Source organism: Podarcis melisellensis (assembly GCF_964234715.1).
Source record: "Podarcis melisellensis genome assembly, chromosome: 1".
NCBI classification, from domain to species: Eukaryota; Metazoa; Chordata; class Lepidosauria; order Squamata; family Lacertidae; genus Podarcis; species Podarcis melisellensis.
The window spans coordinates 41053728-41112505 of NC_138528.1; the positions used below are offsets into that span (position 1 = coordinate 41053728).

Consider the following 58778-nt stretch of genomic DNA (forward strand, 5'->3'; position numbering starts at 1 on the left):
AGGTCTAGTAGCAAATAGGCAGCCAGTGCAGATTTTGAAGAACCAATGCTATGTGGTTTTCTCACAGTTTCTGTGTGCTGGGTGTTAATATATTATTTAATCCTCTTTCAACATATTCCTCAACTTTTCCATGAAGCCTTTGGCTACATCTCATCCTCAGTTGAAACGATATCTAAATATGTTTGCACCTGCTCATCTTAATCCCCTGTTACCCTCGCATTTCTTTTTCTTCCCTTCTGTTCTCTGTCATCTAAATCACTGAGCCTCTTGGGCTTGCCAATCAGAAGTTAAGTGGTTCAAATCTGCACGACGGGGTGAGCTGCCGTTACTCTGTCCCTGCTCCTACCAACCTAGCAGTTCAAAAGCACACCAAGAAGGTAAACAGCATTTCCATGCGCTCTGGCTTCCGTTATGGTGTTCCGTACGCCAGAAGCGGTTTAATCATGCTGGCCACATAACCCAGAAAGCTGTCTGTGGGGAAACGCCAGCTTCCTTGGCCTGAAAGCGAGATGAGCACCACAATCCCATAGTCGCCTTTGACTGGACTTAACCGTCCAGGGTTCCTTTACCTTTTACCTTACATTTATATTGCAAGCTCCTTGGAACAGGGTCTTTTCTCATTTTTGTTGTGGTTCACACTAAAGCACAATATCCAGCAACTGTACTATGTAAAATCACCACTGTTGTCTAGTCTGGCTTTTGATAGCCTATGTAGAAAACAGATGTATATATATATTAGTTACCAAATGGCCTTTGGAACTGGGAGGACTTTAGAAGGAAGAGGACTTTAGAAGCTCAGGCTTACATGGGCCATCTGTTCTGAATTCAGCTGGTTATCAGAGGCAGAGGGAAATGCCATTGTCTCCAGTCAGGAGGATAAAGGAGGCACTGGGGTAGCAGAGTTGAAGGAAGTGGCAATTCACCAAGTCCCTTATTCTAGAATGGATTTCTAAACTTATTCAGAGCCATACCTGTGGAACAAGCTCGTGCTTGTATTCTCAGAAGCATTTAACGTATTGTGAATAGTATCGACATATGGTACAATAATCCTGCTTTTTAGGCACTGGGCATTTTTAACAGTCCTTAGGACATAACTTTATCTCTCCATGCCTGGCTTAGCTGTATCTCTGAATAAGATGGTGAAAACATCATTTATTCCCCCCCCCCCCCCGAAATCTGGTATCATGCTGCATCCCACTGCCAGCTTAACCCATGATAAAAAACAATGGCAGCCAGAAGTGCTCGCTCCAAGACAACACGATCACGCTGCGTCTGGTATAGTGTGGAAAGATAATAGGGGCAGTCAGGCCCGTCAGAGTCTTCTCCATCTGTTACTATTTAAGCTCAAGGTCCCAGCTTCATTCGAGGTTGATTAGCCAAATATCTCCCCCATTATGTTGCCTAGAGCAAAGCCTGCACAAAAATCTGATAACCTAATGATATATGCCTGGGTTAATTTATTTATCATTTCCATTATGCACATATGCACTGTCTGATATGTTTCCTATAAGGGGCTAACTACACTTTACATGAAAACTCGTGTAACAGAACTCGGATGCCATTTGAAAAAGGGGAAAAAACAGTCACTTCAGGAAAAGGAGATGTGGAGCACAGAAAAGGCGTGGGGGTATGTTTAAGCCTTTTCCTGCCTGGTCCTTCTGTATTCCAAATGGCCTCCCCAGCTGAATTTCTCCCTTGGGACCAGTGTTGTTGCAATGGGGAGGCGGGGGGGGGTGCGCCCTTGATTCCACATCTGAGAGGGTGACAAGGTGGCACCCCGCGGGGTGCTTGCCCTGCTGCCCCAGCCCAGGTACGGTGGCACGAGCAACCATCACGCCGCTGCAGCTGCACGTGGAGGATCCTCCGTTTGCGGCTACAGAAGAAGAAGAGTTTGGATGTGATATCCCGCTTTATCACTACCCTAAGGAGTCTCAAAGCAGCTAACATTCTCCTTTCCCTTCTCCCTCACAATCAACACTCTGTGAGGTGAGTGGGGCCGAGAGACTTCAGAGAAGTGTGACTGGCCCAAGGTCACCCAGCAGCTGCATGTGGAGGAGTGGGGAAGCGAACCCGGTTCACCAGATTACAAGTCCACTGCTCTTAACCACTGCACCACACTGGCTCCGAACAGAGGATCCTGGCGCCGGCGGCAAACCGCTATGTACTGTGCATGTACAGTGTCGCATGCATGTGCTGTACATAGCGGTTTGCCGCCAGAGCCGCTCGAGCGCTGTATAGACAGGGGTGGGATCCCTCCGTCGCCACTACAGGTGCAGCCCCGAGCAGAGGATCCTGGCATAGTCTGTACGGCGCTGGAGCGGCGCCGGTGGCAAACCACTATGTACAGCGCATGTGCTGCATCGCTACATACAGCACATGTGTCATACGTAGCAATGCAGCACATGAACCCTACGTGGCAACGCCCCACCCCAGGTGTCACAACGCCTTCGTTTGCCCCTGCTTGGGACTCAGTATGTAGGGAGGTGATTTAAAACAGAGAAGTGGCAGACAGGGAAAGGATTTAGAACACATACCCCAACCCTTCTCTGTTTCTAACACACACATACACACACACACACACACACACCACAGCTGTTTTTCTTTTTCTTTTAATTGTGCCAATGCTCAGTTTAACACTCATTTATGTAGAATGTATGCTGAAGACACTTGGAATGGTTTGTACAAGGCAATGATTTTTGTGTATGATGGGAGCAATTTGGAATTCAAGAAGCCAAGCGGCAATGTGGTGCTTTCGCCCACTGTGGCTCCTAATACAGTTGGGATGTGTGACACTTGATCACATCATATCATTCACCCAGCGGGCAGGCTGCTTTTCAAAATGATAATCAGATATACTTACAAAGAAGCTGTTGGAGAAGTTTTCCTGTGGTAAACACAGCAAATGTGGAACTGCTAGAAGAAGATCCCATTGCTGTGCGGTCTGCATCCTACCATGTACTGTGTGTTAGCTTCTTGTTCAGTAGTCACAGAAGACGTTGGCAGCAGCAGTACATTTCAAAACTCCTCTGAAACTTCAGGTACTTCACACGTTGGGAGATTCGTAGCAGAAATCAGTTCCAGCCAAACCAGGTTTGGGTCTGTAGCTTGATTAGCCAGGTAAGAACCAATAATGGGACATTTAGTTGCTTCCAGCAAAGGATTCCCAAGCGGCATAGGGATGAGAAACTTTAAACACTGGAGGCATGTTAATTTCAATCCTTTCCCAATGACTTGTTTCTTTAAGAATATATGCTTTCCCAAGGTGTCTCAGGATCAATAAAGATAAAGATGAAAGGTTATGTCATTGCTCCTTTGGTTAAGCAATGCCTGGATCCTTTTGCGTGATATATTGCAATCCAGGGAGAAGCTTCAAGTTCAGCCATAACTTTATCACTGCCAGTTTCAAAAACAAAACATTATCTATGGAAATTTGCCATGGAAACTCAGTGGCCCCAATCCAGAGAGAGTTAGTCATTCTTAGATGCCATTGAAATAATTGCAAACATTGGGACAAGCTTATCGCAGTTAGCTGAGTGATTTCAAAAAATATACATGCAAATAATGGGATGCGTGGGTAGGTGAGTGAGAGAGAGAGACTGTACAATATTCTGAATTACAGCCTTTGAATGCAAAGCAATGGTGTGTGCAGGAGGACACTGTTTGTATATTTGCATAGAACTTACTTTGCTGTTCCTTTACCAGTATCTTATTCCACTGAGGATGTAGGGCACTTTTTAATCTGAATAGAAATTTGCTCCTTTGGCAGCAGGAATAGCAAATTAAATTCTAGCTGCATCCACCCTATAAATTTAATGCACATTCAAAGCACATTCTTTCCCTCAAAAAATTCTGAGAGCCGTAGTTTACCTTCCATAGAGTTAAAATTCCCATCAGCCGTTAACCAACTACAGTGCCTAGAATTCTTTCAGGTAAAGAATGTGTTGTAAATGTGCTTTAAAGGTAAAGTGTACACATGTGTCTTCTTCACATACATATCACTTCGAATCTCAGCCAATGAATTGAACATAGGACATCATTACAGGTAATACAATACACCAAGTGTTGAACTTACTGCTTAAAGACTTGATTTCAAATCTACCTCTGCCATTGTCTCACTGAGTGGCCTTTGAAAAGTACGCAGGATGGTATGCAGGCTGAGACCCTGCCAGCAGACTGTCTCACCAAAGTGGTGCATGTTCTTGGACTACTGCAATGAACTCTACATGGGACTACCTTTGAAGGTGACCCAACTAATCTACAACTAAACTACAACTAATCCAGAATGTGGCAGCTAGAATAGTGACTAGGAGCAGCTGCCAGGACCATATAACACTGGTTCTAAAGGATCTTCATTGGCTCCCAGTACGTTTCCGAGCACAATTCAAAGTGTTCCTGCTGACCTTTAAAGCCCCAAATAGCCTCGGCCCAGTATACCTGAAGGAGCGTCTCCACCTCCATCGTTCAGCCCAGACACTGAGGTCCAGCTCCGAGGGCCTTTGGTGGTTCCCTCGCTGCGAGAATTGAGGTTACAGGGAACCAAGCAGAGGGCCTTCTCAGTAGTGGCGCCTGCCCTGTGGAACATCCTCCCATCAGATGTCAAGGAAATAAACAACTATCTGCCTTTTAGAAGACATCTGAAGGCAGCCCTGTTTAGGGAAGTTTTAAATGTTTGGGGTTTTTTGTGTTTTTAATATTATGTTGGGAGCTGCCCAGAGTAGCTGGGGAAACCCAGCCAGATGGGCGGGGTATATATAATAAAAAGATGGGTGGGGTATAAATAATAAAATTATTATTATTATTATTGAAAAATAATTACTTCACAGCATCAGTTTTCCTTCTGTAAAATAGGGTAGGGGGCTGAATAGCGAGCTGTCATTTAGAGCTGTTGCAAATACGACCAAAATAAAAAATTGCTGTTACCAGCTGGACAGTTTGAGGGACAAGATTAAGATTCTAAAGTGAAATGTATATGTAATTAGCTTAATCCATAAGATAAAAGGTTGAGGATGGCTAGTTAAACCTAACCCACTTATACAAAATAAACAATGTTCCAGAGAATGTATTCTACTATCCCTGGCATTTTAGCCATTTCTCTGGTATGCCATATATAACTCAATAAAGGTCCGTATTCCGAACCCTTCTCAATTGTAAATGAGGTTTTATGTATGTTTGTGTTGCCATGGGATCAGAATCTCAATATTTGGAGGTGATGTTTACCATGGAATTACGGCTCCGTTTACAAACGTGATGTTGCATGTAATAAAAGAGGCAGTCATGAGCCTCTGCTAAGGGAATTGAACTGACGCATTCAACTGATGCAGGTGTCTGATGGGGGAGAAACTAAAGGAGTGAAAACGAAAGTAGCTTCTGGGAGGGGGAGCCCCATAATCAAAGGGCTAATGATATGGGAAACTCTGTGAAGGAAAAGTCACCCAACAGAAACATCTCCTGCTGTAGTAACTTTGCCCTACACGTATCACTGAGGATCAGGAAATAAGAGTTATTCGAGTTTGACCTCATCTGTTTTTAACAAACAAACCCTAAAAGCCAGTGGTTGTGTAACATCAGAAGATTGGTAGAGTTTTATTATGTTCTTTCTGGCCTGCGTTGTTGCAACAGCGTGCTTCCACCTGTTTTACAGTCAGAAGGTGCCAGTTTCAACCCCTTGAATTTGAGGAAGAAGGAACTTAGGTAGATCATTAATTGGCATTAATTGGTTAGAGTAGATTTCAGGCTAGATGGGTCAAAGATCTGATTCAGCATAAGGCAATTCAGTGTGTGTCTCCCGGAAATCATCTGGGTTAATAGATCAACTGTAGATATGTAGGTCGATCTGATTCTATTCCTTATTGTGCTTTGCGTGTTTCTGGGCATGCTTGGTGGATCACAAGTTGTACATGGTTCTCTTAGAATTGCCTTAGGTTGAAGACCAAGCACCATGCTTCTGTATATGAAATAACACAGCGAAACATAGGATGCTGGAAGACGGGAGTCAAATCATTGGTCCATCTAGTTCAGTATTGTCTATACTGGCTGATGACAACTCTCCAGGGTGTCAGACAGGAAACAGTCCTAGCCCTACCTGAAAATGCCAGGGATTTCATTTGGGACCTTCTTTGCCACTGAACTTTGGCCCCCTCCCCAAAGAGAAAAGTCTTGTACTATATTTGTCACTGAGGGATGCAAACTGAAACTCGTGGGTGAAAACTAGGAAGAAAGTGCATTTCTGATGCAGCCTGAGAGTGGGGTGTCTAGAATGCCATCTTCTCTCATCAGAAAAAATGTGTGCTTCTCACATTCTGGTGTTCCATCAGTTGGCTTTATTATAGTGGTACATAACTACAGAACTGTCTCTCTCAGAGGTACCAGGTTGCCCCCAAGATTGGGGGGCGGGTGTTGTCGCACGTCACACATCTGTGATGTCTCACACACTATGCACAACATCACACGTGTCTCCTGACACCAGGCTGGGGCGGTCTCAACATTGGAGGGGCTGGGCTCCCTTCAAACAAATATTGAGGGGGCTGAAGACACATACACCCCCTACAGTTGGCACGCCTGGTCTCTCTAAACATTCCCCTGGTGCCTTCTTACGTTTTAGACACCAGGAAAACTGCAAGTTTCCTCACCATGTTTTTAGCTGCTGCAGCCCCCCTGCCCCAACAATTTATTTTCTGCTATTTTTTATGTTCTACCCATATGTGCATTTCTTGAAAGTTAAAGGAAGGCTAATGTGGTATTCCACTGCAGTCTGCTGTAAGAAATCATTTCCTTTTGGAGAGCTTTAGAATTTAGGACTCGGTCCAGACAGGCTTGTAGCACTACAAAGCAATACTTTATTCTGGTGCATGGATATATAGAATATACCACTAACTAGGGTCAAAAGTGTTCCATATTCAGCATTATTCTTCCAAATTTAAATGCTTCCTGTATTTATTTGTTTTTCAGGTCCGTTAATGATTCAAAACACATTTTCTCCCGAGGTGATGATTTAAAAGTACAGAAATTGCAGCAAGCCTAAATGATTGCATAAGGGCTGCCTTCATTTATACCTGATCTGTGCAAAACCAAACCAACAAATAGGAAATAAAGTGATGCAGCTTTTATTAGTCCCAGCTCCATTATCAGCTCTGCATTGTTTCTAAGCCTAGCAACTCAAAACACTTGTCATTTGTAAAACAGCTGTTAGAACAGCATGGCAGTTCAAGTTGGAGATGCACAAAACCATTCACTATTCTTGCTGGAGATGCTGGTGATTGAGTCTGAGACATTCTGCATGCAAACTGAGGTACAGCCCTCCCCCAAATTAATATAATTAAAACACACTATTGCTAAATTTTATCAAGCTGTGTTGTATGAAGAAGAAGAAGAAATACTCAAACTGCATGTGGAAAGAGATGAAGATATTAATGAAAGTAACATACAGAAATGAATTATATTAAAAGGGATTGCTTTCAAAAATGTGTACCTTAGTCTAAACTGCATATAACAATGTGTTTATTTGCACAAATATGCTGATCAATTTTCATGAGGATTTTTCTCTAATTGCTGCAAATTGTACAGAACTAAATTTAAAATTGCAAACATGAAAAACCTGAGGGGACCGAAACTGACAGACCCTATTTTTTTCTTAGGTCTGTTAACCTCTGGTCCAATTGCATTTACTTCTGGTCAAGTCACACAGAAAAGAAAGACACAGCAGAGCCTTAATTTTAAAGCACAGTCAACAGACTGAAATATTGATAACATTTTTGTATGACTAGATGTTATGCATATTCCAAAGGGAAATGCTAGGCCAGGAGGAGATTCCCAGTTGTCCCAAAGGGTGAGGGGTGGAATGGGACACATTGTGTTCATTACACCCAATCTTATGGAAGAGACCTAGAGTTCACTTGACAAAACTGAAAACACAGGCCAGACAACCATGAGCCAGTTCAGTGGTTAAAACTCGAGACTATTTTTGGATAGAAGAAGAAGGTCTCTGATAAGCAAAGGAAAGTGGGAAAATGGAAAGACAAAGCTGAGGGCAAGCATCTGACACTAGTCGCATGCTTTTCAGTCAAGGTTTTTCTCTCTCACACAACGGCAAGGTGGTGCTGAACTGCCAGTCACAGACTTTTGTGGGAGGGGGGAGCGGTTCTCAGGGCCTTGAGGGATAAAGGAATGCATACCTGCTTCCTAGTGGTCAGTCTCCCTTGACAACCAGCTCCCCCCCCCCCAGGAGCTAGGATGCCTTAGGATGCCTTTTGGCAGCTGTGCTTTGCTTAGTCGCTACTTTGCAGCTAAATTGTTGGCCAGTACACAAGGTGACACCTAATTGTCACAGGTTTATTTCTTGTTTTACACCATGAAAAGCACAGAAAACCCATGACCATACTCTCTCTTTCATGTGATTGAAAAACAATACACCACTGCTTAAGAAGCCACCTTCTGTGCACCTTAAATACAGAACAGATGCTTGATTTTGTTCTATTTGCAGTGAATCCTGTGTACTGCTGGCATTCTGTGGAGGATTTGTGAGTTTGGGTGATTTTATTATTTGAATTTTGAATTTTAAAAATGTTTCATTTTATCATAATCCTTGCACACTGCCCTAAGCTTTGGTTAAAGGGTGGTCTAAAAATATTTTTGTCTTCCTTTCTACCTCCATTCACTGGTTGCTTTGAGCCCACTAAGACTATTCTTTTTTGAACTACCTCCCTCCTATTCTCCAGTTATGCCTCTAGATCTCATGAGTTCCAGGCTCTCCTAGTGGCTTCATATAGATGTTAAAAAGCAGAGGAAAGGTAAGATGGAAACTTGTAGGATCCCACAACACAAATGCCAATGGGCTGAACTGAATTCCTCCAATGTTGTTTTCTGGTAGCAATCCAGCAGGTATGACTAGAAACACTGTATTCACTGTGCTTCCTACTGCTGTCCCACAGACCCCTCCAAACATATTATTCACATCATCAGGCCGCAAAAAACTGAAACCCATCTTACATAATTTGACCAGATGATGTTCCGGACATTCTTTTGACCTGTATCAACTGTCCATTGAGTTCAGAATGAATGTGATTGACTTTACTCTCAAATGTTGCACATTCAGACTAAGAATGGATGTATTGGTCAATCTTAAATTTCAGTTTCTCATTTTCCCTACCATAAGTTCAGTTTGCCCCATTTCTGCATCAATTGGTGATTTTCCTCACATTAACAAAGTCTTCATATACATTTTCATGTACATCTCCTAATATATGCATTTTTGTACACTATTTCCCTAATATATTATTTCTGTCAGCACTTCCCTGTAATACTATAAATGTAGTTTTGTACATCATTTTCACTAATATATGCATTTTGAGCACACTGATTGGCTGGAGAACAGCATCAAAAAATCAGGAAAAGTACATTTTTTAATCACTTATGAGTTCAGAAAGTGTGAATTAGCTAGTTAAGGAGCTACTCCACATCAATACTTCAGAAAGCCCAATATGTTTGAATCTCTTTCTGTGCAAGGATGGAAGACTCTATTTTTCAGCGCACTCTGTGATAATCTTTTTTTCTATTTGTTTTTTTTTTTCAAATAATTTTTATTCAATTTTCCATCCATAACACAAAAAATAAAACAATAAAGAACATACAACACGTATAATTTCAGACTCTTAATTTCATATTCCTTACTCTCCCGACTTCCTCATACCTCCCCTTTCTGCATTCTCGTGTCGAATTAATTGATTAACAAATCCCTCCCTTATTTTCAAGTTAATTATAAAAACATTCAATTTCTTTCACTTAACCATTATCGCTATTAACCCCTATTTTTTCTCATTCAACATCAATCTAACATTCACTAATTTTTGAATATTTCTTTAAATAGTCTTTGAATTTTTTCCAATCTTCTTCCGCCGTTGCTCTTCCCTGGTCTCGGATTCTGCTCATCATTTCTGCCAGGCCCATGTAGTCCATCACTTTCATCTGCCACTCTTCCACGGTGGGTAAATCTTGTGTCTTCCAGTACTTTGCTATAAGAATTCTTGCTGCTGTTGTAGCATACATAAAAAAGGTTTTATCCTTCTTTACAACCGATTGGCCGACTATGCCCAGGAGAAAGGCCTCTGGTTTCTTAGGGAAGGTGTACCTAAGTACCTTTTTCAGTTCATTATAGATCAGTTCCCAGAAAGCCTTAATCCTTGGGCACGTCCACCAAAGGTGAAAGAATGTTCCTTCCCTTTCTTTACACTTCCAACATTTATTCTTGGGCGAATGATAGATTTTCGCAAGCTTGACTGGGGTCATGTACCACCTATAAATCATTTTCATAATATTTTCTCTCAAGGCACTACATGCCGTAAATTTAATCCCGATGGTCCATAACTTTTCCCAGTCAGCAAACATTATGTCATGACCAATGTCCTGCGCCCATTTAATCATTGCAGATTTAACCATTTCATCTTGTGAATTCCATTTCAACAGCAAGTTATACATTTTTGATAAGTTCTTAGTACTAGATTCTAACAATTCAGTTTCTAGTTTTGATTTTTCCACCTGGAAGCCAACTTTCCTGTCAAGTTTAAAAACTTCCATTATCTGATAGTAATGCAGCCAGTCTCTCACTTTCCCTTTTAACTTCTCAAAACTTTGCAATTTCAGTCTGTCTCCTTCTTGCTCCAGGATTTCCCAATATCTCGGCCAATCGGCCTCCATATTTATCTTTTTAACAGCTTTTGCCTCCATTGGCGACAACCACCTTGGAGTCTTATTTTCCAACAAATCTTTATATCTAATCCAGACATTATATAATGCTTTCCTGACAATATGATTTTTAAAACCCTTATGAACTTTTACCTTGTCGTACCACAAATATGCATGCCATCCAAAAAAATTATCATAACCTTCTAAGTCCAAAATATCAGTATTCTCTAGAAGTAGCCATTCTTTCAACCAGCAAAGAGCTGCTGATTCATAATATCTTTTTTTCAATTTGTTGTTGTTGTTTAGTTGTTTAGTCGTTTAGTCGTGACCGACTCTTCGTGACAACATGGACCAGAGCACGCCAGGCACTTCTGTCTTCCACTTTCTCCCGCAGTTTGGTCAAACTCATGCTGGTAGCTTCGAGAACACTGTCCAACCATCTCGTCCTCTGTCGTCACCTTCTCCTTGTGCCCTCCATCTTTCCCAAAATCAGGGTCTTTTCCAGGGAGTCTTCTCTTCTCATGAGGTGGCCAAAGTATTGGAGCCTCAGCTTCAGGATCTGTCCTTCCAGTGAGCACTCAGGGCTGATTTCCTTCAGAATGGATAGGTTTGATCTTCTTGCAGTCCATGGGACTCTCAAGAGTCTCCTCCACCACCATAATTCAAAAGCATCAATTCTTCAGCGATTAGCCTTCTTTATGGTCCAGCTCTCACTTTCATACATCACTACTGGGAAAACCATAGCTTTAAACATACGGACCTTTGTTGGCCTCTATTTACATTGCACCTAATAGCAAAATCTTATGCCAATCAGCTCAGCAAGTGTTTCCATTTATATCTGCATATTCCCCTGACCTTGATTCATTACATAGGCATTTACCAACGTGCTTGATGACTGAAAGCCAGCCTTCAAAGCACTTTCTGAAAACAATGAAGATGTAATCAATACATACATACACACACACACACACACACACACTTCTCACCTGCTGCCTCCCCTTCCCCACTAGGCACTTTTCACCAGCTGGAATTTCCCTGACACCTAAAAATCAAACAAATCATACACACACAGGCAAGGCACTAAGGAACATACACATAGAAATTATCAGAATACCCCAGTGTTCCTTTTGCAGATGTATCCTATTGGCTTTTGATAGATTCCTAGCATCAGAGGATTCCTAACCTATGTTTTTAAAAAGCCAAGGAGAGGAGCAAAGGGAAGGGCCCTTCATCAAGAACAGTGAGAGCCTGTAGAAATGTCACAAGTCAGAGGTTATTTATAACAACTTTTTTTAAAGATAAAGGATAGAAGTGAGCCACAGTGACACAGCAGGATGGAATTTAGCCCAGCTGTTTGTCCAACGTTACTACCCCAGATAAGCAACAATGGAGAAATAAATTAGAAAATCCAGATGGCAACAAATACCTCTATATCTTCTACAAAAGCCAGATCCTGACAGGTTTTTGTGTACTGCCTTCCTTCCCTAATTGACATAATAAAGAATATTTCACTGTGTCTTTTCATGTGACTAATTTTATACTTTGAATAGAAAAACTGGAGCAGGCATGTCTTTCTTGATTGTCCAGGAAGGATTGTTAAGTATAATTGTCTAATTGGCACTAGAATGGAAAATGCCTAAATCATAGCTGTCAGCTTTTCCCTTTTCTTGCGAGGAATCCTATTCGGAATAAGGGAATTTCCCTTTAAAAAAGGGAAACATTGACAGCTTTGGCCTAAATGTGTATTGGTAACTCTGGGGAAATTGCACTGCAGTATTCTAAGGGACTCAGAGCTTCAACTAAGTCGATAATTAACTATTGTGGTTTTCTTCTAGCTAACACGTGAGTGTTTAACTTTAAATCATATGAAAGGTATTGAATTGGAAATTCCCCATTTTGGAAGGGTGGTGGCTGGAGGTTCTTTGTTCTCAGACTTTGTAAGAGTGAGGATGTAAATGAAGCTCTCCAGGTAAACAACCTTAGGCTGGAACGCAGACTGTGTGGACAGATGGACCTCTGCTTCTAGGTCTGTTTGAATTATTTCATATTTTGTTAGATGCTGAGCCTGTGCCTTGGACTGGCATGTGCCTGATGGAACTGTTTGGATGTATCATTTGATTTTTTTTTGTTGTTCTGAAGAAAGTTCTGCAAGTAAAGTTTTCATTAAACTTGGGGGCCTTGACAATGTTTTATTTCCAAAAGGGGTCCATTTCCATGCATCCAGTCTCTTCAAAGTTTGCAATATTAATATCTGTAATAAGGATGAGGTTTGATTGTGTTTTGCTCTTTCCTAGCTCCTGAATACAATTTAGCTGAAGTGTAACCGTGAAGGTGGAGTGACTTCTGCTAGTGCAATAGCACTTCCCCTCCCTTTCCTCCATCTATGCATCTCCCACAGCCTCCTCAAATCTGTTCCAAAGGGTTGTGGGAACACCTAGAACAGATTTAGGGGGCGCAAGGGGAGGAGAAGTGAAGTGAAGAGTGTGCCATTGTTCAAGGAGAAATGCTTGAGCTGATGGCATCTTTGCGTTAATGGGCATTGCCATTCAAATAGTGTGTATGCACCACATCATCTGCTTGATTTTGCATGGTGGAGCTTACCTGGGCCCCTCAATATTTTAGTCAAGTTTGCACCCCTGATGTGAGAAACCTTCATAGGCATTCAAATGGTGTGTGTCTATCTCATGAAATGGGTAAAAGAGGAATAATAAAGTAATCTGAAGTTTTCTGAAATATAAGGTTGTGAATATGCAACATTTGACAGTTTCTGGCTGCTTATACAACTCAATAACTACGAAAATAAAAAGCATCTGTGTGCAGCTGGATTCTGAGTGTGGTAGAGTCGATCCAGCTGTAGAATGTGTCATATGTGATCCACTTAGGGCAGAATTTGAAAGAAAGCCTCTTTCCCCAATAAGTAATAAAAAGAAAAAGAGATTAACCAAAGCATTCAAAAAGTTGTTTTCTTTCCTTGTTTTGGAACACAGGAAATTCTTATACCAAGTCAGACTACAATGATCGACAGAGACTCTCCAAGGCTACAGACAAGGGACATTCCCATCTCAATCTGGGACTTGCTGCATCCAAACATATTGACTACTGCTGATCTACATTTGCCCATTTGTTTGCTTGCTGGCTGGCTGGCTGGCTTAGAATATTTCTGTTCTGTTTCTCCAGTACTTGAGGTGGCTAACCATGTTAAAACCAATCAAACAATCAGTTTTGGGAAGAAGAAGAAACATACATTGGGGAAAATCCAGAATTATTCCATTTTTTAAAAAGGCATATTCTAGAGATTAGTAGGGTTTATGCTCTGGGGCACTTCCTACGGGAGGTTGTTCTACAACCCTAGGCAGCCTTAAAGAAAGTCCTGTTTGTTGCTGAGGTGTCTGAATTCACAGTCAACTGTTTGCTGAAAATGTGTTGAATAGCAGAGCTGGGGTATATGTCAAAAGTCCAATGGTTTGGCTGAAATGGAGTGGGCAGCAAATTAAGAGGGTGTGAAAATACCTCTGCTACTATTTTTTGAAGCTGTAGGTTGATTCCCCTTTTTTACCAGAGTTCTTCAACACTCCTTAGAGTTGGTAGCTGCCATTTTAGGTTTCTTGGAATTCCACATTCCAAGAGGCACCTGTGTGTGTGGCTGCTACACAAAAATGGAGCAGAAAAATTGGGGGAAGGGCCTTTGAGCCAGCCATAATAACTAATACCTGTGTGTGTAAAAAAAAAACCTCCCTTTTTTGGCTCATGGTCTTACTTCACACAAACACCATGCTGTGGAGAACACTCAGCAGAGACTAAAGAAGTCCAAGGATGGATGTACTTTATTTGAGAAATTATTGTAAACAACAAAATTCATTAGCAGGATTAACTTAAAACTCATAGCTGAAATTTTGCATTAAGAAAAACTGAGGGAGTAAATAATAATTGGAATTAAAAAGGAGACGGAGTATGAAAATCCTAATATATGGAACCACAAAAGGAGGGGAAGGGAAGTCAAATGGGATATTTGTATTGGATGTTTCTATGATGTAAACAGAAAAAAACAGGAAAAATTTTTTAAAGGAATGTATGTGTGAAGCATGAGCCGATTCACCTTCCTGCAAGAAGAAGATAACCTTTCATTGTGTGAGAGGGGCAGGCAACTTTATGGAGTTCTGACCAGATTTCTCTAGCAATAATTTTAAAGGAATAAGTATAGACAGACTGGATCAGAGGTTTGCACTGTACAGTTATTGTGGTCACATAACTATCTGGCCCATCTGTCAACAGAGTAATGATGCGCTTTATCTCTGTGTTCATATTTCTTAAGTATGTGTATGCAATTACGTTATGCCTAGAGATTGATTCTAATGTCCTTATTCTCTTTTAATCCTGGGGTGATGTGGAAAGTCACCAGGATTACTGTTGAGAGAATAGGGCAGGTGGCTCCAGAAAACATCCTTGTATGTTATGAGATATACTATGCTGCTCAATAATATTTTCAGAGGCAGCAGAAAGCAAAGTTGGGGTGTGTGTGATTTGGACATGCTTTCCTTTAAAGATTATAAACGTACTTTAGAAGTCTGAAGAAACATTGGGCCCATATTATTATTACCTAGTGCGAATCACTATTCCTGTGCAGATAGGAGATTTGTTTCAATATTTCATGCAGAGGATATTTTGAAACCAGGCAAACAAAAGGTTTGAATACAAGGAGTGCAGAGGATAGAACAGCTGACAGTCTCCCAGGCCACTGACAAAAGGAAAACCTTTCAACATTCCTTCCCCTCATAGCTCTAGAACTTTGATGGATTATCCTTTGCTTGTGTTGCTAAGTGACAAATGGTATTCATTCTTCTCAGATTGTGGTGTCACAGGGGGGGTTATGATGTCACACCGTCTTTCTCTATGCATTGCTCCAGTATTCTGACAAGGGCACATGCAAGCTCTCCTCTTGAGAATTCAGAGCGGATTCAGTAATTGGCCTCTCAAACTGGTTTGAAAAAATGATATAAAAATAGTTTATAAAACAAAAACTATCATTGAATATCTTTTGTTTCTGAAGTCAGAAACATTGAGGCTGTAATCCTATACCCTCTTAGCTTGGAGTAAGTAAGCCTCACTGAATTCAGTTGGACTTGCTTCTGAGTAAGATTGTACTATTGTACTAATGCAGTTCTTAAATAAGATTACCTTATAATATAGGCTGGGGACAATGTTGTTTCTGACAAGCAGAAATCTTGGGGTATGGGAGTGCCAGTAAGGAAAGGAAAGATGATAAGAACAGGCCATTTTAGTCTACACTGTTTCCCCAAATAGGGTATTGTTACAGTTTCGTAAATGAGTGTGGTATTCTTTGCTATAGTATCTGCACGCATGAAGAAGCCAAATAGTTGCTCTCACAGTAAAATGCACATTTCAATTAGTTCTACACACTGAAGACCACTGTGGTGCAGTAGATAGCAAGTTAGCCAAGGAGATGCAGGTTCTAATCCTCACAGAGCCATGAAGATTACTGAGTGGCTTGTTGGGCCAGTCATTATATTTCACCCTCATCTACCTCATTGTTGTGACAATAAAAGGGAGGGAAAATAACTGTGAGTGCCTCGGATAGAGTGAAAAACCAGTGGACAACAAGAGGGTTTAAAGACTCTCTCAAGGCAAATCTTTAAAAATGTAGTATAAACACAGACAACTGGGAAACACTGGCCTGAAAGTGCTCCAATTGGAGATCAGCCTTTTACCAAAGGTGTCATGGACTTTGAAGAGGCACAAACTCGGGGCAAAAAGGAGAAACGAGCTAAGAGGAAGGCACGTTTGGCAAACCCTCACTGTGATCAACTCCTGTCCAGAAACCTATGTCCCCACTGTGGAAGGATGTGTGGATCCAGAATTGGCCTCCACAGTCACTTAGGGACTCACTGTTAAGACTGTGTTCATGGAAGACAATCTTACTCGGCTACAAGTCATTGCCAAAGAAGAAGAAGACCAAAATGTAATAAATAAACATTGCATTGCATTGCATTTTCTTGACATACTGAGGTTTTAAAATAAAGAAATGAAAGGCGGGGGGGGGGGGGAATGCCATGTATCTATAAAGAAGAAGAAGAGGAAGAAGAAGATGAAGAGGAGGAGGAGGATCCCAGCAAAGAGATGGAATAAATAAATTGTTGATTGAGTTACTTCCAGACATGGTGCTCCCTAAGAAGCTTGTGAAATTGACCCATTTTTCTGGACGTTGTTCAGCTCTGATACATATAAAAGTTGCTGCCACTAAAATAGCTGGATGTGTTCCAAAACACATGGGGGGAGTCTATTTGTTATATATGGAACACTTGCTAGCAACAATAAAATCCATAAAAAGATAACACAATAAGGAATAATACAATGGTAGAGTTGGAAGGGACTATAAGGGTCACCTAGTCCAACCCCCTGCAATGCTAGAATCTTGTGCTCAGTGTGGGGCTTGAGAGTCTCATGCTCTGCCAATTGAGCTACCCCATATCAGAATCAAATAAAGACCTATTGAAATATGATGAATGAGTAGTACAGGCAGGTTTGGTCTGTAGCCCTAATGTAAAAATTGGCAAACCAGGTTAAAGAGAGAGAAAATAGAAATGGTTGAGACATAGGCTTTGAATGCTGGTTTAGCTTTATTTCATATTTACCTCAGAGAAAACATGACTGGAGTTCACCCTCACCCTCAACACATGGAACTTTATGGACGGATCTCCTAGGGTAAATTTATATCATTTTTGTTATCTTATGAGCCTATGCCCAGCTTATTTATCTTGCAATTGGCACTTTATTTTTATTCTTCTGCATTATTGAATTAACAAAATAAGTAGTTGGTATTAATACAAATTGTACAGCTGCTATGTACCTTACTGTTGATTTTTGTGCCATTATTTAATGCTATTATAAAAACTGAAAAATATTATTATTATTATTTAAACTCAACTATATTAAAAATACAAATTAAAACAGAGTAGCTGAGTGTATGCATGAGGAAGGGACCATAGCTCGTCTCTGCAGTTCTTCTTCCATATTCAGTTTTTCTTCTATTTCAATAGCATCTCCCCACCCCCTCCTTTCCCCCCACATAATCTTTGTATTTCTGACCTTCAGTGTGTCTTTCCTGACAGTAAAAATTGAGCAAACAACATGGTGAGTCACCATGGTCATTGACCTTCTCTTGCCATCATCTCTTCACTGTTGGATGATGTTGATTTGTTGTTTTGCTTTTTAGGATGTCTGCAAACCTGGAAGAGAAAAGGACTGTGTCCTGGCCAACAGAATCAGCTACACAGTGGCCCTTGTAGATTATATAAATATATTTTCAGTAAACCAAAGCAACTAAAAATTACCTCACCTCCCAGTGGGCTGTGGTAAATAGAGCATGCAGAACAATTCTTAGAATAGTAAGAAATTACTACTGTCCCGCTTTTTGTGATATTAGATCTACTTTTCAAATGAAAAATGTTATTGTGAATGTGCAAGGCCGGAACTACCAAGTATATTTCAGCACTACGTGTGCTTATTGAGAAGTTTCGCAGGTGGAACCTCTGAAGAACTTGCTGCAAAAGTTACCACAACAATATTCTACAGGTTTTTTTAATTAAAGAAAATGTGTGGGGGTCTAGTGAGACATGGGAAAGCAGAATACTGGGCAGTTGCATCCGTGTTAAAAGCATGAATGCAGCACAGAAATCCATTGACACCAGCAGCAAGTTGTCAGTTGAGGCAGCTGAGACAGAGGAGTTGGAAGAGGCACATAGACTGACATTGGCCATGTTGAGGACAAGGTCACCTGCCTCTGTAGTGAACTTGATGTCTCAACTGATGCTGCTCCAAGTGAGGCTTTGCACAAAGTGTTTGTGCTTTTGCAGCCTAATGATATGAACAAGCTGCTTACAGGTATGCACCCAACCACATGCCCTCTTGGCCCTTGCCCATCATGGCTGATTAAAGCTAGATTCAGGGCCAGGGGCCAGGACCTGGTAAATGTGCCTTTGTGTGAGACAGTGGAGCCTGTCCTCCACTTTGAGGGAGGCAGTAGTGCATTCACTCCACCTCCCACCCCTGTACCAGATGGTGTTTAATAACTACCATCCAGGCACAAAACCACACTTTTTGGCAAGGTACTCAAGAGGGTCATGGCAGTGCAGTTAGAAGGCTTTCCTGGATGAAACCAATGATCAACTTCCAATACAGTCTGTATTCAGACCTGGATTCAGAACTGGGTTGCCCTTGGTTGCCCTAAAAGCTGGCAACTGGGTTGAGTGAGACTGTTCTAGGTTAAGTGACCACCATTTTGTTTTCACAAAAGGAAGTCCTTTGTTAGAAGTCCCAGTTCCCCACTTGATAACACAGTAAGCGTGGATAATTAAAAGGAGGATTTATTACAAAGACAAACAGATAACTCTGGATGACTCTAACAAAGTCTCTGGCATCATTACTCAAGATGACCCTTCTGAAGACTCCTTCCGGTGTCTACAGGATATATTGAACATACAAACCTTACGCCTCTTGTTTTGCTTCCTGTCTAACAGCCCTCCCATTCACCAACTCCATGGACTTATTGGCTCATCCCCAGCCCCTTCTTTTTCCAAGAGACTCTCTGTGTGTCCTTTCGCTTCTGCTTGTGCTCCCTGAGAGCTTTGGCTGTGTTCTGGCCTACTTATCAGCAGGCCCGTGAAGGTCAGGAAGAGTCGAAGTCTGCAGCTGCCAGCTCTCCCCTTCCTGACTCACATCTAAGCCTCTTTGTTCCTGGCTGCTTTCTGCCATTGTCTGCAACCCTTTGCTTGGAGCTGGCTCATTCCTGACACCCTTCTTCACTGTAGAATTCACTCCTACAAGATGTAGTGGTGGCCACCAAATTGGATGGCTTTGCAAGAGAATTAGTCATATCCTCCAGGAATTTGGCTACCCACGACAACAAGCCCTGATTTTAACCCCACTGACAATGGCAGTTTACATTTGAATACTAGCTTCTGGGAATCACAGGTGCTCTTGTGCTCGTTTCGTGCTTGCAGACTTCTCATAGACACCTGGCTGGCAAGGTGCTGGACTTAGATAGGCCTTTGACACTCATGGTTTTAATCCAACATTAACTCCATGAGGTGAAAAGATAAGACCAGACAGGAAAGTGATAGACTTTCCTTGTAAATAAATGGTCTTTGACTTTTTAATTGCCTTGAAATAATAGAATTACAGTGGTACCTCAGGTTAAGTACTTAATTTGTTCTGGAGGTCCGTACTTAACCTGAAACTATTCTTAACCTGAAGCACCACTTTAGCTAATGGTGCCTGCCGCTGCTACCACACCGCCGGAGCACAATTTCTGTTTTCATCCTGAAGCAAAGTTCTTAACCTGAAGCACTATTTCTGGGTTAGCGGAGTCTGTAACCTGAAGCGTATGTAACCTGAAGCGTATGTAACCCGAGGTACCACTGTACTTTAATTATATAAATAATTATATACTTATACATTGTATATAATTATATAGTTTCCATTTAAAGACTTTTCCAGTTCCAGGGTAATGTGCAGTGTCCTGTACAGGCATTAAAAAAAACTCCTGTGAGCTTGGCTGTTAAGTTTATATCAGAGGGACAGGAGTCTGAGTTTACAGCCAACCCAGGAATAACAGCTGAAAAGCCAGCTTTGAATTCCAAGGCCACCAACCCCTTTACAGTAAGTAGCAAAGAGTTAGGTCACAGCTGCCAACAATTCCATATGGTGGTAACTCTTCACAGATGAAAGAATGTGAAAAAAGATAAGCCATATTCCTTTTCTTGGATTTCATTCTGTGCACAAGAGAAACAAAAACAAAATTGCCTTATTTAGTTCAAAACAAAGAACTCCTCCAAAAGTACACATCTTGCCAGTTGCAGTAACTCTGCACTAAGTTCAAAACAATTTGATCATAGCTTTTGGAAACCGTTTCTAAAAGAGGACATGTGGGAGGAGTCTTCAGGAACATCTGCTGTTAGTCTTTTTCCAGAAACTAACCTTGACATCATTATATTTACCAATGCATTTGAGGCCCATTTGAATAAAATAAAAGAAGGATATATATTGGGGCATCTAGTTTCTTTTGAATTTCAAGGTCCTTCATCCCTGAAATCACTTGAATTAAAATCTGTGCAGCTTTAAGAGAATTCCACATGCTGAGATTGCATTTCCATTCATTTTATTTCTGCTCAAGGCCATGAGAAATGTCAGATAAGTTCATATAAGTGCATAAGGGTTGCCATATTTTGAAGAGCAAAAAAGAGGACACATTTGCCAACTTCTGCTTTTAACCATTCCCCCCTCCACCTCTTTCCTCCGTTCTTCCTAATGTAACACTAATGTCTCACAACAAATGATACTGATCTGTAGAAAACGCAACTTGAAAAAAGAGACATTGTGCATCCTTTTGTAAAGCAATAAATAAATTTTTGTAAAGCAATAAATATATATATAAACTATGGATCTCTATGACGACTCTACCAATGAAAAAGAGGACATGTCCTGGAAAAAGAGGACATATGGCAAGGAATACTTCTTCTCCAAATAGCTAAATAAGAATGAAGAGATATGCTCAGTCTGGCATCAATGGTAAAGCTTCCCCAGCTTTCAATTGTATTGAATTGCACCTGACCTTTGTGTATGGAAAAGCACATGCAATAAGATTTAGGTTAGTTCCAAAGTGGTGAAAGTTTCTATGGTAGACTGAAGGAAATTAGGAGGAGATTATCTTCCCTCCATTGACCCTCAAAGTCCAGCTGAGTGATAAAAATTTAGCTACATATCTACAGCTCATAGATATATGTGGAAAGCAGGTGTGTGGGATATTGATACCCTTCTTGGGTGCTCAAGTCAATAGCTGAAGCCCCACTTTAGAATACCCTGGACACCATTTTGGAGCCTATCTTTCCTACAGTTGTCCCTGTTGTCTATAAACCAATTACAGTATTTTTCACTCTATAAGACACATCAGACAATAAGACGCACCTAGTTTTTGGAGGAGGAAAACAAGAAGGAAAAAAATTCTGAATCCCAGAAGCCAGAACAGCAAGAGGGATCGCTGCGCAGTGAAAGCAGCAATCCCTCTTGCTGTTCTGGCTCTGGGATAGCTACACAGCCTGCATTCGCTCCATAAGATGCACACACATTTCCCCTTACTTTTTAGGAGGGAAAAGGTGAGTCTTATAGAGCAAAAAATAAGGTAGGTAATTTATCACTCAGATTGCAATATCCCGTGCCAGTGGCCACACAGGCAGGGAAATGACAATGTGAAGTAATAAGTAAGACAAGACACCTGCTTGGAACTGAAATGGCCACATCCTTGCAGATTTTGGCATAGGCATTGGGTTTGTGTCCTGAGTCAGCTAACCCACTTGCTGGCTGATACCTCCATCAGGGTTGATCCTGGCAAAGGAATAACCCCCATTGATGCAGCTCTAATGATGGAATCCCACCAGGATACCATTCAGGGATGCTTTATGGTCCATTGGCCTCCATTTTGGATAGAATCTGACCTTTGGACTCTTTTAATGGGATACCCTGAAATTTGTCCCAGATGTTGGGATTGGGGTTGGTGCACCTACCTACCTACCCACCCACCCTTGATGTTAGATTGCAGATCCAACCCAACACCTTTTTCTGCCACACAAGTTAGCCCCTCCCTGCCAACTTGCCGCCAAACCACTCATACCTGCAACCAGTCCCTCAAATTCCAGTAGAGTTGTCATTTCAATTCCAAGCTGGTGTCCTGTCTTACTGATTACTTCAAACTGTCATTTCCCAGCCTCTGTGGCCTCCAGCCTGCTGCTCTGGGGCCTGAAAAAAGTGTCTGTGGTATTGTGGTGGTGTGGCTATTGGTATTTTCATCTGGGGTGGTGTGACTGGGGTGCTTTCAGCTCTGCGCAGTTGCCTGGTGTCATTTTTGGCCTTGGCCAATCACAGGCTGGCGGGATAGCCCACCAGAGTTTGAATTTAAGTGGGTGAATGGAAGACACAGTTCCTCATGAGATTCTTCTCTGTTTCCCTGGGTTGCACCAGTCCACAATGTTCTCCACCACTGCAATACGGTAGTGAATCTTTAGCAACCTTCCTTCTGTTAGCTTCCCAGCAACATGACCTTCTGCACAGAAGTCTTTTAATCTCCAACTCTAGCAAAACTACCCGTGTTTTTACACCTATCCTCCCCTCCACCAATACTTGCCAGGAACAAATTTTTTTAGTAGATTTATTGAAATAAGATATAATAGATTAGCTGCCAAGGATAAAAAAAATAATACTAATCCCATGCCAGAGATGGGCATTTTTAGCACCAAATAGCCAAGACATGAATCAGGCTAGTTACATATGAGGTCACAAAAGGGCAGGAAAATACAGGATTTTTTTTATTCTCTTCAGTAAAGCTGCCCCCTCCCCTAAGGGATTAATGTTAAAACCCACGGCTTTAAAATTCCATATTCTGTAACAGTTGCTCAGAAAAGAACTGAAAACTCAACAGTGTAACCCTATAGTCTTTGTAACTTTTCTTGCCTTGGTCTTTTATAAACACTTTGGCTGTGTTCCATTATTTAGCAGCTTGCCAGACATACAAATCTCCCAGCATGAATTCTCTCACTCTAGGCTTTAAACTTGCTCTCCAATAAATAGAAGGCAGGGGTAAGGAAAAGCATAAAAAACAAGTCAAGCACCAGTAAACAAGCACCCTGCTAAGGCTGTATAAAATCATTGCAAAACAGTAAGACACTGGTATAAATACAGTTTTTAAAAAGGACTGAATGTGAAGTGGTATGAGCACATTTTTTATTTTATTTCAGCACAATGTACTCCTTTCCAATGAACTCTACATATTGCCTATTTTAACATTCCTAGGCTTTGATCCTCTAGCTCGTTCCTTTCATAGTAGCCTACAGTGGATCTGTTCCAGAATAAGCAGTTAGCAGTCTTGAATCCATTAGCAAATAAACAGCAGTGATGGTGGTCAACTGAATCTTTTATCCATCTACCCTAGCGGAGTGCATGGCAGCTAAATGTAGCTTCAAAACTCAGACCTTGAAAATCCACCACCCATTTGCATTGCAATTTGGATTTCAGTGACCACCTAACAGTCATTGAAATTTGTTTAGATGGAAGAGCTAATATAGTATAACACATTTCTGGCTAAAATATCACAAAGGATCTGAGAATCATTGGATAGACCCAGATAAACATTAGGTTAATGACTATGAGCGCCTTAAAAGATCCAGCAGCAATGACAATTCATTCTATCATAAAACATTATGTATCTCAAGAATAAAGACCACTTCATTCATTTGTTTTACCATTTCCTATCACAATGATCATAACAAATCTTTCAAGTTGCTGGTATGCAATTGTTACATTGGCTTACAGACTGAGGTTGAATCCTGACAAGACAGAAATACTGTTTTGGGGGGACATGGGGCGAGCAGGTGTGGGGGACTCCCTGGTCCTGAATGGGGTAACTCTGCCCCTGAAGGACCAGGTGTGCAGCCTGGGAGTCATTTTGGACTCACAGCTGCCCATGGAGGCACAGGTCAAATCTGTGTCCAGAGCAGCTGTCTACCAGCTCCATCTGGTATGCAGGCTGAGATCCTACCTGCCCACAGACTGTCTCACCAGAGTGGTGCATGCTCTAGTTATCTTCTGCTTGAACTACTGCAATGCACTCTACGTGGGACTACTTTTGAAGGTGACCCAGAAACTACAACTAATCCAGAATGCAGCAGCCAGACTGGTGACTGGGAGTGGCCACCAAGACCATATTACATCGGTCCTGAAAGACAAACATTGGCTCCCAGTATGTTTCCGAGCACAATTCAAAGTGTTGGTGCTGACCTTTAAAGCCCTAACAGCCTCAGCCCGGTTTACCTAAAGGAGCATCTCCACCCACGTCACTCAGCCCAGACACTGAGGTCCAACTCCAAGGCCCTTCTGGTGGTTCCCTCACTGTGAGAAGTGAGGTTACAGGGAACCAGGCAGAGGGCCTTCTTGGTAGTGGTGCCCACCTTGTGGAACATCCTTCCATCTGATATCAAGGAAATAAACAACTACAGTGGTACCTCTAGTTACGGACTCAATCCGTTCCAGGGCACCATTCGCACCCCAAAAAGTCCACAACTAGAGCGCACTTCTGTACATGTGCGCAGCATAATAGAGTGCTTCTGCGCATGTGCGCACTGTGAAACCCGGAAGTATGCATTCATATCCTGAAAAAAGGCAACCGGAGACTGATGTAACAAGAGGTACGACTGTATCTGACTTTTAGAAGACATCTGAAGGCAGCCCTGTTTGGGGAAGTTTTTAATGTTTGAGGTTTTATTCTGTTTTTAGTGTTCTGATGGGAGCTACCCAGAGAGGCTGGGGAAACCCAGCCAGATGGGTGGGGTATAAATAATAATATTATTATTATTATTATTATTATTATTATTATTATTATTATTATTTACAACATGCTTCTCAGAATCGGGTTATGACAGTGGATTCAGATAATATGACTTAAATACCAGCATAACAAATATGTATATCATATGTATATGAAATTGGGAGGCAGAAGAAACAATGAAAGGTACCAGACATTTGTTCAGTTATTACATTGAAGAAGATATATGGTCACCACATTTTGTTTAGCCATTTTATCAGTGAATGTGATAGCATATCTGTTCCCCATTACCCATAGTGATGCTCACATGCTCATTTGAACCAGCCATTAGATGTGCAAGTAGATGTACAATCGTGATGTTGAGGAAGCAGACAGCTATTCTCTCCTGTATATATTTTTTTAAATGAATATCTCAGAGAGTGTATAGAAACAATTTATCCTGAAAGCCCTTGTTGTAAGGATGAAATTAATGGAGAGGCCTTTGAAGAACCATATTTTAAACGGTGGAGCCTTGGATGCCCCTGGCACAAAATCTTGGGGGTGGGGCACAAACCAGGCCCCCCCTAGCCCCTGCAGAGATTCCCCACACCCTGCCTGGCTCTGGCAGCAGCGTTTTGGTGAGAGAGGAGGGTGAAGAGCACCCTGTGCACCCTGCCCCCACCTGGCACATGAGCGCCCACCCAGTGGCGGTGGCAAGGGCTGAGCAAGCATGCTCTGTTCTCACCTGACAGGAGCACTCTGCCTATGCCTGACACACATGCGCACATGCACATCCATCCCAGGCACCAATGGACAGTGCAACGCCCCTGCTGATGGGTTTCAAACCCTTGATGAGTTAGGGACTTCCTCTTCAGGCAAAGACAGGCTCCAGAGGATTGAGCGGATGAGACCAATAGAAGGTCTAAAGGTCAAGAAGGCAGTTTCTGAACATGCTATAGAGCAGGGGTGGCCAACTCCCAAGAGACTCACAGAGTTAAAAACTGGCAGTGATCTACCCCCTTGAGAGCCAGTGTGGTGTAGTGGTTAAGAGCGATAGACTTGTAATCTGGGGAACCGGGTTCGTGTCCCCGCTCCTCCACATGCAGCTGCTGGGTGACTTTGGGCTAGTCACACTTCTTTGAAGTCTCTCAGCCCCACTCACCTCACAGAGTGTTTGTTGTGGGGGAGGAAGGGAAAGGAGATTGTTAGCCGCTTTGAGACTCCTTCGGGTTGTGATAAAGCGGGATATCAAATCCAAACTCCTCCTCTTCTTCTTCTTCTTCGGGGTTCAGGTCAAAGTTGTTGAGCTGTTTTTTTAGGGGGGGATGTGCCTGCTATAGAGGGAAGTGAGAAATAGCTCATCTAGGAGAAGGAAAACTCTGATCCTATACCTTCCATGCTTTGTGAGATATATTCATTAGAAGAAAAGGATGTATTAATCTTCTTGTATCTTATAGTGTGGTGGTTTGTTTGATTTTTCTGTTATTTGTTTGTTTGATTGATTGTATGTTTGTTTACTTGTATGTATGTCTGTTTTCTCATAAATGTATTTCTTTTAAATTAATAATAAGAAGAAAAGGTTAAGGAGTGAACCCCACACAAATCCAGAGTGAAGTCCCTAAGATGGTTGCATAGTACCTTGTGCACCTCCTTCTGGCAACTCCTACAGCCAAGTTGGTACCAAATGTATTGCTCTGCTTTCCTTTGGACCACATCAGCGAGGTGGGGGGGGGAGGTCTTCCATAAACACCCCAGGTTTGCACCCTGCGGAGGTCACTTTGGTGCTGCTAACACAGCAGTTTGACTTCGCCCCCAGAGACGTACTGTATTGTCTCTTAAGACAGATGGATGCCAACAACAAGTCCCTTAACACAATTATTACACAACACAACTAGCCCATATCATAGTATAGTATACTGCTGCCTCTGTCACATGCCATGGTTTCACCATGATTCCTTTGAGAGGTCACAAGTCTCTACTACAACAGCTAATAAGGCAGAAATTTTGAAAATTTTGGTAACACTGGTATGTGTTTTCCAATTCTTTGTATGTCCTTTTTACACAATAGTTCTATTTGTTTCATTCCACACACCCCTTGACTTTGTTCCCCTGTTATTTTGTTCATTGTTCACATAGTTTGGGTTTCAATTGCTTCACAGCTTTTCCTTGGAATGGTAAATTGGATTATAAGGCTATTAAAAACGAACCATATTAGTCTTAATAAATTTCATGCTTGAGTGGCTTATTTTAGGGGAAAGAGCAACAGCTTAGGCATCTCAACAAACAGATAATTGTCAGGAAAGTCTAATAGCACTTACAGACTGTGTTTAATGTTATCTCTCAAATGCTGAGGGTCTTTAGAAATGAGCTGGTTTGCTGAAGCAAGAGCTAAATGAATATTCTTTTCAGGTGTATGAAGAGCATTGAAATGGTTGTGGGTAAATGGACTTGGTTACACTCAATGTGCACCTATCGCATTTTCAGTCTGTGCCACACTTTAGCCACACTTTGTGGTTTTAGACAGTCAACATGCAGAGCAATGACACTCGACCAGGTCTGTGCAGATCAGGTTCTTGCTAATAAACTCCAACTTGAACAGTGTGATTTACTACTGATTTGCTCCTGACACCGTCTGTCTTGACTGTCTTTTTAAAAGTTTTGCTCCTATTTGCTTTGTGCTGCAATATGACCCACAGGACTGAACAGTTTGTTCCAACCAAATGTTTGTCTAGAATGTCCCTTCAGAAAAATCCAGAATGTGTTTTCATAGGTGAAGACGTTCTTGCAAAGTCTCCAACATTACCATAATGGGTCAACTGCCAAATACTAAATATCAAAGTATGAACTGAATAAAACATCCAGACAGATCTATAGAAGACATTGGCAGATGCCTACATGAATGCGCTTTTAATTTCTCTCAAAAAGGCTCACCACAAGATTGTTGGCACTGAAATCCAAATAAACCAACCCTCTATTGGGCTGTGACATTTTCTGTGAACAATTAATTAAACGGAATTTGAGTTCATGAAAGGCATTGCATTGCTGTCCCATTTCGGCTTACATGGCAACATCAGAAGAGAAGCACAATTGCCCTTCTGTCTACTTACCTTTAACAGAAACAGGCTGTGGTCTTCGACCTACCATAAAAAATACATTAATTGCAATGAGATTTAATTCCCTGTAGTTTTTGGAGAATCGGCTCATCAGGAAAGAAGGAGAATGTTGATGTCTTATAGGAAACAACCAATGGATAGAGTATCTGTATGTCGGTTCCAGTCATATAAACGTCTGCCTTTGCATTTTAAGAATCAGGTGGGAGTACATAGACACCTTCTCTAAAACCCGGCATGATGAAGAAATTAAAGTATGCTTCTGTTTGACACTCAGGAACTGGACAAAGAGATCTCTGTATGCATGAATAGATTTTTTTGGTCCAGCCTTCCATTTCCATTGGTACTTAACTATGATTCAATCAAAGGAAGAAATGGTTCATTGTGCCCAACGTCTTCCATGTTATGTATTTTAATTAGGTGATATAAAGTAAAGGGATGGTGCTGCTGAAAATAGCCATTCATATCACTAGCAGAATGTAAACAAACCGAATCAATGATTCAAAATGTGTGTGTTGGGAAAACTTCTATTAGCTCTCTGGTTTTGGCTGACAGTTGGAGAGCCTGAAATCTTATGGTTCTTTTGCAGCAGTTTAACCAAGGCCATGAGCATTCATCAGTGCTGCCCTTCTCACTATGGGTTCTCTTCAGAAGGAAAAGCACTGCTCATAATAAATGCAAGGAAGTACTGTAATAGTATCTTCCAGGAGGCCTTTAAGAGCCATTTGGAGGCCAGCTAACCAAAGCTCAGGGAAGAGGTTGTCCCTGCAGGAGGTCTCCCCTGTGTTTGTTCTATTAATAATCAAGCAGGAGTAATATAAAGCAAAGAACTTCATTTAAACAAGCTTGCATTTGTGGGATAACCAGCTTCATATAAACGGCATTAATTAATTAATTAATTAATTAATTAATGCATGAAGGGGTTAATACCACAGAGTAAGATGTCCTGCCAGGTTTAGCTATGTCACTTCCCTTAGCTTGGATGGGTATAGGTAATCAAGCCTATTGCCCCCTTCCCCATCTACCTGAGAAGCTCAGTATGTGAAGAGTTTTGTGCTGGTTGCTCCAGCTCAACTGCATGGCTCTCACAAGTCACTCTTGAGTTCCTATACCAATAATACAGGAACTTTCAACACTTTGTAACTAAACCAATGGATGTGCCTCGGTTTGGAATCTCTGCAAGGTAATAATAATAATGATGATGATGATGATAAACACTGTTTAGAATATGATTTAGAAGAACACTAGTTTGTGAAAAAACAGAGTTGATAAAGATTCTGCTTTACGTACAAAAAGCAGCCACTTGTTTACATTAACAAATGCATGGGTTAGAACTACCTGCCTGAGGTGGGAAGGTATGACGTTCATTGCAGCATTCTTTCCATTATCCATCTTTAGATACTGTCACTACAAGTTTCAACAGCTAAGGGAAATTTTAAGGGCAGGCTCATAATGGCTCAGATTCCAGGTGATTGAAGAGCAGGTGGCTTTTTAATATTTGATTTGTGATGTGCATTAGGCTAAAATGTTATGGTGGCCTAGAAAACAGAATGTATGCTAGCATTATCCCTATTTTTGATGCAAATCCTACCCTGCCTGAAATGCTTACATGATTCTTAGATTATACAAAACTGCCAACAATACCTATTTGACCAGTTGCGTTCTGTTCTATAGCTATCCACCCACCCATTTACTCTGAAAAGGAATCCCTCAGCTTTGTCCTTGCCCTGGCCTGTTTTATTAAGCAATGCTTTTAACAAAGTAAATTGCCCAAGATAGCTGAGCTAAGTTAAAACAAGAAAATAAAAGGTGCATGAGAGGATGCCATGATTAACCTTTTCCAATGCCAGTCTGAGGCTTTAAAACCCTTGTTTAGTAACACACACACACACATTGTTGTTGGTTGATTTTGTGTGTGTGTGTGTGTGTGAACACATTTCATTAGTCACCCTTCACACTAAGGTTTCAGGGTGGGTTACAATATTAAAACACAATGTTACAACAACACAACATTAAAAACTATTTGAAACAACTTACATTGAATTTATGAATATATTTCAAATGCAACTAAATGCATTTATTTTTATTCAAAATACTGAATAGTCCAAACAATGCCTATCCAAGTTGACTTACAGCAATAAAAATTACAAAATATCAGCACATCAAACTTTGTATTGAAGCAGGTCTGACTGTTTGATTAAATATCACTACAGTTCACAACATAGTGTCCTTTCCAGAGCCACTGTTGGGCGGAGGGAGAAATTGAAACCACTGTATTCCTTGCTCCCCCTGCGGAAAAAAAAATTAATTGGAAATAACTATATGTAGTGATGTCCCTGTCACAGGGCGCATTGTTGGGGGAAATTGTTGTGCCAGCCCAGTTTAGGTCCTGTTGTCACCTGAGATGGCAGGGAAATTTCTTCTCTGTGATGCAAATTCTCCTTCATGGACATTTGTCTCTAGCCACTTTAGCAGTTCTAATGCTGTTATATGCTACAAAAAATGATATTGTACCTATACTGCCAAAATAATTATCTACATAATATGCTGCAAGGAAATATTATAGGAGGAGGGGAAAGCTTGGAGCGGATTCTAAAAGATTATATAGGGGAAAGCAGGAAACTGAAAATTTCAGGTTTGAAATATAATCTTTGGTGAAAGATTACAATTTTAAGGCATAAATGTGAGGTTGGAAGTTCCATTCTTTAATCATATAAAGATGACAATATAAATAACGTATTATTGCAATGTTTGTGAACTGGGTCCTTCCAAAATTTGTTCAGCTGAGTATTTCATTTTCAAAAGCAACACTTTTTTTTTTGCTTGATGGTGTGACTTCAGCAGCCAACCATCACAGCAATAAAATAATAAAATAAAATAAAGTAACCCCAAGCCTCTATGGTTCTGTTTCCTCCCTCAAAGTGAAATAAACATTTGCCTTCTCTGTAAACCTGTCCACATCTGCAGCAGTTATTTAGACAGTGTCTTGCTACTGTGTTGAATTGCTCTTGACATAAATTAAGTGAAAATTGCCTGTAGCCAATGATGTTTTCATCTTGATCTGGTGCTCTGCTTGTCAGGCTTTACGTAAAAGATTTCCTTCCTATATTATAAGACCCATAGTTCTAAAACCCCAGCTCTAAAATTATGAGATTCTGTGCAACTGAGGCACTAAACCAGAGTAAGATATTATCAGAACTAATCCTGTATATTTTCCTGGGTTAAACTCAGTGGCGTAGCGTGGGTTGTCAGCACCCGGGGCAAGGCAAGTAATTTGCGCCCCCTAACCCGTGAATTTGCGCCCCCTAACCCTAACCCCCAGATGTTGCGTCTGGTGCGGCCGCCCCCCCTGCACCCCCCACGCTACGCCACTGGTTAAAATTGACCTCCTCCCCCCTAAAAAAGTTATTTGTTATAAAACTTCAAAGAGATTGACATTGACTTTGTCAATGGAATGTAGCCTTTTCTTCTTTGAAGACCAGGCTCTCAAGGGATATCACAAATTATCCTTGAAACTTCCCCCCATTTCAGAAAGGAGGTTCCACCACACAGAGGAAGCATCTTGTGACAAAGAAGAAAGGGAAATTAATCACCTGTATGTACAACCAAGTTCTCCTGCAGCTCTGCTTACTCTTTGAACTAAATATACTTAGAAGAGCTTGAAATAATGGCAAACTGTATACAGAAGGAATCTGCATTCTGTTTTGAAAGGGAATCAACTCTGTGAAAACTTTCCACCCCCACCCCCCCAAATGCACAACAACATGAGACTGAAACCAATTATAACAAAGCTTTTAAAATCTCAACAACTAATCTCAAAATCAAGTTGGATAAATTATGGCAATTGAAGAGAAGATGGTTACAAGCTGCATTGCATTTTTGTTTCAAAGGACTGTCTTACTTTGTTGTTGCTGTTTTAAGATTGATGTCGCAGCTTACAATTCACTCCAAGAAGTAGGCTGTCCTATTATCTTTCATAGGAACACAATGGAGTCAAATAGTTTGTGGTTTGCAAGAATAGCCTTGCTTATGCGTGCTGTAGCATTGGGCACACGGGGGAAAAATCTTTTCCGTAAATATTTAGGATGAGATCCAACCTAGCACAAGTGAGTGTCTGTGCAATCTTCCCTTTCCTCTCCTTCCCATCCTGATGTGCAAGTGAATTTTTGTTGCACAAGTGGGTAGACATCATTGGATGCCATACATCATATTTTAAATTGTTGTGCTGCTTCAGTTAGTCCTATGAAAAACAGGGGAGTGGGTGGTGCTGTGGTCTAAACCACTGAGCCTCTTGGGCTTGCTGATCAGAAGGTTGGCGGTTCGAATCCCCGCGATGGGGTGAGCTCCTGTTGTTCTGTCCTAGCTCCTGCCAACCTACAAGTTTGAAAGCATACCAGTGCAATAAATAGGTACAGCTGCAGCAGGAAGGTAAATTGCATTTCCATGCACTCTGGTTTCCTTCACGGTTTCTGTTGTGCCAGAAGCGGTTTAGTTGTGCTGGCCACATGACCTGTGAACAAACTCCTTCAACCTAAGGTGAGACGAGCGCCGCAACCCCATAGTCGCCTTTGAATGCACTTAACTGTTCAGGGGTCCTTTACCTTTACCTTTTATGAAAAACAAAAGTTTAGCATCAAGAAGAAGAAAAAGCAATTTCCCCAAGGGCAGTAGGAGATATAACTACTGAAATACCAGATATACAGTGGTGCTTGTGTGGTACTATTTTCTTGCTTTAAATTACTTGTTATGGGGTACTCTCTTCTTTAAACACGAGTAATGTGAGTGAGGGGTCCCTTTACATTTAATGTGAGTGCTTTATATATTACATTCACTTATTAGATATACTAATTCACTAGCAACTTTAAGTGTTTTACTCCTATTTTAAAGTTCTCTTGCAGGACTATGCAACTTTCTCTGCACTTACGGTAGTAGTCTTGCTTCTTTCCTTATGTGAGGGCCTGTTCTCTCCCCTCCCCTACCTGCATGTAGGCACCCCTAAATCATCATCATGCTCCCACCCCTTGTCCCATCTCCTTGCAGTGCAGGGGCAGGGAAATGCTGGATGCACTAGGAGAAACCAGGGAAGATACATGGGTGACATTATTACTGATTGATGGACGGACGGATGGATGGATGGATTGCTTGCCCTTCATAAGGTCCCAGAGCAGGTTGCAGCATTAAAACATAATATGAAAAATGCAACATACATCTTCACTTAATATCTAAATAGGCCCTGGGGAAGTTTGTAAAACACTGCTTTCCTTCTTTTGAATGATCCTTGAATTCTTTGAGGGATGAATATAAACCGAAAATCTTGCATATCTAAATTCAGTTCCAAATACAAACTTGGTTGAAAATCTCTTTTTCAAAAGAACAATCCCCTATTTTCGAAAAATTCAGTCTTTTCCCTGATTTGTCTTCACTTGCCCTGAAAGCCCTACTGTAATGTGACCTTTGTTTACATTCCAGTTAGGGTAATTGACTATTGCATATTTGTTTTGTCGCAATCACTCCATTAACTAATTAAAGCTAACAAGGAAAGCGACACAGAGGAGACCTGTTCGCAAAGCTAGCCGGCCTCTTGCTTCTTCTGACTTCCACATAGACAGAATCGTTTACCTCATGGGGAAAGCTTTCGAATGTCCTTCAGAATGCAATAGACATTCCTAAATTATTTACACAAAAGTAACTGGCCATTGGCTCCAGAACTTTTTCACAGCACAGAGAGAGAGAGAGAGAGAGAGAGAGAGAGAGAGAGAGAGAGAGAGAGAGAGAGAGAGAGAGAGAGAGAGAGAGAGCTGATTAAAACTCCGCATGTGGGCAGTTTGATTGGTCGCCAGCCATCGATCGATTAATCATTCCGATTAATCAATTGCGCTTTCAGACTGGATCTCCCAGAGGGTCTGGGAAGGAAGGAAGTCGCAGGCTGGGCTAGATGGCTGGGTGCGGGTTTGAGCCCGCCCGAGGCGGCGGGGTCGAGAGGGTGGGCGGAAGGCATTCTCCCTTGCGCCCTTGTATGGAGGAGGGTTGCTTGTTTGCTTAGCAGCGGCAGCAACAACAAGGCGGCGGAGCGCAGACGTCGTCAGCCGCCCACCCGGGGCTGCCTCTAGCTCCACGTCAGAGGCGGAGGGCATGAATGGGATTCCAGGCAGCCCGAGTCACGCTGGCAATCCGGCACAGGTTGGCGCTGCCAATGCGCGCGGCGCAGATATGCTATGCCAGATCGGGGGGGGGGGGGAGGATCCGAGCAACGCCCCGCAGCGCTGAGATCTCACCGACGACGGCCGGGAGTGCCCGGAGAGGGGGGGGAGGCCGGGAGAGGGGAGAGCAGTCATTCCGCGTGAGCTGCTGGAAAGGCGCGGAGCTTTGGGTAGCATTGTTGTCTGAGCTGATGTCCAAACAGGAGCGAGCGCGCCGCGGAAAAGCACGGGAGGAAAGACGTGCTGGTGTTTGGGAAGGGGGGGGTGGATCATCGCCGCTCGGCTTTTCCTGATCTTCTATAAAAGGGAAAAAGGCAGCCTCCCTCCCGTCCGAGGTGAGGAATGCCCGGCTCGAAAAGTTGGCTTCCTAGGTCTGACCCGCCTGATAAAGAATACGCATAGCGCCCCCAAGCGGGCGTAGAGGGCGCCATCAGGCGCAAGCCAACAAACGCGCAGTGATGTGTGTGAACTTGAAGGCAAACATTTCACTTCGTGTCTCCCTGCTGCCGCCTTCTCCGGATTGCCTGAGCTGCCCCTCTGGCCATCGTAGGCCCACTGGGGAGCAGACACAGCAACCGCCCCCCCTCCCCACCCTAAGATTGTATGTAGCTCAGTGGTAGAGCATGAGCTTCGCCTTTGCCTGCAAAAGGTAGTCCTGGATCAACCCCTGTGTTGTCTCCTGGGGATGTTCCCTGCCTGAACTACCGGAGAGCTGCTGCCAGCCCGTGTAGACAATACTGAGCTAGATGGGCCGATGGCCTGGCTCGATAGAAGGCTACTTCCTTTGTTCCTATCTATGTTCAAAGGGAGAGTGGGGTGAGCAGCCTCTGCCTCCTCTTGCTCCTTTACCTTCTGGGGTGTGATAGCATTTGAGGAGCCGGCGCTGCTTGCCTGTTCTCTCCCTCGGGGGGGGGGGCCATCAACTGCTCACTTGGCCCCTCTCTTGGGCAAAGCTGGCACCAGGGAGAGGAGGGGGTACAGTGGGGCCACGGCTGTTCACTACAGGAACCATCTCTGCTGGTTTGCCTTCCCTCGCTAGTGCCCCACCGAGAGGGAACTGTGCAGGTGAACGAGGATGAGGCCGCAGCTAACTTGTCTGAGCAACTGCCTCTGCTAACTGGCATGCATGAAGTCTCCCACTGGGCACCAGCGGGGGTGGGGAGATTGGACCAAGCGGGTGCCAAATTCTCCCTGTTCTGCCGTTCAGAGAGAAGGGAGGGAATGAGCAGATGTGGCCTCTGGTGCTTCCTTGGATACTACCCCTGGGCCCAATCCCCACCCCAAAAGAAGGACCCGATCTGCCCTTCTTGCTCACCCCGCCTTTCGTTGCCCACAAGAAAGAGATGCCCAACAGCCCGCAGCGAGGATTAGCAGGTCTCTAACTGTGCCTGCGCTCCGTATCTTGCATAAATGTGGGAATCCCCGCTCTAAGGCAATCAGCATCCCATTGATGGCAGGGACAAAACGCCCCATTGATCCGGGCAAGATCTTTCCCACCCACCCACCTTCCTCGCGCGTATCTCCCCCACTTCCTTTTGCATTTTTGCGAGGGGGCAGAGTGAGTGTGTGTGTGACTTGTTGTGAGGTAACTGGATAAACACCAGCCCGCTTCCTGCCCGGCGGCTGCTGATTGGCTCTTGGGATTCTCAGGAATGCGAGCGACCCCTTAAAGGCGAGCGAAGCTCCTGCAGCAGCTCCAGTGCAAGCTGCCAGGAGTGAGAGCCAAGGGGAACCTGCGAGGGCTGCAGGCAACTGATCACCCGTTACAATCCAAGGATCCCTCGTTCTCTCTCGGACTGCTCCAGGGCCGGGGAGAGAGAGACCTGGGCTGAGGGGCATTGCTCGCTTGGGCTCCACACAGCCAGAGGCGCTAACGAAACCCAACTAAGGGCCATATCGGAAAGTCCGAGAGCTTCGCAAGGATATTTATCTCTCTCGGCTGGGTTACTACAAGAGATATTTACTCTTAGGGCTGGTTACTTCTTCGGATTCCTTACTTCTAAAAAGGTACGTGCTGAAGAACCAGCTTTCCTCTTGCAAGTTTGCAGTAATATTTCGAATGCGCAAAGGCGAATATTATACTACGGATGATCTTGTTTTGAAGCATGCATCTTTCCCGCTCTCTTTTCCTTCACTTTTCATCCTCCCTTCGTCTCCCCCCCCCCCTGTATTTTTGGTTTCTCTCCCGTCTATCCTCTCCATCCCCCTCCCATCTTTTGCACACCTTTCCTCCCAGCCCGATTCCTTTCTGTCTGCCGCTAAGCTAACGCGGGTGTTTGGCCCGAGACCTTTGGAGTGACCAGGCTGCGGTTTCCCTTTCTTGTTTCAAGGTCGCTCCTTTGGGTCCAGATCCGTACCATGGAGTTACCGGGCGGCCTCTTTCTCCTCCTGATGCTGGGGGTCTGCGCAACGAACCGAATCCCAGGTAATCCGAATTCCGGGGGCGCGGAGAGGGAGGGCGGGGGAATGGCAGCCACTTCAGCCTAGATTTGGCGGGGAGAGGTCACTCGTGCCTTGTTAATAATGATATTTAAAGGTCAGGCTGGGGCCGTTATAGTGGCGTTGGTTTTCGAAGAGTAGCCCGGCTACTTCTCTAAGGCGAGCGGGACTTCGGATTGGTGACTGTGGGCAGCGATCCCTTGCGTCCTATTGGGTGGATTCGCGGCGTCTGGGGCGGTTATCGCACTGGAGCAGTTGTGTTGCGAGGATAGCAAGCGTTGGGATTTCACAGAGCTCTTCTCCGGGTAGTAGGCAATGTCCTTGGTAGAGCCTATGCCCTGCAAGCAGCAGGTCCCGGGTTTGGTTGCTGACAGGGGTGCCTGAAACTCTGGAGCCTAGAGCCCCTACCAGTCAGTGTAGACAACGCTGGTCTCTTGACTCGGTTTAAGGCAGCTTCCTAGGTCCTTAGGCTGTGTTGACTGACGTGACTAAACTTCGGAAGAAACTCCGAAGGAGCCTTGCGCGAGCCCCTCACCTTTCCCCCCTCGGGCGCCCGAAAGGAGGAGTTTTGTTTCCCCCTCCCGCCACTTGTGGCTGCTGGGCGCGGAGTCTCATGAGACCGGCCAATAGCGCGGCGGACGTGGCTCCGGAGAGCGCTTGGGTGCCCTCTGCTCCCTCCCCTCGGGCCGCTTCTTCTCTGAGGGCTCGCAGCTTGGCGGGCTCGCTCCTGTGCGTCGAGCAGAGTGAGGCGGTTTGGCGCCTGGAGGGAGGGAGGGAGGCGCTTTCCCTCAGCGCTCGCTTTCCTGTAGGTGGCTCGCACAAGCCCTTGTGGGACGCTCCGGACCAGACACACGAGCGGGGCCGCGAGGGGAGGGCAGGGGGAGGAAGCCGCAGACGTGCAGAGAGCGGGGTGAATTGATTTCAAAGTAGAGAGGCACCTTCGGCTCCCTGGACGTCTTCTCCCCCATCCATGTGTGTGTTAAGGCAAAGCACGCAGGACTTTTTAATGATTATTACTTCACCTCTTCCAAGGCTTAGTCCTGGCACTGAGCCCGGGTTCTGAGCTGAGCCCTGCACTGTTCAAATGCCTTGCCTGAGGGCATGCCCGACCCCTTTCCCCAAGCCGCTTTGAAGCTTCTGTGAGTCAGCCCAACTCAGCTGTCTCTCTCTTTACCTGGAAGCCTGCACAACTGCCTTCCCACCTCCCGATATAGCCCAGAGCTCATTCCTTCTTCAGTTCCTCCCCTCACACAGTCTCCTGGCATTTGCCCTCTTCTCTCGACAGGCTCCCATTGTATATCTCTTTCCAGTTTGCCTCAGCCAGAGCCCCTTGAGAGAGCAAGGAAGGCGAGGAGAATTCCTGGAACCTACCTCACCAGGAAACTCCTGGTTTTCCAGGGTAGCTGGTCATGGATTGAAAGAGCTCTTTGCTCCCTTAGACCCTGAAGTTCAGCCAGTGAGGCAAAAGTGTGTGAGAAACTGGCTGGAACCGCTACAGCCTCTCCTCCATCACTGCTAACCTCCTGCAGAGCCTGGACTGTGGCAGGGAGTTGTTCTGAGACTGGGGATGGTATAGATACTGAGAAGCAGATCACAACTATTTGTTTCCTGGGAGCTGAAGATTTTCTCTGGCCATGATAAGTTCCTTTGACTCACCTCCATACAATCCTGTTCCCGGCCTGTGATATTCAGTCCACACTTCTGCTTTCTCTCTCAACCTTTTGACAGAAGCCGATAATCAGTGTTTTCTGTTTCTTTCTCTTTCTCCTGCCAGAAAATGGTGATGATGACAGTGTTTTCGATCTCTTTGAGTTGATTGGTTTTACTCGCAAGGGAGCTCGCAAGGCACTAGGGGTGCATCCAGTCAAGGGACCCGAGACATCCAGCCCTGCCTACCGCATTGATGATGCCAACCGTATCCCTGCTGTTCCTGACTACAAATTCCAAGACATTCTTGATGCCATCCAAGCTGAGAAGGGCTTCATCCTGTTAGCAAACCTTCGCCCAATGAAGAAGATCCCTGGCACGCTGCTGGCTGTGGAGCGCAAAGACAGCTCTGGCTATGTCTTCAAGTTGGTGTTGAATGGCAAGGCTAAAACCTTGGACCTGAGTGTCTTCCCCAAGGAGGGCAACCAGAGTCTGGTGTCGGTGGAGGAAGTTGAATTGCCCAACGCACAGTGGAACAACATCACCCTCCTAGTCCAGGAAGATCAGGCTCAGCTCTACGTGGGGTGTGAGAAGCTGATGAATGTGGAGCTGGAAATCCCTATTCAGAACATCCTCACCAGGGACCTGGCCAGCAGTGCCAGACTCCGCATTGCCAAAGGGGGAGTCAATGACAACTTCCAGGTAAGATGCCTGTATTGTGGTAGCAGGTTTGTGAGTTTATCTCAGGGATCAGACTTTATTCTGCTAGGAAGCAAAAGTGAAGCAACAGGTTCCAAAGATGGTGATATTTCCTTCCCCTGGCTTTTATCTGTCATTAAAAAAGAAGCATCTGCCCTTGGGGTTAGAGAAAAAGAGAGGTGTTTTTTACATTCTGCCCCAGATGCAAAAATATCTAACGTTCCTTTCAGATGTGAGGTTTAAATCACCTGCAAGTCTCATATTTACATTAACAATTGATCCTTGTCCATGAAAAAGACAATGTGAAGGAGAGGAATTTTATAGTTAGCTACCATTCTGACCATATGGGTGGTGTTTTTTTACATTTGCATTACAAACCCAGCTTCTTTTAGCTTCATGTGCAAAAATCTCCTCATTTTAGCACACAGAACAAGTCTTTATTCAATAATTACCCCACTTAAATTGGGAAATTTCTATCAATTGTAAATAGAATATTTTGAAAATGCATTTTTTTGGCAATGCTACCCTTCCATTTTTCATCAAAAGCTGACAATAAATGCATTGTTTTTAAGGGAATGCTGCAGAACGTGCGGTTTGTGTTTGGAACCACAGTGGAAGCCATCCTGAGAAACAAAGGCTGTGAAAGCTGTAAGTCTTCAATATGTCTCCAAATTTGCTGCCTTATTAAAGTTATGTATTTGATGTATGTGAAAGAACAGTGAGAGGAGTTTCATCACACAGTAAACTGCAAAGCATTGTAAACTAAGTGCTATGTATTTTTCAGTCTACCCTCTGATTCTGTGAGATTATATTTCTCTATAATATGTATGCCCCTTTCCCTTTTGTTTTAGCCACCAGAAGAGTTATTATATTGGACAATCCCATGAATGGCTCCCGTCCAGCCATCCGTACTAACTACATTGGCCATAAAACAAAAGACATCCAGGCAATCTGTGGATTCTCCTGTGATGAACTAAACAATGTGTTTATAGAACTGCAAAGTCTGCGTGCCCTGGTTACAACACTTAAAGATTCAGTCAGCAAAATGGTAAGTGGCTGTTAAATACACAATAATGAAACAGGGACAATGGGTTTCTAAGGGCTCCTTGACACATACAAGCCACCAGCTGCTTATATTCTGCAAACAAACAATTGCATGTAATAGAAGGCAGGCTTGTAAACAGACACTCCCCTGTGGTGATTAAGAATCTCCCTCAGGGGACCAGGCAGGGAACTTCACCGCCAAGCTGTTTGTATGTCACAGATTGACTAACTTAAGTGTGGACTGACATAAGTATCTACTGCCGACAACAATCAGCAGCCATTCTAGCATGGAGGTGACTGTTTCTACAGTGACCAAAGTCACAGAAATGGCAGCTGCAGGCAGCATTCATGAGTAGACAATTTTACCTTGAAAACCTCCCTTATGGTCCCACACAGGGGACCCAACTGAGAAAATAAATGGCTAACTTGCATGTATGAACTGATCCATGCAGCATGATCATGTCCCATGTTTCTTTGAAGCAAGCCACACACTATTCAAGTGTAAGTGCTTATGGTTTCGACCTAAGTGCCCTTATTTGGAAGCAGGATTCATTAAAATTAATGGGGCTGAGTATAATTTGTTGAAGTAATTCCTTTACTCTTTAAGTGTGAGATTCAGATTGATCTAAATCCACTTTAAAACTTTCTTTTTCAGGATGGTATTTTTCAGGAAGTGGGTGCTACTCGGTATAGGACCAGTCCTGGAGTATGCATCCATAATGATGTTATGTACCAAAACACAGCTGAGTGGACAACAGATAGTTGTACTACATGTACTTGCCAGGTAAAGACTCCTTACTGTTAGTATAATTTGTGAGTATTTGATTTGCCATGGGGAAGGCTGGAGTGCGTCTTTGGATGGCTGATATGTGCAAGGACACTCTGAAGGCTGCATCTGCACACCCTTTGAGCATTCATGTGTCCAGGTAAACACCTGAACATACCTGGGAACATTAGTCCATTGAATTCTGAGTTAAAAGAACCTCAGGCTGAAAAGGTGCTGATTCTCTGGCAAGAGGAAGGGCTGTTTAATTTTTTTTCTCTCTCATAGGGATTATTTTTTTAATGTGAATTGAACTGTGGTTCTTTATATATTGCTGGCACCTGATACGATCTTAAGATTTTGTTAGCCTCTAAAATTACTTTAAAGAACAGGGTGGGAAGGTGGGGGTGTGAGACTGTTTCACAGAATTAGAATTAAAATCTAGATTGGTCCAAAATATCTTTGAGAAACATCTCTGATGTAATTCTAGCATTAAGCAATTCTCAGGTGAAAGAGTAAATTTTCATACATGTTTGTCAATATTGTCTTGCCTTATTTAGAACTCTGTTGTTATGTGCCATAAAGTATCTTGCCCTCTCATGCCTTGTTCCAATGCCACCGTTCCTGATGGAGAATGCTGCCCACGATGTTGGCGTAAGTAGTTTAGGCTCCTTAACATTTTCAACTACTTGGTTCCACTAGAAGCTGTGTTGTAAAATATACTGCTATGGCAGCAAATATACCATAGTTAAGTTGCTGGGCAGGGTTTGCACATAACACTACACTATGGTTTAATAAACCATAGTTTAATATGTCATTACTTTGGGTTGTGTGCAGACTAGACCATTGTTTTCATGAAGTTTAATGAACAAGAAATAGAGGTAGGTTTGAAACTATTTGATTAAAAAAAATGTTTCAGTGCAGAACAGTGTGTTTTAATGAGATAAATGGAGTGAAAAAATTGAGTCATGGGGGTGTGGAGAGTGTGTGTCTGAACTTAACAATACTTAGTTTATCTTTTGGTTACTATTTTATTAAGGTTGTTAATACTGTTTTATAAAATAACAAATTGATCCAGCATTTATAATCATATAATATGACTTTTGCTTGAAATTTGATGTTTATTTTATTTTTTAGTTGTTGCTTTGTTAACGTTTTATAGATTGTAATTGTTTTACTGATGCTCTGTTAATTATTATTTATGAGGTATGCTGTATTTGTGGTCTACTATGTTCTATCATGTTATTGTTTTTTATTGTTTGTAAGCTGCTTTGGAATTCATTTGAATGTAAAGCGGCATAGAAATATAATAAATCAAACACGTGATAGAAAATTTGTTGCATAGGATTTAAATAGGGAATTGCTTCTTTTTACAGCCAGTGACTATGCAGACGACATTTGGTCTCCTTGGTCTGAATGGACTACCTGCTCTGTGACCTGTGGCAATGGCATTCAACAGAGAGGTCGCTCTTGTGATAGAATCAACCATCGCTGTGAAGGCTCTTCTGTACAGACACGAATTTGCAATATGCAGGAATGTGATAAGAGATGTAAGCATTTCATTTCTTTACTTTGAAAACAATGCAACCTGTTCTTGTCCTGAGCTTGCAATATGCTGAGAAATTCTGATTAATACTTCATGCTAGCACTATTAAGTTGCTTGCAAATTGCCAATTGCTGACAAAAGGAGCTGATAAGATAGTTGACTACTGTAATTAATTACTGTGTAAATCATTGTTCAATTGCTGTGTAAATTATCGCTTATCTTGACATGCACAGCATCAAGTGTAATGACTCTCAGTACCAAGTGTGTACCATTGCCATCTTTCTATTATTGCAATATGTTGGTTTCTTGAATTGAATTTCAGTGATTCTATATTGCCGCTAGTGCCAGAGGAAAGCTACAAATCGCTTAAAAGAGCTTTAATCCTCATAGTTGGTAACAGCTGTTTCTGTTTATAGTCAAACAGGATGGTGCCTGGAGCCACTGGTCCCCTTGGTCTTCCTGCTCTGTTACTTGTGGAACTGGAGTGATCACTAGAATCCGGCTGTGCAACTCTCCACTACCTCAGATGAATGGCAGAGAGTGTGAGGGAGAGGCAAGAGAAAACAAACCATGCCAGAAAGATCCTTGCCCAAGTAAGTTTAGTCTTAAAAGATGAGTGTTCTCTGCAATTTTCCCCCCAATACTCCATTGCTTATTATATAGGTGAATAGTGGATGCCATAAGATAAGTGGTACCCACCAACCTGGATGGCTTTGGAAGAGTTTGGACTAATTCACAGAGTATAAGGCTTTCAATGACTATTAGGCATGATGCTTGGGTTCTGCTTCCACTGTTGCAGGCAGTATGCCCCTTAATACTAATTGCTGGGAATCACAAGTGTGGAAAGTGCTGTTGCAGTTAGATCTGGCTCATGGTCTTTCTACAGCAATTGGCTGGCCACTGTGAGACCAGGATCTACATTGCTTTGGCCTGATTCAGCAGGGCATTTCTTACGTGAAATCTGCTGAGATGGCACTTCCCCACCCCACCCTTTTTTTAAAGGAACATCACAGCCTGAATTTTTCAACATCTAGATTTGTTTGTGATTAGGCATATGAAGGTACCAGGGGCAGTTGTGCTCTGTTCCCTGGATGCTAATAGTTGTTTTATAAATCAATTTTTTCTTTAGTAAATGGGAACTGGGGACCATGGTCACCATGGGACACCTGTCCAGTCACCTGCGGAGGGGGCCTTCAGCAGCGCGGTCGTCTGTGCAACAATCCTGCGCCCCAGTATGGAGGGAAGGATTGTATTGGTGATGCTAAGGACACCCAGATCTGCAACAAGCAGGATTGCCCAATTGGTGAGTAATGACCTATTTTGAAGTATAAAATGGTGTTTGGTAGCTCTGCTCTGTCATCTTCAGAAGGATGTAACTATTTGTCTGAGTTTTCCCATTGGAAAAAAAAATATATCGAGATACAGCCGCATCTTAGCTGTATGCTGGACAAAGCTGTTCTTATTTCTTACTTGTGGAATTTAGAGTAGAAAATGGTAAGAACAAGCAGTGCAAAGAAAGTCAAATTAAAACCGAGCTGATTTTTAAAAACACAGAAGAGTATTTGTTAAATTTATCTACCTTGCTCGCCACCACTGCCCTGCACGAGGCTAATAACATTCTGGAATGTCACCTTTATCTTCTCTCAGATGGGTGCCTGTCTAACCCTTGCTTTGCGGGAACTACATGTACTAGTTTTCCTGATGGTTCCTGGAAATGTGGTGCCTGTCCTGCTGGATATCGTGGAAATGGAATTAAATGCAAAGATATTGATGAGGTAAGAGGACTGGAAATGCTTATTTATATAAAATGTAGGACTGAATTGTAAGTAAACCTACAGCTAATTTTCCCTCCGTCACCTTCTTTCATGCTCCAGTGTCAAGAGGTCCCAGATGCCTGCTTTGTCCTTGGTGGAGTCCACAGGTGTGAGAATACTGAGCCTGGATACCATTGCCTACCTTGCCCACCACGCTTTTCTGGACCACAGCCCTTTGGTCGAGGCGTGGAGAATGCAATAGCAAACAAGCAGGTACTGCCAAAATATGAAAAGGTCCCTACTCCTAAAACCTCGCCCCTCCCCTTTTGCATTTATGAGACATGCCCAGGAGGGGGAAAAGAACAAGTTTGATACATTATTCTAGAAATTCAAGTTGCTCTGAAAGGAGAGTATGCATATATTTAACATCTGAAAAGAATTCTGGGGGGAATTCACACTATTGCATTCCGCCACTTGATTTTGCTCACAGATCTGCATGGATAACGTGAATCAGAGAAAAAACATTATTACCATGATCATAGCTGTACTTTCCTAGCAGCCACAACAATGAAGGAAATGGGGTCTGGCCTGTACAGCCTAGTTCATGCCAGTTTTTATGCATAACATAGACTGGCTCCAAGGACAACATATGTATACTATGTGTTTCAATTAAATTAGTTCAGAATGAATGCTTCTAAAATCTTGAAAGCAATAGCATCAAGACATGGTAGCTTTAAGCATATTGTTCCACACTTCCATCTTCAGATATTGCTATAATTAAAGGCTTGGATCCTAGCTTTTCCACCTCTTCCCTCTGCAGTCCTCCATAACGCTTGCAAAATTGCTCATGGGGGTGATGGACCTTGTGTGGGGTGCGGTGTGGGGCCCTGTAGATGGATGGATTTGAAATAAATAAACATTCTCTGTATGTGAACACATCCAAGCCTAAGTTAGTAACTAACATATAGAAATGCACATAGGATGCCTTGTTCTTTTAAAACAAAAGCCATAATTGGCTACTGTATCCATGGAGAAGTATTCTCTTTTTAAAAAAGGCTTCCATGTGTTGCTATCTCAAAATAACAAAATGATAGACACATTTCTTGCATGTAATCTTAATTTTCTTGTGTCCATTTGGTCTCTTAGGTCTGTAAACCACGTGACCCATGTAAGGATGGAACTCATGACTGCAATAAGAATGCCAAGTGCACTTACCTTGGCCACTTCAGTGACCCTATGTATCGCTGTGAATGTAAGCCAGGCTATGCTGGTAATGGCATTATCTGTGGAGAAGACACAGACTTAGATGGGTGGCCAAATACAAACCTGCCCTGCGTTGCCAATGCTACCTACCACTGCAGCAAAGTAAGCCAATTTCTACATATTCATTCTCTCTCTCTCTCTCTCTCTCTCTCTCTCTCTCTCTCTCTCTCTCACACACACACACACACACACACACACACACACACACACTTTAGAGCCCTGAATGAATGTATGCACCACGAACATTTGAACAATAATATCCGTACCTTAAAAGAAATAAAAAAACTGTCAGTTAGTGTACCTGAGTCAAATGCTTATGCATAAATTTGTTGAAATAACACCTGTGTCGGATTATGGTTCATACATAGCTTTTAGAGTTGCCTACTTTGGACAATCTGAAATGTCTTGGGGAAATTTCTGTTTGATCTTTAGTTTTCAGGATAAATTAGAGTACATACTTTTGAGTATATTTGAATTGTACTATGGACTAAACACCATCAAAAACAAAATCTAGTAAATATAATCTTACAATCTGAGCACCTTGCTGTGTTGTATTTAAAGCTGGATAGTAAATGATTATGTTTCTTCTTCTGCAGGATAACTGTCCCAACCTTCCCAATTCTGGGCAAGAAGACTATGATAAGGATGGAATTGGTGATGCTTGTGATAATGATGATGACAATGACAACATTGTAGATGACAGAGTAAGTCTCGCGGAAACAGTCCTGTTCTGTCTGTGGTTTAGATAATATTCATTTTTGCCCCATACCTGGGGGCTATTTGCAGAACTTCAGCTTGGCAGTCACTGTAGGAAATTGCAGGCACTGATATTTTGGAATGTATTTAAAGAGAAGCACAGTAAAGTATTATCAGAGTTTTGTATTTTCAACAGCTGTAGGGATCCCATGCTTTAAAGGCCTGAGATTTACTTGGTACTTCAGATTATAGCATCATTCTGCTTCAGCAAGTAGACAGGAATATTCCAGAGCACAGGGGACTGGCCTTAGCTTCTCTTTCAGCTCCCTCTGTCACACTGTCCATATGGATGTCGTCCTATCAGTGCCTTTGCTTACTGCCTTTTTTCAAATAAATATAGTCAACTAATTTCTTATAAATCTAAAAGTGCATGCATGCTTGTATGTTTATGTTTTTTAACATGGCTTCTTTATTTTCTTTCTTCTACAGGACAACTGCCCATTCATCTACAACCCACAACAATATGACTATGATAGGGATGATGTTGGTGATCGCTGTGATAATTGTCCATACAATCACAACCCGGATCAGATAGACACTGATAACAATGGAGAAGGAGACGCGTGTGCTGTGGATATTGATGGAGATGGTACGGTTTTGTTGTTTGTTCTTTTTCTAGCCCCCCCCCCATCACCACACACTTTCTTAGTAATCAACAAGTTGCCCAAATTCAACTGCTGATGTGAAATCTTTCTCACTGCATGGACCAAATATGTTGTACATTGAGAGCTGTAGAAAGTTGCTCTATACAAGTCTGGATCCAACCCTGTTTTATCAGCATGTTTCAGCACCAGTCGTACTTGAATTGTAGCTCTTCCATGAACAAACAGGCTGCCACATGATTGCTAACTATTGTGTTAGTTCTAACAGTGTTAATATATGATACTAGACAGATCTACCTTTAACTTGGTTTCCTTTAGTCATTTCCTTTTAGTTACTAGCTTCATTTGGTCCCACTATATGTGTGTACTATTCAGCCATGTTACCAAGGTCACCAAAATATCTAAACTATTTGTATTTTTAGGCATTCTTAATGAAAGAGACAACTGCCAGTATGTATATAATGTGGACCAGAAGGATACAGATTTGGATGGTGTTGGAGATCAGTGTGACAACTGTCCTATGGAACACAATCCAGACCAGGTCAGCTTAATTATTTGGCCTATAAATGTACATGGACATTCAGTTTTTATTAACTCTTTGATATCTGCTATTTATCACACACACACCCCTGCAATATATGTCAGTTGGCAGCCTAATGAGGAATACACAATTGTTTATAACTGGGACATGTGTGGAAAACCTTTATTTCTTTTTTTAAAAATGCATGAGGCATCCAAGTGCATAAATCATTTCTGTATGTCATGTTAGATGCAGTATATTCTACTAATAGAAAAACCACATGGATAACCATGAGTAGCTTAAGTTCATTAATTTCAGAGCTTCTACTCTGAGTAGAATACCACCCATTATGGTTTGGAATCACTATAGAAAGCATACATTCTGTACTGGAGCCACATCAGCTAGTAGCATAACTACTAAATGGAGAAAAAGATCTCTGGTATCATCACAGTGCTATTTTATTAAATACAGGCTGGTTAAGATAAAGGAACCTGCACAGCGCTACAGCATGGCACTCTCATGTTTCAGATATTTAGCATTAAAGCAGAACATGTGCTGAACAATGAAGGGTGTGTTTGCAAGGAATGTATATCCATGACACAAGATGTCCTGAGGCCAAGAGGGCAGTGAATTTAGATTCATATAAATAAACACACACAAAATGCTTTGCTAAGGACAAAAGTTAAAGCTATATAGAATGCTAACATCACAAAGTTGTTTTCTCCACTATTAGAAAAGCTGAAAGGCATATCCAACCATAAATATATATAACCTAATTAAACTTTGCCTGTTTAAAGGCTTGGAAATAAGAGGGAAGCCCAACCCATCCCATTTAATTTGCTAGATCTAATGCAGCAATGGGTGAAGCTTGTGCAGTCATGTCATGTACAAGGCAGTAGGATTAATAGCTTCAGGGGCATACCTTGGATGCTTGAGTGGTCTCGGCAAAATTGGAGGAATCTAGATCTGTTTTTCATGTTACCCTGTGGGCAGTGTTGGCTAAAAGGATGCTTACAATAAAAGAATCTGTTTTTAATGTCCCTGTACTTCTGCTAGACTATTTTTTTTAAATGAAAGGGTTCTCTCCAAAGTAGTGTATAGCAGACCACAGTGACAATGGACTTCAAGTATTCCTGAAGTGCTGAGTGTCTCATTTTAAGTTGCAGAAAATGCCCCTCTTCAGCTAGCAGTTAATGTGATCAGTTGATTTTTGGGTGACTATATTTCTCAATGGACCATCAGCCAAACCAGCAGTAACACGAAGCTGGATAACGTAGGGCAATCTGATTAATATTGTAGTCTGCATCTAGAGGTCTTAGGGCCATATTTCAGAAAGTAAGCAGCCTGATGTACTATTTGCAGTTTGCATGTACTTTTATATCATGACACTTCTAAAAGAATGTTCTAGCATTTAATCACTATGTGGCAAAAAACATTATGGTGGGTATTACCTTAACAGTGGGTCATTACTGTACAACAGTAGCCTTAACACAGCCATAGCAGTGAGGTAAATAGAAAATATTCATCCAGTTATACAGCATTAGTGCCCAGAAGGTACAAAGTGCACAATAAAGCAGAAAGTGGTGCTTTTATCTCATCTGAAAAAGTAAACAAACAAGAGATTAACACATTCTGGCATGGAAATTACATGGAAATTCCTGCCAAGTAAAGGCAGAAACCACACCATCCTCTCAGGCCCTGGTGCTTTGAGGAATACATTTAAGCAATAAGATGTCTGAAGATAACCCAAAACAAGTTGGGACAGGTGATTTTCTTTTTTTGTCTGTGGACATTAACATTAGCAAATTACAAGTGTGCAATAGCTGTCATACCACCATACAAAGAGAACTCCTACGCCTGTCAACCTGTTAGTTCACTTCAATAAAGCTCCATGCATGCAAGGACTGCCTGTGCAGAGCTGTTCCCTCAACTGGCATGATAGCCAGCTGGAGTCCTGACCATTGGAACTTCACTAGCAAGAAGCCACTGGATGGGCCAAGACAGTCTAAATTATTAGGAATCTTTGGTACTCTTTTTAAAATGCTTTACTTGAACATGTTCGTCCATTTTCCTTTCAGACGGATTCTGACTCTGACCGCATAGGAGACAAATGCGATAGCAACCAGGACATTGACGAAGATGGCCATCAAAATAATCTTGATAACTGTCCCTATGTGCCCAATGCAAACCAAGCTGACCATGACAAGGATGGAAAAGGCGATGCCTGTGATCACGATGACGATAATGATGGCATCCCTGATGACAAAGACAATTGCAGACTGGTTGCCAACCCAGACCAACTCGACTCTGATGGTAAGAAAAATTATTCACTGTCAACTTCTCTAACTATACTAGGAGGGATTGTCTAGCATTAAATTAAACGCACAGTGTAGTGTTTAATCATCCTTTTAAGGGGGGGAAATCCTTAATGGCAAGAAAACATATCCTGCTTGTTCAGATGGAGCAGCTCCATGTGATTGGATCTACACATTTCACTGAAATGCTGTCAGAGGGTGTTTATTGCGCAGACTGGGGAGCCTTTGGAGATTTGGGCCTGGAACTGTATTTTAAAAGGGATATAGGTGGGGAGAGAAAAGAAATTTAAGGAAATTATCAAATGTGCCCTTTAGGTGGCATTTGTTAGTGTAACTAGTAAAATAGTTACAGTATTGATGTCAATTAATGGTGGTTTCAGTAGCACAGTTAAATTCTTGGATTAATTACATTAGATATTTTGGTAAACATTCTACTGCCAATCTGAAATGCACATTTCCTTTTTAAACTCTCACATATTTTTTATTTCTCTCCCACTCCTCCACCATTTCCTTTCTTTCTCTTGGGCTAGGTGATGGGCGTGGAGATGCATGCAAAGATGACTTTGACCAAGACAAGGTGCTGGACATTCATGACATCTGCCCCGAGAATGTTGACATCAGTGAGACAGATTTCCGCCGATTTCAGATGGTTCCCCTGGATCCTAAGGGCACATCTCAGAACGATCCTAATTGGGTTGTTCGTCATCAAGGCAAAGAACTGGTTCAGACTGTCAACTGTGATCCTGGACTTGCAGTTGGTGAGCAGGCGATTTGGGGTTTTCCTTTCTGTGTTTACTGTAGAAAGTGTCATCTGTCTCTGGATGATAACTATTCACTTAAAGGCTCAGTTGAAAGTACACACAATACTTGCCTGCATAATATAATTTAGCAAGTGGTTCACTTACATTCAGATTCTAAGGTCTCCATCGCTCCATAGTGGTGTAGCCCTAAGCCTGCCTGCCTGCCTGCCTGCCTGCCTCTGTGACAGCAAAGCAGCAAAGGCAATAGGTTGTGGTCCTACCTATCTTCTACGGCCACTATGACTTCAAAGCAAATCTTTCCATATCCCAAAGAGTCACATGAAAACCTGTCGCCAAAGGACAATACAGCAAAGAAGTCTTATGGTAGAATCTCTAAATACAGTACTTCACACCAGTGAACCTTTGGAAGAGGCCGAGGCCTTAATTAATCATAGGGGGAACTGACCATTCTTGCAGTTTAAAAAAGACTAAATATCTCTCCTTTTTTTCTCCCTTTCACTCAGGCTATGATGAATTTAATGCTGTTGATTTCAGCGGCACATTCTTCATTAATACAGAAAGGGATGATGATTATGCTGGTTTTGTGTTTGGTTATCAGTCCAGCAGCCGTTTTTACGTAGTCATGTGGAAGCAAATCACCCAGTCTTACTGGGATCCAACACCAACCAAAGCTCAGGGATATTCCGGTCTTGCTATCAAAGTAGTGAACTCCACCACAGGTCCTGGAGAACACCTCCGTAATGCACTGTGGCACACTGGAAATACTCCTGGACAGGTAAGAGATTGTTTCTCTTAATAAATAAAACCTGCCTTTCTGCAGTCCTTGGACTATTAGTGTTGTAGAAAGAAAAATCAGATTTGAAGGATGATATTAAACAACAATGTAAGATAAGAACGCACAAGTCTCTTTCAAAAGTCTTGTGCACAACAGGATTAATGTAAACTAACTTTCTGCATCCAATTCAGTAGAGGAGGATTATACCCAACTAAGCCATTCTCTGAGCAGGCCCACTAAACTCAATGAACTTAAGTTAGTCATGTCCATTTGTTTCAGTGATATGACTTAATTGGATTCAGTCTTGGTGTTTACATCTGTCACTGCTTATTCACACACTATGTTTGTCCACAAGAGAATGCTCATTTTGACACAAATATATACTGTATGAATAAGCTCTCAGAATTCCATTTAGTACCAATGGGATTTTCTTCGAACAATTCAATTAACAGCATCATACATTCACTTAAGGCTATTTCAAATGTGGTAAGTGGGTGGAACAGGAAGAGCAATGCTTGTGTTTCCTGCATCTTTAGCTTCAGGCACCTCCCTCAGAGGACAAAATGCACAACCTGCCCACAGAGTGGGAGGCCTGCAAATATTTCTGCTCTGTATTCAATCAGTGCTTATGATAGGTAGAAACAGAAATAATAGGAAGCCCAAGGCCATTGGGCACGCTGTTCATCCCCTTTTGCCATGTCAATTCAGTCTTTATTATGGTCAAAGACCAGACAACAGAAATCACAACACGTACACCATCCATGTCTGAAATGACATTCCAAGCATAGTTGATTTCAAAGACTTGTACCAGCATAATGTCATGTGTAATTTAACTACGTATTTGCTTTTCAGGTGCGGACTCTGTGGCATGACCCTCATCATATAGGCTGGAAAGATTTCACTGCCTACAGATGGCGTCTGAGTCACAGACCAAAGACTGGTTACATTAGGTAAGCTTTGCAAAGTTTCTAAAACAACTTTAGAAGGACAAATACAATTTGGCAATAGCTAATTTTATAGTTGCAAAATAAGCATTCTATATCATGGTTGAGGTTAATTACTGTTTCTCTTTACTGCAGAGTTGTAATGTTTGAAGGAAAGAAGATCATGGCTGATTCTGGACCAATCTATGACAAAACCTATGCTGGTGGTCGTTTAGGATTATTTGTCTTCTCTCAAGAAATGGTGTTCTTCTCAGATCTTAAATATGAGTGCAAAGGTAAGAATCCATATTTCTGAAGCTAAGTTTGTTTTCCTGAAATTACTGGTGAAATATCACCATCACTTTAGCTTTACACATTCAAAAGGTTTTGATAAAAAAAGTAAACAAATCTGTAACTCTTTGGCTACAACCCTTGTTACCCATAGGGAAATATATAGTAAACAACATTTAATGGCAAACATCCGCTTGGAAAATGGAAATATTGTATTTAATATCAAGAGTGATGTAAAAATATTTACGGCACACAAGGTTTGCCATTGAAAATAGAACTGTTGAATTTGAATCTATATTCAATAGCCTCTAGGTAAAGGTACCCCTGACCATTAGGTCCAGTCACGGACGACTCTGAGGTTGCGCGCTTATCTCGCTCTAACGCTGAGGGAGCCGGCATTTGTCTGCATACAGCTTCTGGGTCATGTGGCCAGCATGACTAAGCCGCTTCTGGTGAACCAGAGCAGCACACGGAAACGCCGTTTACCTTCCCGCCAGAGCAGTACCTATTTATCTACTTGCACTTGATGTGCTTTCAAACTGCTAGGTTGGCAGGAGCTGGGACCGAGCAACGGGAGCTCACCCCGTCGTGGGGATTCGAACCGCCAACCTTCTGATCGTCAAGCCCTAGGCTCTGTGGTTTAGACCACAGCACCACCTGTGTCCCTTTCAACAGCCTCTAGTGATATCCAAAAATTAAGTCACTCTATCAGAGCTAGATAGCTGTGTTGCATGGGTAGCCACTTCATAAAAAAGCTTGGAGCAATTCAGCTACACATCTGACATTTTGAAAGGGGAACATGCAATTACTATTTAAGATGCAAAACAGACAATTGAATAGCTAATTGTAGCTGCTTAATTACTAATGTATCAGTGTAAACAGAGTGACAAATTACTATTTTCCCTTTCTTCTTGCAGATCCGTGATCACAATGGCAGTTGATACAGAAATTATTTTGAAATGCTGTATTGCACCTTCTGAGAAGTTTAGTTTCTACAAACCCTGGGACCATTTTTTTAAAATTGCTCTTCACTTTCTTCTGCCTTTACAAAATAGACTCAAAATACATGATCTGCCTCAAGAGAATGCTTTTGAGAGAGAGAAAACAGCAAAGTACACTTCATTTCTGACCTCTGTTGGCACAGAAGAAAACAAATGTATTTTGTGAATAAGAACATTCCTTGCCTCAGGAGCAAATAGTCACTTCTGTAAGAAAGGCATTTGTGTAGCTGGGCATTGTCACTGCCTCTCTTTAACTGGAGGTCCAACGGAGTAGCACTTTTGTAATAAGACTATCTTTATGCTGTGTTGTGGACTACTTAAAAATGAAATATATACTTCAGCTTGTGGGAGATGAGAGGGACAGGAAAGAGACTAGCAGAAGTCGGAGGCAAATGCCTCACTCTTTGAAAGGGGACTATTCTCCCTGGGGTTTACATCTTAATTGGAGGGACTGTTACATATCTGACTAATAGCCTGATCCTCTGCATGTTTGCTCCTATGCAAGTCCCAATGAGAGTTACTCCCACATAAGAATGCACAGGATTACAGCCTAAATCTTTTTCAATTAATAAGGAACTACTTTGCTTGATTACATCAGAAAACTAGCTGGCTAGCCCCAGGCAGCATTAACAAATGTTAAAAATTCAGTTGTGGGGTAAGAGGGGTAACAATATTGGCACACTGGATTACACCAGTTTAGTGAGAAAGGGGATGCAGAGGAACAGAGGGGGGAAGCAAGTTTACATGTGCCAATGCATGATAACAAACATGCACAGGTTTGATACCAGCAACAGGCAGTGCAGATGTAGCAAGAACACTGAAGTGCCAAAGAGCACTTTCAGCTCAACTTAGCACTTGTATTGGCCTTCAAGGAACTTTGTTTTTTTCTTATATTATGGTTACAAAGGCACAAAAGATGACAAACACAATTAAAATACAAAATTCTTTTCTACAAAATGCAATGGACTTTTTTTAAAAAAAAACATTTTTAAAGCATTGGTTTTTGTAGAACTGTAGATAAAGAAAATGTAAAATATTTATTTTTACCTATCCTGTCTGTTATGAATAAGAAAGGTCTCTAGATTAAAACAGTAAAACAACGCGTCAAGACTATCCACATAATTTTGCAATGTCTCCATGACTGTAAGATTGTAAATACAGGTTATTTATTGTTCTATAGTGAATCTAGACAGTAGTGTGTGAAGATATTTTAGCTGTAAAGAGCAGGTTTTCCAGAAGCAATGTGGGGCACAGCAAAAAAAATAAAAAAAATTAAAGCAGTGGGAGAGGGGGAGGTTGGGTTTTTGTTTTTGTTATCAGTGTGTTGTTCTTTTTTCCTCTGTACAAGACAACTGGCAAAGTAGCCTAGTAGGGCTACCCTACTGCTGCATTGCCAAACCACAAAAATGTTTAAATATTGATTGCCCAGATCTCTCCTGTTGGAGAGGTAATAGCTTTCTGTTAACACTGGCCATAATCCTCTGTCAGTCCGTACTCTTCTCATTTCAGAGGGATTTGCATGAGAGATGCTATCAATGGATTGTTGCCTTTATCACCTTTGTTATACTTGTATGTTGCTAGTGCATTCTATCGGTCCATGTGTCAGACAAAGAAGAAAATCCCTGTCCTAGGGAGGAGGCAGACTAAAGGAAGAAATGGCATAAGAATGTTTGATTTTGCAGATCGCACACCTCAGATACCAGCATGTGGTTGCTGGAGCATAAGTGCCTCACAGGTGGGATTTCAGGAGCATTTTTTTAAATTAAGAAAGACTGCTCGTAGTATTAAGGGGCAGCAAAACTTTTATCTACGAGCCTCTTCTTACTAAGAAAAAAAAGAATGTCAAAGGTGAAAGTTTATGTACAAATATTACCTCATTGTTGTGTGACTGAGAAAAGGAAGAGAGAAAAACCTTTGGATCAAGCAGAGTTTAAATATCTAACGAAATTTAAAGCTACTGTAGTATTAAGGAGAAACAAAAGATTGCAAGCTGTATATAGTCAAGATTGTTTTGGGGTTTTTTTGCAGAATTACATATTCCCAGTAAGAAAACAGCATTGAAGCAATGCTGAGAACAATTTGTGATACTGTGTTCGATGGTTTCACCCCCTGTCATCTTGCATACCATTCCTTGTATTTGTATAAATTATTGTTTTCATTACTGTTGGTATAGTTAATCTTCTGTTTGTGTAGATATGCTATTTAAATAATTTATCATGAAATGCTACCTGTAGAGCTAGTGTTTCTATTTTTATAAAACATTTGCACACTGAATTGAAGAATTGTTTGTTTCCCATCCCCAGTGTTGTTGCTCTTAGTATGTTTTTTTTCTAAAAATGAGCATATTTTGTACACATGTTTAACCATTTTACAACTTAAAAGCTGTGTAAATTGTACAATAATGTTTCTTACATACAAGAAACAATAAACAGATACAAAAATCTATATTTACAACCTCTGGGGTTAGTTTCATGTGTTCCATCCTCCTACTGATATTATAAAAACTGCCACTCAGTTCTCCCTGCCTTTGTTCCATTTCAATCAGCTATCCTCTTGGCAAGAAAGCTGTGTACTTTTTTACCTTCCATTCCAATAAACTGTTAGTGAAAAATGTCATAAAGAAAGCATACCTTTACCTTCTAATACCGAAGGAACTCCACAAAGTTGTACTCATAGCAGTCCCTACCCTTTGCATAGTTTCATTAACACAATGTTCAATCTTGGCCACCTGTAACTCACCCCCCTCAGCCTTCCCACATGGGCTCCACTTTTTTAAAAAGTTATTTCCGAATTCTCACTGCTGCATCCCCCTCTGTTCACAATGCACTTGCATAGCTTTGACTCGAGACTGAGAAGCAAAACCATCTTTTTAGAAGTAAACAAAATGGCTGCAACTTACCCTCTTGAGGATGGGTCGTGATACATCAGCAGAAGGCATTTACCTTAATAGGATTCTGTGATCTCCATTAATGCCCCAAAGCTCATTAATATCTCTAGGATGCATCAAGGGAACTGCATGTACTTTGGAGTGAGCTACTTTTACTAGGACCTACCTTTAGATGGTTTGTAAGGCTTAGTCAGAGATTTGGGAAGGGATAAATATGGTTCTATTTTATCAGCTTCTTTGCTTCTGAAGGGTTCTGTGAATAGTTAAAAAGCCTTTCAAATGTGTAACATATTTTCTGTAGAGTTGCGAAGTATCAGCAGGCCCTTTGAGTGAAAAGGGGGGAAACTCGAACTTCTATTGCTGATCCACCTCATCTCATCACTCTGATTTATAACTTAATCCAGGTGCACTGCTGGATTAATTGTTGAGCCTGGAAGAAGATTTCTCTCAAATGCAGACCTAATGTCTTTGAAGAAGGACACGGGTGGCAGTGTGGTCTAAACCACTGAGCCTAGGGCTTGCTGATCAGAAGGTCGGTGGCTCGAATCCCTGCGACAGAGTGCACTCCCGTTGTTCGGTCCCAGCTCCTGCCCACCTCGCAGTTCAAAAGCACGTCAAAGTGCAAGTAGATAAATAGGTACCACTCCAGAGGGATGGAAAATGGTGTTTCCGTGCGCTGCTCTGGTTTCACCAGTAGCGGCTTAGTCATGCTGGCCACATGACCTGGAAGCTGTCTGTGGACAAACGCTGGCTCCCTCGGCTTATAGAGCGAGATGAGTGCCGCAACCCCAGAGTCGTCTGCGACTGCACCTAATGGTCAGGGGTACCTTTACCTTTAATGTCTTTGAAGCTGTTTCATGGGGTGCAGCTAAACTAGGTGAGGGTAGCCGATTGGCCTTAAACTCTTGGTGAGTTAGGGATTTCCCCTGTATGCAAAGGCAGGTTCAAGCAGATTGAGCAGATGAGATCAAGAAGGTGGTTTGTGCATGTGCTGTAGAGGGATGTGAAGGGCAGGTGGGACTTGCCAACCTGGGAAGGTAGCCCATCTAGGAGAAGGAAAACTGATGCTAAACCTCCGCTGCCTTGCAGCTATACTCATTTTTGAGAAATGCTCTGGGAGCAAACCCTGAGGAAAAATCCATACCCGCTGCCTTGCGAGACACCTTTGGGAGAAGAATAGGCTAAGGACCAAGCCCTACATAAATCCAGAGTGCAGTCCCTAAGGTAGTTGGATGGCATCTTGTATGCCTCCTTCCAGCTACTCCTGCATGCAACCAAGCAGGTACCAAATGTATTGCTCTTCTTTGCTTTGTCCCAAATCAGTGAGGCCAAGAGTCTTGTCATCTTGGCAGCTCAGCACTTCTGTACATTCAACCCAGGCTTGCACCCCAGAGAGGACACTTCAGTGCTGCTAATGCAACAAAAGCAGCATGGGAGGCAGAAGTTATGAGTTAACGGTCTCTGCAGCCACAACAGGCACTGTGATTCTCCAGTGGTTTGACTTCACCCCTGGAGGAGCACTCCATTGTCTCTTGAGACAGACAGATGCCAGCAGCAAGATAACTTTGAGATTCCTATATTGCACTGTACATCAGACTGATGGTTCTGATGCTTTAGCTGATGCAGAGTTGGGCAGCTGAGACAGCTTAAGGTCAGTCTACGCATTAAGGATTCCATGGATACGATACCAAACACACCATCCAAGTGGGGAATTATTCTTCTGTCTACCATAACATTTGAGTAATTATTATTATTATTATTATTATTATTATTATTATTATTATTATCATTATCCCGCCCATCTGGCTGGGTTTCCCCAGCCACTCAGGGCGGCTTCCAACAAAATGCAGCTCCATCATACAGCAGTCTTCTATTAACTGCTGCTAGCCATGAGCACTACAAGACATGATAGTACAGTGGTACCTCTAGATACGAACAGGATCCGTTCTGGAGCCCCGTTGGCATCTAGAAGCAAACGTAACTAGCGATGACATGTCTGCACACATGCGCGTCGCTTTTTGCCGCTTCTGCGCATGCACGTTACGTCATTTTGAGCATCTGCGCATGCGCAAGCAGTGAAACCCGGAAGTAACGCACTCGGTTACTTCCGGGTTGCCGAGGAGCGCAACTTGAACACGCTCAACTCGAAGTGTATTCAACCCAAGGTATGACTGTACAGTGGTACCTCGGGTTACATATGCTTCAGGTTACATACGCTTCAGGTTACAGACTCCGCTAACCCAGAAATAGTACTTCGGGTTAAGAACTTTGCTTCAGGATGAGAACAGAAATCGTGCTCCAGCGACGTGGCAGCAGTGGGAGGCCCCATTAGCTAAAGTGGTGCTTCAGGTTAAGAACGGACCTCCAGAACGAATTAAGTACTTATAACCCGAGGTACCACTGTATTCCTTTCTGAATAAGAAATCAAAATAGTGACACA

General features: G+C 42.3%; 1 protein-coding gene across 1 annotated transcript; it reads left to right on the top strand.

Annotated features, from left to right (window-relative positions):
• The first annotated feature begins 36039 nt into the window (after nucleotides 1–36039).
• Nucleotides 36040–55905, top strand: THBS1 (thrombospondin 1). The gene is made up of 22 exons (XM_081886526.1): nucleotides 36040–36359; nucleotides 36683–36777; nucleotides 38566–39140; nucleotides 39710–39785; nucleotides 39989–40185; nucleotides 40837–40965; nucleotides 41505–41598; nucleotides 42321–42494; nucleotides 42907–43083; nucleotides 43620–43793; nucleotides 44138–44265; nucleotides 44365–44517; nucleotides 45391–45609; nucleotides 46104–46211; nucleotides 46693–46852; nucleotides 47288–47406; nucleotides 49464–49698; nucleotides 50231–50458; nucleotides 50965–51236; nucleotides 52089–52186; nucleotides 52316–52455; nucleotides 53368–55905. The coding sequence occupies exons 2-22, from the start codon at nucleotides 36711–36713 to the stop codon at nucleotides 53373–53375; spliced, it is 3531 nt and encodes a 1176-aa protein (XP_081742652.1). The 5' UTR covers nucleotides 36040–36359; nucleotides 36683–36710; the 3' UTR covers nucleotides 53376–55905.
• The last annotated feature ends 2873 nt before the right edge of the window (nucleotides 55906–58778 follow it).

What these genes read in the sequence shown, in the direction of transcription:
- THBS1 (XM_081886526.1), top strand. Translation starts at nt 36,711, where the DNA reads ATGGAGTTACCGGGCGGCCTCTTTCTCCTCCTGATGCTGGGGGTCTGC. An exon ending in AAACAAAGGCTGTGAAAGCT is followed by an intron (nt 39,786 to 39,988) that starts GTAAGTCTTCAA and finishes CTTTTGTTTTAG; the next exon opens with CCACCAGAAGAGTTATTATA. An exon ending in AATGCAAAGATATTGATGAG is followed by an intron (nt 44,266 to 44,364) that starts GTAAGAGGACTG and finishes TTCATGCTCCAG; the next exon opens with TGTCAAGAGGTCCCAGATGC.